General features: G+C 34.0%; 6 protein-coding genes across 8 annotated transcripts in view; 2 read left to right on the forward strand and 4 right to left on the reverse strand.

Annotated features, from left to right (window-relative positions):
* Window positions 1-586, forward strand: part of LOC144549414 (F-box/FBD/LRR-repeat protein At1g13570-like) — a 2,382-nt gene extending 1,796 nt beyond the window's left edge. The window contains exon 4 of the mRNA XM_078298141.1: window positions 56-586. Coding sequence (XP_078154267.1) covers window positions 56-394 — 339 coding nt within the window. The 3' untranslated portion in view covers window positions 395-586. The remainder of the gene's footprint in view (window positions 1-55) is intronic.
* Window positions 587-3,274: 2,688 nt separating this feature from the next.
* Window positions 3,275-7,565, forward strand: LOC144549297 (Ribosomal protein L12/ ATP-dependent Clp protease adaptor protein ClpS family protein). The gene is made up of 3 exons (XM_078298016.1): window positions 3,275-3,334; window positions 5,720-5,848; window positions 6,539-7,565. Exons 1-3 carry the CDS (start codon window positions 3,275-3,277, stop codon window positions 7,112-7,114), a joined length of 765 nt encoding a protein of 254 aa, XP_078154142.1. The 3' UTR covers window positions 7,115-7,565.
* Window positions 7,566-7,712: 147 nt separating this feature from the next.
* Window positions 7,713-8,898, reverse strand: LOC144549634 (uncharacterized). The gene has a single exon (XM_078298405.1). It carries the CDS (start codon window positions 8,753-8,755, stop codon window positions 7,832-7,834), a length of 924 nt encoding a protein of 307 aa, XP_078154531.1. The 5' UTR covers window positions 8,756-8,898; the 3' UTR covers window positions 7,713-7,831.
* Window positions 8,899-11,288: 2,390 nt separating this feature from the next.
* Window positions 11,289-21,731, reverse strand: LOC144549255 (uncharacterized). Of its 3 annotated transcripts, none has more exons than XM_078297979.1 (8): window positions 21,639-21,731; window positions 21,268-21,515; window positions 18,433-18,924; window positions 15,788-16,356; window positions 15,489-15,681; window positions 14,125-14,616; window positions 12,827-13,398; window positions 11,289-12,184 (listed from the first exon to the last, which is right to left on the reverse strand). In XM_078297979.1, exons 2-8 carry the CDS (start codon window positions 21,485-21,487, stop codon window positions 11,447-11,449), a joined length of 3,276 nt encoding a protein of 1,091 aa, XP_078154105.1. In that variant the 5' UTR covers window positions 21,488-21,515; window positions 21,639-21,731; the 3' UTR covers window positions 11,289-11,446. The 3 variants fall into 3 exon arrangements, with proteins under 3 accessions (XP_078154105.1, XP_078154104.1, XP_078154106.1); XM_078297978.1 differs by having other exon boundaries at window positions 21,247-21,515; XM_078297980.1 differs by lacking the exon at window positions 21,268-21,515 and having other exon boundaries at window positions 21,639-21,730.
* A 4,115-nt stretch (window positions 21,732-25,846) lies between these two features.
* LOC144549651 (uncharacterized) lies at window positions 25,847-56,562 on the reverse strand. Its single transcript, XM_078298421.1, has 6 exons — window positions 56,045-56,562; window positions 53,344-53,912; window positions 53,012-53,237; window positions 51,600-52,097; window positions 50,282-50,901; window positions 25,847-26,696 (listed from the first exon to the last, which is right to left on the reverse strand). The coding sequence occupies exons 1-6, from the start codon at window positions 56,532-56,534 to the stop codon at window positions 25,965-25,967; spliced, it is 3,135 nt and encodes a 1,044-aa protein (XP_078154547.1). The 5' UTR covers window positions 56,535-56,562; the 3' UTR covers window positions 25,847-25,964.
* On the reverse strand, window positions 27,345-32,452 carry LOC144549652 (uncharacterized). The gene is made up of 5 exons (XM_078298422.1): window positions 32,068-32,452; window positions 30,640-31,131; window positions 28,918-28,998; window positions 27,537-27,922; window positions 27,345-27,451 (listed from the first exon to the last, which is right to left on the reverse strand). Exons 1-5 carry the CDS (start codon window positions 32,336-32,338, stop codon window positions 27,431-27,433), a joined length of 1,251 nt encoding a protein of 416 aa, XP_078154548.1. The 5' UTR covers window positions 32,339-32,452; the 3' UTR covers window positions 27,345-27,430.
* Window positions 56,563-57,168: the final 606 nt, after the last annotated feature.

Genomic DNA, 57,168 nt, shown 5'->3' on the forward strand with positions numbered 1-57,168 from the left:
TAATCATACCACTGACATGGCTTCTTATTTTTATATTTTTTTAACCAATTTTCAGTTTTATGCTTTTGGGGATCAAGGGCATGTTCAAGGTTTATGGGAATCGAAAGCAATCCGAGATTGCTTGTTTAAGTGTCTGGAGTTTGTATCCGTTACTTATGAACACGGCAACGAGTTGTCCTTACAATGCTCCAAGTCGATGCTAGAATTTGCGGAATTTGTGTTAATTACTGCACCTCTGTTAGAGAAATTCCATGTCACTGAGTTAGGCGATGACACGGTATTTTCTCAGATAATCGAGTTGCCGAAGTTATCAGAGAAATGTAAAGTTGTTTTTTCCGAGGGAGGTGATGAAGAGAGTGATGAAAATGTTTTTACAAAGGGAGTTGATGAATGAATAGTGGTGACATTTTAAGAAAATTTATGTTTGAGGGGGTATCATGCAGTTTGCACTTCTATATTAGGTTTTTATGTATTTTTTTTTTTTTGATGGTTTAGGTTTTTATGTATTAATTTGTATTTGCACTTTATGATCAGTTATTATTTTGAAGCACTTGATTTCCTTTCTGACACCAATGCACCACCTTACACATTTATCTACCATAGTAATAAGATTTACGAATAATTCGGATTTGGGTTGTTGGCGAATCAATCCGCGTATTATTCAGTTTTCTGGATCTTTTCCGAATTATTCGTGAATTTTATGAACTTTTTCCAAAATATACGAATTATTTGTGAATTTTTCACAAACTTCCACTAATAAATTTAATTTTTTTTGGTCTCTTGTGAGATTTTTTTTCTTTTATAATTCTGAATTACAAATTTTTGATTCTGAATTATTAAGTTATCACTATGCTATCTACGATCCGTTGAACCTTAATTAGTATATAAAATTAACAAAATGTTCTATATATGCTTGAGAACGGATGCAAATTTCTATGTTGTCCAAATGACAAAAAAATATGGCTAATTAACATGCCAATTCAATTTTTATTTTGATGCTCCATAATTCTTTTAACGTTAGAATTGATTGGTGGCCACAAAGATCACACTATATATATATATATATAGAGGAGGGTTAAAATGCACCCTCCTTTTTGTGCTCCTAACGTGCACTCTCCTCTCGTATCTTCATTTTCAAAGTTCAAATAATTGATTCGATCCTTCCAACGTGTTCTTCATATTAAAATGTGCTTAGAGACCCAATTTTACATTTTTTAGAAATTTTTTACTATTTTTCAAGAATTTTTTATTAAACTAAACAATAATAAAAAATTCAGCAAAGTGATGATTTTAAAAAATTCTGAAAAAATAGTAAAAAAATTTCAAAAAATGTAAAATTTGGTTTCCAAACACATTTTAATATGAAGAACACGTTGGAATGTTCGAATCAACTATTTGAACTTTGAAAATGAAGATATAAGGGGAGGGTGCACGTTAGGAGCACAAAAAGAGGGTGCATTTTAACCCTCCTCATATATATATGATATAAAACTCTTAAAAAATGTACACTAAAAGTGTACTGTATAAAATAAAACGTCAAGATAAACAAAAAAAAAATAGTCATATTTAAATCAGGTTCGGGTTGGGTTTGAGAGAACAAAGCTATGCTCAAGGGCGGATCTAGAATTTCTATCGTAGTGGGACAAGAATCAGATTCAAACCCATTAATTAATTGGATTCAAATAACTTATAAAAGTTTATGTTTGTTTGTAAATTCAGAATATTCTTCTTTCCACCAATTTGTTTTATAAAATCAACAAAAGGTCCTACCACAGGATTACTAATTATTCATATCAACATTAATCAATTGAATGTATTCTTTAATATTATTTTTATCTTTTATTTCAAATCGATGCTATATATGTCGCGATAATTGATTGGTGAGCGGAAAAGGCATGCACGGATGTAATATCTTATTTGTATTTTTGTGTCATGCACGGATGTAAAATATCTTATTTGTATTTTTGTGATAAAATTAATATAAAAATATATATTCTTACCATTACCATAGACGGTGCAATCCCCATCAAGTGTAAAATTGTAATTGCAAATTAATTACACATTATTATATCCATTCTCTTATTAATTTTGACAAATAATAGAAAAAATGCACTTGTGATGAAAGAAAATTATTTTTCAAAAAAGCGAATTAAATATCACTTATAAACTGTATAACATGTTAATATAAGTTTTACAAAATTTATAACATGAAAGTCCCAAGAAAAAAAATAAAAACACAAAAATAAAAATAAAGTTGCCGAAATCTGATTAATTTTAAGAATTATTAAGACTTGAGTCAGACTTTGGACGGCCATTTTTATTAATACCCTAAAAACAAACTTAATTTTAAAAATAACTCTGCATTGGATTTTTTTTTAAAATGCCCCAACCGCTAGGCCCACGAGCAGCCCAAAACACAAGTGGACTGCCTGTCCCACAGGCGGGTCACAGCACTAGCGGACCGCCCATGGGACGGGCTGTCCTCTTTTTTTTTTTTAGAGATTTTAGTATTTTGATTTAAATAATTTTGTGAAGAAAAAAATTTTGTTGTTTAGAGTGTATGCCAAAAAATAAGACATTTGATATATTTATGAAGTGATGTCGTAACTTTTTATTATTATTATTTTTTTTGTGAACTTTGATTTTATTTGTCAGTTGGATATCACAAATCTAAATATAACACTTATTAAGGACTTGGCCTTTATTCAAAAATTTTCAAATTCTGACAGCTTGTTAATCTTCTCTTTTTCCTGGTTTTTATAATATATGTATAATATATACATACATACATATACATATATACATATATACATATACATATATTCATATACTTATACATATACATATACATATACACATACACATATACACATATACATATACATATGTACATATATACAATTTTTTTTAATAAACTCATTTTTTTTATAATATATGTATATATTATAAATATATACATATATTATATATTATATATATAATATACATATATATACATGTAGAGTAAGGCTACGCTACTTCGTGAATTAAATGAGGTGTTTTAATTTGCGCTCATATTTCTAGTTTCGAAGTCCAAATAGCCGATCCAAACCATTAGATGTTTAATCTATATTAAAATGTGCTTAGAGACCAAATTTTATATTTTTTTGAATTTTTTTACTATTTATTAAGATGGTTTGAAAATCGCTGTTTTTTAATGCCTATCGTCGAACAAAAACTTAAACTGGATTTTTGAGACACTAAACGGCATTTTTTTGAAATTCTGATGCTTCCGATGCCTGGTGCATCACCGGGGAAAAATCGGATCCGTCTCGTCCTCCCCTTTCCAAAAAGTGTTCATACGCGTAAATCTGACTTTTCTAGCCAAAGTTATGGCTGTTTAAAGTTTTTTCGAAAATTAAACTTTGAAAATTCATAATTAACTGTAGAAAAATCCAAATAAGTTAAAATTTATATAAATTATGTGTATTTTTGAATGCTCTACATGCTGGTGTAATCACTTTTATAGTTTAGTCCCTATATCAATCCATACTTGCTGATTTACCAACAAATGTTAAATTTGATATTTTTACTGCATTACACTATACCAGTGGCCTTTGCCTAGTGCTTGGCTGCTGAGTTTGGACTTGATACCATACCAGAGGTCAGTTTATGATACTTTGTGCATGGACAGAGATCTAATTTGATGCTTGAACATAATTTAGTAGTTCTAAACTACTGTTTTAGTACCATAAATAAAGAGAAGAAGATCAACAAGCTGTCAGAGCTTGGAAATTTTTGAATAAAGGCCAAGTTCTTAATTAGTGTTATATTTAGACTTGTGATATCCAACTGACAAATAAAATCAAAGTTCACAAAAAAAAATCATAGTTATAAAGAGTTACGACATCACTTCATAAATATATCAAATGTCTTATTTTTTGGCATACACTCTGAACAAGAAAACTTTTTCTTCACAAAATTATTTAAATCAAAATACTAAGATCTCTAAAAAAAAAAAAAAGGATTGCCCGTCCCACGGGCGGTCCGCTTGTGTTTTGGACCGCTCGTGGGCCTGGCGGTTGGGGTTTTTTTGGGGTATTAATAAAAATGGCCGGACTTTGGAAACTAAATAGCAACAATTTATTTTAATAAGTTGATTTTCTCTTATATCTAATTTGAAAAAAAAAATTGTTTGCAAACTTATAAATACAACTACTGCAAACATGTTCCGATCAACTTATTTACCTGAACATAAATATTTTCCTACATGCAAAAAATTATAGCTGGTATTTTCACATAATTCAAGAAATATTTAAAATCCAAAACTGAATAATATAGGCATGATATATCATTCAAAACTTCTGTCTCTCTCTAGCTTTGTCTATTTCTCTTTGTCTCGCTTAGTCATCTAAATTTTTTCGCGAAGTCAATTAAGATGAGAACTTGTAAAATGCCTCTCAATCTAAAATTTTGAAGTGCTTACATATATACTAAATCAGACAAAAAAAACTTTTAATAAGTTTGAGATAAAAAATAAATAAAGAGAAGTTCAATTTTAATATAATAAAGAGCTACGAAAGCTTTCATCATGTAATTATTATTCCATTATAATGAATGAATGAATTTATTTAAATTAGAAAGCTTTGATGTGATCAATGTATATAAAGTAGCAATTCAAATCTTTCCAACTTTATCATCATAATGATTAATGAATCATCAAACAATACTTAAATTAACTTGTATGACATATGATATTTAAGACCATTTATATGTCCAATAAAAAAAATGTTTCATAGTTTTCAATTTTATTTGATTTCTTTTGAAAATTCATGGTCAAGACTGTCCAAATAACGATTGTCAAGTGATCCATCCTTTTTATGTTATTCATATATCATTTCTTTTATGATGAGATTTTGATATACTTTTTACCATACATCAAATTATTTGAAATTTTAATAGTCATAAATTAACATTGTTTTAGTTCACTAGTTTGGATAAATTCTTGCCCGATTTTTATATTCATAGCATTACAAATATTGAAATAAAATAAATAGCATCATTTTTTTTTTATAAATTGCAAAATCAGAATGAAACATTCCAATTATCTAATTGTGACGAAATGTACCGTTTGAATTTCGATCGTGACTAGGGGTGTTAATGGGTACGATACGGGTAGGTGGAAGTATTTTTATACCCATACTCAGTAAGAATGACCTTACTCATACTCTACTGGCCTATTCTTATCAATTAAGAATTGACCTTACTTTACTCTACCCTTCAGGTTTCGAAACGGTAGCGGGTGAATAACAAATAATACTAGTATAATAATTAGTTTATTTTTTACAAGTAAAACATCAAAACTCATTTATTTCACACATATTCAATGACATTACTAATAAAAAAATAAAAATAAATGTGTAATTAATTTCAACTAAATTGTATTTTTTATAAAACAAAAGAATTCAAAAACAAGAATATAATTCAAAAACAAGAATATATCTTCCGATAAATTTAATTATTTAATTAAAGAACAGACATTTAAATAAAAATAATATGTTTAACATTTTTCTTACAACAATTATCCCGGCCACATTTAATCTAAGTCGGGTCAGGTTGAGTTTGAGAGAATAAAGTTATGCCCGCTAACGGCCCGGCCCATCAAGGCTTCTTCTCAGCTGTTTATAAGCCCATTAAAAAAGGCCTTCTATGGAAATTAAAGTCCGAACCCGAACCCTAGCTTCGTTTCGATTCTCTCTCTCAAGTCTCAAACCCTCCTTTCTCTTTTCGATTATGGATTCCTTTGCGCGCTTCCTTGGATCAAGCAGCTGCTAGACCTTTGGCGAATGGCGAGAGAGCCGATCCAACGGTGATCTATTCTTTAACATCATTTTTTATCTCTTCTTTGTATATTTGGGATGAAATTAATCTATTTCAGCTTGGCGTCACAATTTGATTCTGATTTTGATTTTTAATTGAGCTTCCAAACTAATGAGGTTATGTACCGATTAGGGAACCAATGCTGTACCAGTACTAATGACCAAGTTTTACCAGTACACCTTGTAAGATGTAACCAAGGCTAATTGCCTTTGATTGATTTTACTATTTCATTTCCAAGGTTCTTTTCATAGAGCTTGATTAAGGGTAAAGATAGTGACAGAGCAGTTATTGCTCCATGCAGCACACGGCTCTATACAATAGAGCCAGAACAGTGCTGCATGTGAGTCATGCGCTGTATGAAACAAAAATTGCTCTGTCAGTATCTTTACCCCTTGATTAAACCACATATCCCTATTCAAATAAATGAAGTTGTGTATTATGCCAAAATTTTATGGCTAGTGTATCCTTCAATGTCTCCGAGGAGTTGTTTTGCTATTTCCATGTTTTGGGTAAGGCAGGTTGTTCTTTTTGCAGAGTTAGCATAACAAAAAGAGTTCCGACTAACAAAATAATGATGCTTTTAGACTAATTATTTACTTTTTTCTCCAGGTTATAATCTCCTGTAAAGTGTTACTTCCCCCAACTAGTATTTAAATACCTCTTTTGCTCAACAATGAAGGTTTTGGGCCTTCTAAAACGTGTACACGGTACCATTACCGTACCGGTAACACCTGCCTCCTTCTCACTGTCCCGTCACCTCTCTGATGCTGCCCCATCAGCACCGAAAGACCCCACAAACAAATTCACGTACCCACCTGTCTATGAGCCGTATGGACCGAGTCCACCACCTTCCTCTAAAATCCTTGACCTAGCTGACCGCATTGCCTCTTTACCGCCCGGAGAAATAAAACAAATTGGGCCGGCCTTGTTCCTTCGTCTCAACCAACCTCTACCACGCACTCTGTCTGGCCAAGGTTTGAGTCTCGGCTCCTCCCAGGCTGCGGGTCCCGGGAAGTCAGAAGAGAAAAAGAAAGAGGAAAAGACAGCATTTGATGTGAAGTTAGAGAAGTTTGATACCGCATCCAAAATTAAGGTGATAAAAGAGGTAAGGAGTTTTACAAATTTGGGCCTGAAAGAGGCGAAGGAGTTGGTTGAAAAGGTACCGATTGTGGTTAAACAAGGTGTCACAAAAGAGGAGGCCACGGAGATTATGGCGAAAATTAAGGCAGCTGGGGGTGTTGCTGTCATGGAATGAGGTCATTTATTAGTTTTTTTTGTTTTCTTTTGTTAGTTAATTTAGATGCTCAAAATGTCTTAATAAGAAATGTTTTGCGTGCCCAGTAAAGCAGTGAAAAAGGGGTGGTTTGGTCATTTTGATACGGTGATATTTCTGAGCCTTACTGCAAATTGGATATTCTGATGTCTCAGAGGGTATAGGAGTAATGTCTTTTTCTTGTTAGCATTTTTTTTAGATTTAATGGGAGCAAGAAAATTCTTGTATGGTCAAACTTTTTTTCGGTCCATATTACCCTTTGGTTCCATATAATTGACAGTGTTTAGATCTGAAGTTGTAATAAGCCAGTTCAAACTCAGGAATTTTTGAATATGTAGTGTGGTTAATTACTCTGTTCATGTATCATGAGAAATACCATGTAGATTTCAGTTCATGTTTTGTTTTACTGGTGTATAACTTACCGTTTCCTCCCTCCGATTTGGCGGATTTACGGAACTTGTTTAATTTGTTTTTTTCCTATTCAGAAAGATTGAGCAAAAATTACATAATGTAAATATGTGCAATGTGTATATGAAGGATAGATAATTGAACAAGCTTCCATCATTTCCTCCATTATATACAAGAATTCAACAGGATTAAACTATGAAATGCTTCTCATTTCAAATATAGAACAAAATTCTCTACCTTATTGTAAACCAATAAATTCAGACGCTACCTCAGCCAACTCTTCAATCTCTCTCATTCGGTCCTCCATGCATTTAAAAAGAAACAAAACCCACTCAAATTATCGCAATCGCACAACATTTCTCCGTCATCAGCATAGTTTTTCGCCAACTCGGCCTCCCCTGGTTTGAAAACAAAGAACGCTTGCGACCACGGTCCGTTGAAGACCCAATCGTGCACGTCCCAGAACACCTGTACCGGAGATTGCTCCACGAAAACTATCGCACTTCCGCGAAATTTCCAGTGCAAATTCTGAACATTGATCAGAACTTTACCATCTATGCTTATTCTCATCTCAGGATCCCTCGATCCTGGTATGGAGTTCTCAATGACAATGTCGTGCTCTTTTCTTTTTCCGCTGTTGAACCGTGCCCGTGTGGTGAAGTTCCTTCTAGAAAGTGCACTTTCTCGTTTGCAAAGCAAAATCGGGTCCTCCAACGAAGGCCTCGATTTGCTCTTCTTGTAGGCATTCTTCTTTGAATCCCCAAGTAATAAAACCACTTCTTCGTGGCTTACAATTGCGACATAATAGCCGCTTATGGGCTCAGGACTTTCTGTAAACTTAGCCGATCGCATGTCCCAGAATATCTTAACACGATCACCATCAACGTCTTCTTCTCTTGAGCCCTTTCGACCCCTAAACGGCCATGGTTTGAGGTCAACACGACATAATAGGGGTCCGTTTTCCCTTCCTTCTACAGAGATAGAGAATGAATGACTGATAAGGCTTCTGTTCCATGAGACGGTGACTTGACGGGGCACACCGGCTATCTTCGTTTCGTAAAATGAGACCACTGAGCTTTGTGGGGCTTGCTTGGAATTGTTCGGCGACTCGTCTTGCGGTGTATCAGAGCTCATTGAAGAATTATGAGCTGCACTTGACAAGCTCTGTTCTTCAAGTCTCCTCATTGCATTTCGAGATCTCAATCTCTTAATCATTTTGAACTTCTAGATTTTCTATGAAGATTAAAAATTCATATATGAGATGATATATTTCCTGTTCTTCTTTCTGTCTCTTTCTTTTACAGGCCTCCACAAGATCATGCAAAATTATGAGTGAGGATAGAGGAATTACAAAGAGATATTCAGGCAAAGGATATAAAAAGTTAAATATAGGTAATTACATTTTGTCTTGAGAAGGATAATTTCACAGTACAATTTGAACAACTCAAAAGAGAGCTGTAATTTGTTTTTTGCGACGAGGTTTTAACCTTATTTGGCTATATTTAGGCAAAAAATAAATGCCAAATGGTGAAACACTAATGACCAATTAATCCTTAGGTGGGTCCCACAGGCCATGATCTTAATTCAAAGCTAATTAACTGTTAGTCTAGTAGTAAGTTATCTAGAAAGATTTTATCTTAAACACTAATTTTTACTCATAATTAGGGTAATTTTTGGTGACCTTGTTTAATGCATGCTAACAGATATTATCTAAATAGCAAGAAGTGAAAATCAGTTTTTGATCTAATTACAACAAAAGATAATGTTTTCCAAATAGAATTTCTTTTTTAAAATTTAGTAGGGACTACTAAAATTGTATAGACGAAGATTTCTTGTAGATATTAAATAGTCAAATGACTTGACTTTCAATCTTTACCCAAATAGGTTACTAAAATATTTCATTTATATAGAAATTTTTTTTCATATAGCCACATCATAAATTAAAGTGATGGACATAATGGACAACAAAAGGCAAAATCTAGACTATGCATTCTAAACACAAGCTAATTATAGTATCTTGATAATTAGGAATATGCAGATTTTAATTATTTCAATTTTTCATAGATATTTTGAGTTAATAAATAAAACATGATAGGACCAAAAAGACATTAAACAATAAGTTCCTATTAAGACCTCAATTTCATTTGCTCAGAGCTTCCAAGTATTCACCTCTCAAAACCCTCAATTGAAAAGAGATAAATGTGCAATATATAATATAACTAGATATCATAAGTTGTAATCAAACGTGCATTAATTTAATAGCCATTGTTGAGTGGGACTAATATGCATATATATTACACAGTTGGACTCATATCTTTGTTTTTAAAATCCAAATAATTAATTTGAAATGTTCAACATGATCTTCATATATATAAAAGTGTACTAGCATGCCAAATTTTACATTTTCAAGAATTATTTCACTATTTTATTAAGATAGGTAAAAAATCTTTAAATTCTGGACCATCCAAAAACAGTGATTTTCAATCTATCTAAAGATATAGTAAAAAATTAAAAAAAAATATAAACTTTTGACTGCAAATACATTTTTATATGGTAATTATGTTCAACTAGTTGAATCGACTATTTAAACTTTGAAAATGGAGATATTGATTTATGACACGGATTGATCCGTAATATGTATGCATCATAACTATCAGTAACGGATTTAAATGCAGTGTATATATGGGGTCACTCGACCCTTATTTTGTAGTAAAATCATGCAATTTGCAGGGTATGAGTCGACGGTTTAAATCCGTTACTGTTACTTACAATTGATAGAATGCATATTATAGTTACAATTGAGAAATGCGTATTATTTTTCTAGTTACAATTGATTTTAAATGATTTGCATTTTGCACTGTATTTATTTAAATGCAGATCTGAGTCGGTTTTAAACTTTCAAATGAACACGGAATTGAATTGAGTTTGACCGACCGGAAATAAATCTGCTGTTATTCCACATGAATAATAGGAACCCGTTATTCATATCACAACCGTTGATTTTCGTTTAGATTCGTGTTTGTAAAACTTTCTTTCTTGAGATTCGCATAGGGAAAAATTTGAACGGTTGTGATCAGAATAATAGGTTCCTGTTATTCTTTTGGAATAACAGCAAATTTATTTCCTGACCGAAATTGGTTTGACCATGAGAATAGATTTACTGGGTCCGGTAGTGAGGAATCCATGCCTCTAACTCTGAGGTAACAGAATATTTCTGTTCAGATTTGGACCGTCCGATCAGAATTGGGTTTCTTGCTAATTGGGTAATAGAATATTTTCATTTTTTGATATGTGATATTTGATCAACATTTAATCCTCACAGTGATCTTAGTTGTAATTAGGGTTTTTTTTTAATTACACCAATTAAGGATCATTTAGAGTTCAATATTTATTGCATTAGTGCTTTACAATTCATTCCCCAACTCGGAATGAACTATTAAGTCAAAACTCTAAGGATTAAATTGAACAAGTTAATCATTTTATGAACAATATCATAGAGCAAATAGTTGCTCTAAAACACTAACACTATCAGGTATTTGGTTCCATACCGATAAAAGAAGGTGGTTCTTCTTACGACAATGAGCCGATAGTTGATCTAGCAGTACGGATCCGTTAGCAAATTCGGTTTTAACCCGATAGAAGACTACATTTCTGTAGTAGTGACAGTATGGTCAATCACTTCTTGACTGTAGTTACACAAATCTTGAAAACGGAAAAATATAAGCACGCTCCAAGAAAAACATACATAGGTAATTGAAACAATAATCATTGTTAAAATAAAAGAAAAAACCCAGTGAAACTTGAGTGATGCAACATAAGAACTGTTTCAGGGCTTTTACAGGATTCTCTAAATGATTCAGTACAAGCTGAGTTATTGTAATTTTAAATCATGAAATGATGTATATTCTAAATTAGTGCAAACAGAAATACGATAAGGGACGTGCCAAGAATGGGATAAAACTTAAAGAAGCATTCTATGCTGGTGGCTATGAGCTTTAATCTACATCTAGCTTCACCTCGAAATAATTGTCTGTATACCATATCCAACTTCATCCCCTCCACTGGCGTATGTTTCAATTGATTGCCAGAGAATAGAGCAGAGAAGAGAGAAAGAGCGAGAACTACAGCCCCAGTATTTCCAATAGGAGCTAGCATCAGATATAGACCTAATCCAAGTGCAATGAGCATGGATTTCGCAGCAACAGTAAATGGCAACAATGAACCTTCAACCATACTTTCCATCATATCAGATTTGTCAACACACGAGGTGTATACGATATTTAGAGTAATCAAGAAGGAACAAAAAAATGCATAGTAGTCTGCTATGACAAATGCCTTGAAAATATACTTCCTTCCTAGAATTGGTGTGCCGGTATCTTGATTTGTACCTCCTGGCAGAGTAAAAGCTGCCGCAAATGTTACTGTTGCAATGAGTACAGAACCCAGACCCACAAATTGGGCTTTCATCATCACACTTTCTGAGCTGTTTTTAGCACCTCTTGTGTCTGTTGTCGAAATGCCGTCCTCATTGGTGCCTCTAATTAATTCCGTTTTTGACATTTGCTCTTTAGTATAGTGCTCTTTAGTATAGTGCTGAAACCAACCTCTACTGAAACCACACAACATATCCTTAATATCCTTAAGCTGCAATGCGCCAAAAAAGTATGTTATTAGAGAAGGTAAAGGAATACATACAGCAAGTTGCAGGTAAGCCCTACAAGAGACCACTTCTTTTAGAAATGGGCTCCGCTGACCCATTGGCCGTGATGGAAATCTGCGTCTTCTTATGTTGTCATCAATTAATTGCAAGTGCATGTATTTTGCTGTTTTATTTTTCTTTTCTTTATGCTTTCAAAGACATAATAGATTGGATCATTTCATCATTTGATCTTGCTACCCACTGTCATCAACGAAACATATTCATCTTCCAATAAAGTTTTCCTATTCCTTTTTATTTGTGACTAACGCTCATTCTTTCTCTCTCTCTCATGCACATATGCACACATGCACACATGCACCAGTTAAATATGCAATGACACCTCCATGCACAGGCACAAGCACCATATCGAAAATAAACATGCATTACTTGAAATAGTGGGGAAGTACTGATCAGTATATTTATGATCATTACTGGAAACATGCATTACTGCAATGACATTTCATGAAGCCAACATTTGGATAAATCTTGGATTGAGACAATAAATAAAGTTTGGTTGTTGGCTACCATTTTTTTTTAAAGAAAAGAATATTCTATCAAGGTTGATGAGAAATAGAAAGCAGCTTAACCTGATATGGATCTGTATAATATTTCTCTTGTTTAATCTCTGCAATGTCCTGTGCTGTTAGACCTTCCTTGTTTTGCAAAGTCATATCCACTTTAGTTTTTTTTAAAAGAGAAATCATAACATCATTATCTTCATGTTCTGCCGCTAAATGTAATGGGGTGTTTCCTTTGTTATCCGTTGCGTTTGCCATTCTATTGATCCATTTCTTCCAGGAGGAGATGGCAATTTTGTCTTTTGAATCATTTTGCAATTTATAAAGTATGTCTGCGGTCTTCGCTTCTATGGCAATGTGTAGGATGTTCTTTCCACTACCATCAAGTAGCTGACATGGATCAGGGCACCATTGTAAGAGAAGGCGAGTCGTTTGGATGCGGCCCATTCGTACTGCAGTATGTATGGGAAATGATCCGTCAGAATCTGGGATGTATGCCAGTGATGGATCTTTCTCCAATAGGAGTTCGGCAATATCACAGTCTCCAAATATTGCTACGAAGTGGAGAGGAGTTCTTCCTGTTTCATCTATCTCCTTACCAAGTGGTTCTGAGTACAGTTTTAGTAGTTCTTCGGTGAGTTCTGTCAATAAGATAACATAGAGAAGTTCAATTAGGAAAACCTAGTTCAGTTTTAGTAAGCAATAATAATTCCTCACTGGCTGAATGAGAAACAGCTCACTGAATGGATTTGGGCATTGTGCATACCATATGAAATGTAGTCACTATGAATTAATAAAACAGAGGTCGAAGACACCAGTCAATAAGAACTAAAGGAAGCCGAAAAATGCAAAAAAAAAGGTCATTGGCTAGTTCATTGGTCGATTTGGTAGTTCATTGGTCGATTTGATATAAACAAGACTAAAAATAAAGTCTAACCAAATATTTTTCATTGACAAATATATAAATTGAATCAACTAAATAAACCGATCAACCGATCGAATTAGAAAATAAACCAAATAAACTGATCAACTAAATAAACCGATCAACCAAATTTAATTTTGGTTTAACTAAATTACTATGAAAAATGCAAAATAAGAACCGTTAATATAAATATTAAGTACCTATTTTATGTTCAATATATGTGCAGGACTTGGTTTGATTGATTTGTTCGGTTTATTTAGTTTTCAACCATCAAAACCGTACCAAACAAAATGAACATAAAACGACGAACTGCTTTAACCAAAATATATTTAATTTGATTTATAATCTAATTAAAAGAAACTAAACCATCTGAACAAAACTTAGCAGGGACTTCCCTCTGAAGTTGAGTAAAATAAGATAATCAACATTGTTATTATATATATACCTGTGTCTTGGCGCACTGCAGCAAACAACGCTGTTTGTTGTTTTGGTCCTGAGTAAAAAGCTGGTGTAATTTCCTGACCCAACAGTTTTTCCACCATATTATGTACCATACCAACCGATCCCCTTGCAGTAGCCAGGTACAAGGGAGATACGGAATCATCGTTGACCAACCCCGCCAATTCTATGTCTTCTTCCATCAGAATCGAGACGACAGCTCCATGATCATGTCGGGCAGCTTCATGTAAGGCTGTTTCCCCCAGACAGTTCTTTTGTCTAAGCAGCTCTTTCAACCCATCCTCACCGAATACCGATTTGGAACAACTGATCAACTCCGAAATGGTTTTTTTGTGCCCAAATCTCGCAGCATGGTGGAAGGGTGTCTCATTTCTTACATTGTGTTCCTTCAGCAATGAGCTATCCTTCATACATATTTTAGACACAAGTTTTTCATGGCCATAGGCAGACAGCATGTGAAGAATCGTATCCCCCATACCTGTAAAAGGAATTGTCAATTGTCAGTTTAGCCCGCATGATCAAACGGAGACTAGTCTGCTACATTTGTGCCATACTTCACAAAATCAGAATCAGAATCGGACTCGGTCACTTGACCATAAAATTGACATCTGATGAATCGAATCGGTAACTAGGATTTTTTTGGCAATCCCAGTGAGTCAACAGTAACCCTAAAATCCATGCTATTTCAAATCCAGTCGTTAAAATGTTTCAAGATGAGTGCACAGAATTTTTTTGAAAAGAGTTGCTTGAAGATTTGTTCTTGAAAAAAATTCGACGGATGGATTCAGAAAAGCAGAGATTTTAGAATTTATCTTTTGCAGCATATTTATTTCCGTTATTTTGGGTGCTGGTACTGTCAATCAAATTGGGATCAGAGTCCATTTCTGACATTTGGATAGTCGGTCCTCATGTTAGTAACTATTTGGACAGTTGTTATTGGGAAAAAAAAATAAAAAATTTGATGTGTCCAATGGAATAATGGATATGGAAGTCGAAAGAATACATGCAAGTTGGAACAATTTTGTAGTGCTTCAGAAAGAGTACAACGACATGAATGAGTATCCAAAATGTGATGCATCACAATACAAGAGAAAAGGACAGAACAAACTGTGAAATCAATCATAGAATCAACAACGATGCAATGAACACCCGTAGTAAAACCGGTTTTCAATATTAAAAAAAAAAAGAAACCGGTGCTGATTTAAAATTGTGTAGTAGTGCCATCAACCACACCAAATCTATATTTCTTTCTCTTTATATTCTTAGCACTAAATAACTAGTAGACCAAGACTAATGTGCCATGCTTGGTACGTACTATGTTATTCTTGTATTGGCAAAAAAAAATATTACCTGTTGTGCTCCTGATCAGGCTGTCAGAGAGTTCCATTGGTGTGTCATCATCAACAGATACCATCGTATGAGGGGGATGTTCTTCTTTTGATGGTTGAGGATGGTCTTCTTCTTCATTGTTCAATCCCAGAAGCTGATTCAAATATGCCGCTGTAATGAGCTTGCGTGGCATCAGTGGGCGCTTAGGCTCATTCTGAGTTTTGGATTGACACAATAAATAAAGGTTGGTCGTCAGCTACCATTTGTTTAAAGAAAAGAAAATTCAATCAAGGTTGATGAGAAATAGAAAGAAGCTTAACCTGAGTTGGCTTTGTATATTTCCTGAGTTGATTCGGTGCAATGTCGGGAGCTGTTAAACCTTCCTTGTTTTGTAAAGTCAGATCCCCTTTATATCTTATTAAAAGAGAATTCACATCATCATCTCCATGTTCTGCCGCTAAATGTAATGGGGTGTTTCCTTTGTTATCCATTGTGTTTGTCATTCTAGTAAACATTTTCTTCAAGTAGGAGGTGGTAAATTTGTATTTTGAAAAAGTTAGCGATCTATAAAGTGTAGTTGCGGTCTGCGCTTTTGTGGCAATGTGTAGGATGTTCTTTCCATTGCCATCAAGTAGCTGACCTGAATCAGGGCACCATTGTAAAAGAAGGCCAATCATTTCGAAGTGGCCCATTCGTACTGCAGTATGCACAGGAAATGATCCGTCAGAATCTGGGATGTATGCCAATGATGGATCTTTTTCTAATAGAAGTTCAGCAATATCATCGTTTCCAGTTGATGCTACGAAGTGGAGAGGAGTTCTTCCTGTTTCATCTGTTGCCTTACCAAATGGTTCTGAGTACAGTTTTAGTAGTTCTTTGGTGATCAGTTCTGTCAATAAGATAACATAGAGAAGTTCAATTAGGAAAACATAGCACTGTTTTAGTAAGCAATAATAATGAGTTTGGCTAGTATAACATTAGTGTCATTTCAACCTAAACTCTAAAACATATCCAATTGACTTCAAACGGTGATTTCAAACCATTCAAACCGATCTACTTCATTAATTGTGCGTTTACATGCAAAATTTATAACTTTTTGAATTTATTTAGTATTAAGTCAAGCGGTCAAATATGTGAGTTTTTAAGTTAATTTCAATACATTAATTTTTCAATATTTTTACCGCTTGATTCGATACTAAAATAACTCGAAAATATAAAAATTTGTATATAAACGCATCAGTCATAATGTAAATCGGTTTGGATTAGTCGTTCGAAGTCAATTTGATAAGTTTTAGAGTTAGTGTTATATAGACTGAAATGACATTGATGTTATACTAGCCAAACTCAATAATAATTCCTCACTAGCTGAATGAGAAACAGCTCACTGAATGGATTTGGGCATTGTGCATACTATATGCAAACATAATACAATCATTTTAAAGCATCTGTTTACAAGAGAGAACGGTCGTCTTTAATTCACTGGAAGAAGTTCATCTTATAACTACAAGGGATATTGTGATTACAGAATATTGAGACTACAGTTAAATTGAATTTAAACATTTGACTGAGAATGACTTGATGCAGGGTAACAGCATAAAAGTTTTATGAAATGTAGTCACTATGAACCTGAAAGATGCAAAAACAAGGTCATTTGCTAGTTCATTGGTAGATTTGGTAGTTCCTGGGGCGGAACTAGAAAATCTGGATAGAAGGGGCTAAAAATTAAAATATACAAATTGTGGCTAGTAAAAATTGAACCCAAGCTTTTTCCAACACATTGTAACCTCTTACACTAGACTACAAGTAGGGGTGTTCATTGGGTCCGGTTTAATCAATTTTGAACCAAACCGAATTAGTTTGGACCAAACGGTTCAGTTTGTTCGGTTTAATGGTTCGGTTCAGTTTGCTTTTTAAAACTGAATTATAATTTCGGTTCGGTTCGGTTTGAAATTTTTAAAACCAAAATAACCTAACCGGCCGAACTTTTATATATTATGAATTTGGTCCGGACCGTCTCGGTTTATTTCTTAATCAATTACTTTAAATATATTGATTTATTTCTTAATATCCCAATTTATTTCTTAATATCATGGTTTATTTCTTAATATACTTTGGTTTATTATAAATCAATTGCATTAAATAAAAAAATTAATATATTTCTGTTTAAACCGAACAAACCAAATAAACCGAAATAAAACTTTGGCTTGGTTTGATTCGGTTGCAATGCTAAACCGTTTCGGTTCGGTTCTATTTTTGAAACAAAAAATATAACTTTGGTTTGTCTAATTCGGTTCGATTTCAACTGAACTGAACCGATGAACACCCCTTACTACAAGTGAACATGTGATAATTTATGAGGGAGGCTAAACTATATAAAATGTTCAAAAAAAATAAAATTTAATTAAATCTTAGTGTATGTATAACTAAAATTTTAAAATCATAGGAGTGAATTAGCCACGTTTTGATTGATTTTAGATCCGCCCCTGAGTAATTCATTGGTTGATTTGGTATAAACAACACTAAAAAAAAGTCTAACCAAATATTTTTCATTGACAAATATATAAACTGAATCAACTAAATAAACCGATCAATCGATCAAGTTAGAAACTAAACCAAATAAACTGATCAAAAATAAACCGATCAACAAAATTTAATTTTGGTTTAACTAAATTAGTATGAAAAATGCAAGTAAGAACCGTTAATATAAATATTAAGTACCTATTATATGCTCAATATATGTGCAAGACTTGGTTTGATTGATTTGTTCGGTTTATTTAGTTTTCAACCATCAAAACCGTACCAAACAAAATGAACATATAACAACGAACTGCTTTAACCAAAATATATTTAATTTGATTTATAATATAATTAAAAGAAACCAGACCATCTGAACAAAACTTAGCAGGGACTTCCCTCTGAAGTTGAGTAAAATAAAATAATCAATATTGTTATTATATATATATACCTTTGTCTTGGAGCACTGCAGCAAACAACGCTGTCTGTTGTTTTGGTCCTGAGTAAAAAGCTGGTGTAATTGCCTGACCCAACAGTTTTTCCACCATACTATGTACCAGATCGACTGATCCCCTTGCAGTAGCCAGGTACAAGGGAGATACAGAATCATCGTTGACCAGGCCTGCCAATTCTATGTCTTCTTCCATCAGAGTCGAGACGACAGCTCCATAACCATGTCTGGCAGCTTCATGTAAGGCTGTTTCCCCCAGACAATTCTGTTTGCTAAGCAGCTCTATCAACCCATCCTCACCGAACACCGATTTGGCACAACGGATCAACTTCGAAATGGTGTTTTCGTGCCCAAATCTTGCAGCATGGTGGAAGGGTGTCTCATTTCTTACATTGTGTGCCTTCAGCAATGAGCTATCCTTGATACATATTTTAGACACAAGATTTTCGTGTCCATAGGCAGAGAGTATGTGAAGAATGGTATCCCCCATACCTGTAAAAGGAATTGTCAATTGTCGGTTTAGCCCGCATGTTCAAACAGAGACTAGATCTTAGGGAAGGTCAGGCAGGTCTAGGTTAGGATCATTTTTAAAGAAAATAAAAAAAAAAATCAGTCATTTCTGGCCTGCAGGGCTGTAATGAGCCGAGCTAGGCGAATATCGAAATTGGCTTGTGGAGATCACGAGCAGAGCCAAACCGGGCCAGCCTTGAGGTCCGAGCTGAAAATAGTGGTTTGTGACTAGCTCCAGATCCAGTCATTTCTGGGTCATGAGTGGGTCCTCAGATCAGATCCAGGTTAAATCAGGTCCTGCTGGTAGACTCCACACCTTGACTTCATATTGTAGGTCAGTTTGAGGATCAATTGGGGCGAGCTTAATTTATTGAGTTGTGAGTTAATAAGGTTGGTGTTATTTTGGGTGCTGGTACTGTCAATCAAATTGGGATCAGAGTCCACCGAACCATTTTGAATATATGGTGGCCATTTTTGACAGTTGTTATTGGGCAAAAAAATTAAAAAAACAAATAAATTGATGTGTCCAACGGAATAATGGATATAGAAGTTGAAAGAATACAAGTATGTCGAACAATTTTGTATTGCTTCAGAAAGAGTACAACGATATGAATGAGTGTCCAAAATGCGGTCCATCACAAAACAAGAGAAAATGACAGAACAAACTGTGAAATCAATTGTAGAATCACCAACGATTCAATCAGCACCGGTAGTAAAACCGGTTTTGAATATTAAAAAAAAAAGGCGCTGATTTAAAATTGTGTTGCAGTGTAGTGTCATCAACCACACCAAATGTATATTTCTCTCTTTATATTCTTAGCACTTAATAATTAATAGACCAAGACTAATGTGCCACGCTTGGTACTATGTTATTCTTGTATTGGAAAAAATATATATATTGATGTGAATTATTACTACACAAGTAATAAATCCTAATTTACGCTCAATTCGGTTGCAAGTGTACAACCTTGTCGAGTAGTACTTAGGAATCGTCTCCACAGGAACAAGTTGGAATATTAAACCTAACCTAACAATTTAATTTAGTAAAAAGAAAATAAGAAGGTTTTTGTTTGTTTAAAGGGTTGGTTTGATTGTGATTAAACTAAAGTCTTTAAAGCAAAATTAGATTTTTAACAAGAATGAGAAATTATGGTTTCTTAGGGTTCCTATCCACTGGTGTTATGACTAATTGGTTTATTAAATTTGTTATTTTAGTTATGAAGGCACAGTTGGGTGTTGTAGGTACAAAGGGATATCTCTATATTAATACCATTTTTAAATTAGAATAAACGTCACCTCTCGGTACTTGACTACTCTAATCTAAAGTCATTAAGTTCTTACTGTCCCAATAAATCTAGAAAACTATCTTTCACCTCTCGGTACTTGGCACAATTATGACCAAATTTTACATAATATGGTGGAAAAACTGTTATGATTTAGTTGGTTTTATTTTATATATTTTTGTTCTTTGTTATGATCTATTCTTTATTTTAATTGATTGTGAAGACTTAATCGAAATCACATGAAACCCTATGATTTGGTATTTGCAATTGAGAAATTGAATATTAGGTCCAGACCATAAGGAATAGGGTATTTGATAGGCTAAGTACCGAGAGGTGACGCTTGTCTAATACGGGCTTTACCTAATAGTTACCGTTGTTTTCAATGCTTCAGAAATTTAATTGATTGTGAGGTGACGCTTAATAAATAGTAAAAAATTTCTAAAAAATGTAAAATTTGGTCTCCAAGCAGATTTTAATATAGATTGAACATCTAACAGTTTGGATTTGTTGTTTGAACATTAAATACTAAAATATGACCCCGTAAGCACCTCGGTCGAAGTGCTACCGGTAACAATTTAGCCATACTCTACATATATATATTGAGTATGGCTAAATTGCTACGGTAGCATTTCGACCTAAGTGCTTACGGGATCAAATTTTAGTATTTGATATTCAAACAACAAATTCATACCGTTAAATGTTCAATTTATATTGAAATGTGCTTGGAGACCAAATTTTATATTTTTTTGGGAATTTTTTTACTATTTATTAAGATTGTTTGAAAATCGTTGTTTTTATTAAAATTTTGCACCATTAAAAAACAACAATTTCAAACCATCTTAATAAATAGTAAAAAAATTTCAAAAAATATAAAATTTGGTCTCCAAGCACATTTTAATATAGATTGAACATCTAACTGTTTGGATTTGTTGTTTGCACATCAGATATTAAAATTTGACCCCGTAAGCACTTAGGTCGAAATGCTACCGATAGCAATTTAGCCATACTCTATATATATTACCTGCTGTGCTCCTGATCAGACCCTCAGAGGGTTCCATTGGTGTCTTATCATCAACAAATACCATCGCATGAGGGGGATTATCTTCTTCTTCTTCATTGTTCAATCCCAGAAGCTGATTCAAATGTGCCGCATCGCCATCCATAGCCGCTATAAGGAGCTCGCGTGGCATCAGTGGGCGCTTATGCTCATTCTGAGTTTCGGATTCTCCGGTTGCAGGCGAACTTGTTATCTTGCTAGCCATTAATTCTGGAGCTTAATCTAGCTAGTGTCTGATACGAGAGATTGCACAATAAATGTATAGAGGATTGATCTTATATAATTAAGAAATGCAAGTTTGCCTCAATTATGTATAGCCCTAGAATAGTGTGCCAATGCTTGGTGATGTCAAGTACCTTGGTTAGGATGCGAACAGGTCCCTTATCACGGAGCTGATCCAGAAGATCTATTAGAGAGGAAGGGGAGGGGAAGGGGAAGGGGACCTAGGGTGCTTAATAAAAACAAAGTGGAAGGAAGTGAAAGGCAGAGAAAAAGCCAAGTGGAAGTGGGTAATGAGGACCTAGCGGATAACCTAGCTGGTATTAAAAAATCAAGGAGCAATTTCATGTATATCCCTCAAAAGTTTTAATATTACATATTTATCCCTTCAAAATTAATAATTATATATTTATCCTTGAATATCATACAAACTCACATATTTATTCAATCTAACTCTATAACATATCAAATATCTCCAAAAGTAATTAAATAATATTTTTTTAAACTTATAAAAAATATTTTACAGCATTAATTAATTAATAATACATTGACTATTATGCTCTTCGTTTTTTGTCTCTTCAGCCCGACTAAGTTCTCTTTTCTCTAAGACGTCAAACCTCTTACCTCTCTCTCCAAACGAAAATGGAAAATTAAAGTAATGAGGGGTGGCATAAATTTGTGAGAGGGGAGAAAATTAGGGAAGGCGGGAAGAAATATGTGATTTGGCCTGTTTGGAGAGAGACGCGGGGGAGGTTTGGTCATAATGAGATCGAAGAGAACTCAGGCGGACTACTCAAATTGCATAGACGAATCTTTCTTGTAGATATTAAATAGTCAAATGACTTGACTTTCAATCTTTACTCAAATAGATTACTAAGATATTTCATTTATATAGAAAAAATTTCATATAGCCGCATCATAAATTAAAGTGATGGACATAATGGAAATCAAAAGGCAAAATCTAGACTATGCATTCTAAACACAAGCTAATTGCAGTATTTTTATAATTAGGAATATGAAGAGTTTAATTACATCAATTTTCATAGATATTTTGAGGTAATAAATAAAACATGATAGGCCTAAACAGACAATAAACAATAAGTTCCTATTAAGACCTCAATTTCATTTTGCTCAAAGCTTCCAAGTATTCACCTCTCAAAACCCTCAATTGAAAAGAGACAAACGTGCAATATATAATAACTAGATATCATAAGTTGTAATCAAACGTGCATTAATGTAATAACTATTGTTGAGTGGGACTAATATGCATATTACACAGTTGGACTCATATCTTTGTGTTTTAATCCAAACAATTAATTTGAAATGTTCGACATGATCTTCATATATATAAAAGTGTACTTGCATGTCAAATTTTACATTTTTAAGAATTATTTCACTAGTTTATTAAGATAGGTAGAAAATCTTAAAATTCTGGACCATCCAAAAACAGTGATTTTCAACCTATCTAATGATATAGTAAAAAATTCTAAAAAATTTAAACTTTTGACTGCAAATACATTTTTATATGGTAATTATGTTTAACTAGTTGGATCAACTATTTGAATTTTGAAAATAGAGATATTGATTTATGATACATATTGATCCGTAATATATATGCATATTATGATACAGATTGATCCGTTATTCATATCACAACCGTTGATTTTCGTTTAGATTCGTGTTTGTAAAACTTTATTTCTTGAGATTCGCATAGGGAAAAATTTGAACGGTTGTGATTAAAATAATAGGTTCTCTTTTGGAATAACAGCAATTTTATTTCCTGACCGAAATTGGTTTGACCGTGAGAACAATATCATAGAACAAATAGTTGTTATTCATATCACAACCGATGATTTTCGTTTAGATTCGTGTTTGTAAAACTTTCTTTCTTGAGATTCGCATAGGGAAAAATTTGAACGGTTGTGATTAGAATAATAGGTTCCTGTTATTCTTTTGGAATAACAGCAAATTTATTTCCTGACCGAAATTGGTTTGACCGTGAGAATAGATCTACTGGGTCCGGTAGTAGAGGTTTGCTAAACCCGTTAGGGGCTGAACCCGTTTTGCCCGGCCCGTACCCGTTACCCGTGGTACCCGTACCCGTTGCCCGGGTACAAACGGGTAGACGGGTAGACGGGTACGGGTAATAAACGGACCGGACAAAATAATTTTGAAAAAAACCCGTTGTACCCGTACCCGTCTACCCGCCAACCCGTACCCGCCTACCCGCATACCCGTACCCGTACCTGACCCGTTACAAAATTTGAATTTCAAAATTTTTTTGGCGGCCTACTTTTAGAATTCAGATCCAGTGCAATACCTGACTGAGTAGAATGAGATCTGAGTCGTCAATTTTAATTTGGCATGAATCTCAAAGTTGACCCCTATAGAATTCAGATCCAGTGCAATACCTGACTGAGTAGAATGAGTCAATGAGATCTGAGTCGTCAATTTTAATTTGGCATGAATCTCAAAACGGACCCCTATATCTAAACGGACTCCGGGATATGTCCTTTAACTTGGCACGAATCTCAAAGCATAAAAATTCAGAAAAAACAGAAAAAAAAAACCCGCCCGTACCCGTCAACCCGCAACGGGTACGAGTAATAAACGGGTAGGGTAGAGGTTTTGGGAAAACTACCCGTCTACCCGTTGCGGGTTGTACCCGTACCCGTACCCGTCCTACCCGTCTACCCGCCCTACCCGTTACCCCTAACGGGTTACCCGGAACGGGTCACGGGTAACCCGTTAGCAAACCACTATCCGGTAGTGAGGAATCCATACCTCGGACTCTCTGAGGTAACAAAATATTTCTGTTTAGATTTGGACCGTCCGATCAGAATTGGGTATCTTGCTAATTGGGTAATAGAATATTTTCATTTTTTTTATCTATGAAATTTGATCAACACTTAATCCTCACAGTTTGTAATTAGTGTTTCTTGCTAATTACACCAATTAAGAATCATTTAGAGTTTATTACTTATTTATTTAGTGCTATACAATTCAGAGTCGTCAACTCTGAATGAACTATTAAGTAAATCAAAACTCAATAATCAAATTGAACAAGTTAATTTTTTTATGAACAATATCATAAACGGGTAGCAACTTCGGTTTTAACCCGATAGAAGACTACATTTCTGTAGTAGTGACAGTATTGGTCAATCACTTCTTGACTGTAGTTACACAAATCTTGAAAACGGAAAAATGTAACCACGCTCCAAGAAAAACATACTGAAGTTTTTATTAATATCCAAAAGAAATAAAGAATTTCAAAAACTATTCAGCTTTTTGAGTTATTTTGAAATCTATCCAAACCCGCAAAATTTTTTTGCAATTTTTTTTCAAACTCCCTTTCCGCAAAAAATTTTTGCGGTTTTCTCTTTTAAAAAAAAAAATTATATATATAATTTATTTATTTTTTATATTTAAATATTAGAAATATTTAATATATTTCTTTGAAAATATATGGATTATTATATAATTTGATTTATAAGAAAGACTGCGAGAAATAACTCGGATCAATATTTTTCATGCCGTATTTTTCATGGCTGTAAGAAAAAAATAATATATTTCTTTGTGTGTTATTGGAAAAAAAAAATGCTTGTATTATGAGTTATTGAAAAAACGCGGTTCAGAAGTCACTTCTAGCCTAGGTAATACATAAAATATTGTGATCCTTCTAGTATATTTAATTTCTAAAAAGTTGTATCTATTTTGATAATTCTTTTTGAATAGCAATCATTAAATAACTTAAAGTTTTTGTTTTTTTTCAAAAATAGATACAACTTTTTAAAAATTAAATATACTAGAAGGTTCACAATATTTTCTGTATTTATCTAGAAGTGACTTTTGAACCGAGATCAATAACTCAAAATCGAAGCATTTTTATTTTTTTTCCAATAACACACAAAGAAATATATTATGTTTTCTTACAGATATGAAAAATCTGGCCTGAAAAATGTTGATCCAGGTTATTTGTCGCAGTCTTTCTAATAAATCAAATTATAGAATATTTCATTTATTTTCAAAGAAATATATTAAATATATTAAATATTTCAATATAATAAATAAATAAATTATAAATTTTTTTGTTAAAAAAGAAGAAGACAAAATAACAAAATATATTTACGGAAAGGGGTTATTTTTTTTTTTTAAAAAAAACAAATTTATTTTTGCGGAAAGTAGGTCTAAAACTGCAAAAAAAAATTGCAGTTTGGATAGATTTCGAAATATCTCGAAAATCTAGATAGTTTTTTATTCTTTATTTTTTTTTGGATATTAATAAAAAATTCGGAAAAACATACATAGGTAATTGAAACAATAATCGTTGTTTAAAATAAAAGAAAAAACCAAATAAAACTTGAGTGATGCAACATAAGAACTGTTTCAGTGCTACAGGATTCTCTAAATGATTCAGTACAAGCAGAGTTATTGTAATCTTAAATCATGAAATGATGTAAATTCTAAATTAGTGCAAACAGAAATATGATTAAGAACATGCTAATTTTGTTATATGCGGGAGTCCACATTTGAGTATTCAAATAAAAACGGTCTCTGGCTGAGATGATGGACTTGGGCTTTACACCACTGTCTCTATCGGAAATGTGTCTCAGTAATTGTCTTTCCAACTTGTTCCACTTTCCTGCCGGCGAGTCAAAGAATCGATATTCGTAAATTACAGTGAAGAGAAAAACAGCGAGAATTACAGCCCCAAGATTTCCAATAGGAGCTAGCAGCAGATACAGAGCTAATCCCAGTGCAATGAGCATGGACCTTGCAGCAATACCAAGTGAATTAAATGAATGATCAATGGACCTTTCCATATCATCATTAGAATAGCCATAATACGAGCCGTATATAATATACATAGTAGCTAAGAAGGATTGAAGAAATGCATAGCCGTCTGCTATGACAAATGCCTTGAAAATATACTTCCTTCCTAGAATTGGTGTGCCGGTATCTTGATTTGTACCTCCTGGCAGAGTAAAAGCTGCCGCAAATGTGACTGTTGCAGTAAGTACAGAACCCAGACCCACAAATTCGGCTTTCATCATCACACTCTCTGAGCTGTTTTTAGCACCTCTTGTGTCTGTTGTCGAAATGTCGTCCTCATTGGAGCCTCTAATTAATTCACCTCTACTGAAACGTGCTTTTCTGATTACCGTGTAAATTGCTCCACACAAAACGTCAATAATCTGCAATTCGCCAAAAAAGTATCTTCTTAGAGAAGTTAAAGGAATATATACAAGTTGAAGTTCAAGATCGATGTATATTAAGAACTAGTCTTTGATATAGTAGCAAAGGCACATGGTATCTATGTGGAAGGTCATGGGTTCGAAACCCGGATGAGGGAAATCTTTTGTTGTATTACAAGGGTATTAAATAATTGAGTGGCTTGACCTCCAACCTTTACTCAAAAAAAAAAAAAATCGATGTATATTTTGCAGGTAAGCCTTACAAGAGAGCACTTCTTTTAGAAATGGGCAGTGCTGACCCATTGGCCGTGATGGAAATCTGCGCCTTTTTATGTTGTCATCAATTGTTGCAAATGCATGTATTTTTTTTTTTCTTTTTGCTTTCAAAAGACATAATAGATAGGTCATTTGATCTTACTAACCACTATCATCAACGAAATGTATTCACCTGTTAAAAATGAAATGACACTTCCACGCATAGGCACAAGCACCATATAGAAAATAAACATGCATTACTGGAAATGGTGCAGAAGTACTGAAGCCAACATTGGAAAAATCTTGGATTGACGCAATTAATAAAGTTTGGTTGTCGGCTACCATTTTTTTAAAGAAAAGAAAATTCTATCAAGGTTGATGAGAAATAGAAAGCAGGTTAACCTCATATGGCTTTGTATATTTCCTGAGTCGAATCACTGCAATGTCGGGAGCTGTTAGACCTTCCTTGTTTTGTAAAGTCAGATCCACTTTAGTTGTTTCTAAAAGAGAAATCATAACATCATTATATCCATGTTCTGCCGCTAAATGTAATGGGGTGTTTCCTTTGTGATCCATTGCGTTTACCATTCTATTGAGCATTTTCTTCCAGGAGGAGGTGGTAAGTTTGTCATTTGGATATATTAGCGATCTATAAAGTATGTTTGTCGTCTCCGCTTCTACGGCAATGTGTAGGATGTTCTTTCCATTGCCATCAAGTAGCTGACATGGATCAGGGCACCATTGTAAGAGAAGGCGAGTCGTTTTTCTGTGGCCCATTCGTACTGCAGTATGTATAGGAAATGATCCGTCAGAATCTGGGATGTATGCCAATGATGGATCTTTACCCAATAGGAGTTCGGCAATATCATAGTCTCCAATTAATGCTGCGAAGTGGAGAGGAGTTCTTCCTGTTTCATCTGTCTCCTTACCAAGTGGTTCTGGGTACAGTTTTAGTAGTTCTTCGGTGAGTTCTGTCAATAAGATACCATAGAGAAGTTCAATTAGGAAAACCTAGCACAGTATTAGTAAGCAATAATAATTCCTCACTGGCCAAATGAGAAACAGCTCACTAAATGGATTTTGGCATTTTGCATCCAATTTTTGACACTCTATTCACCAAACCATCTGTGCATACTATATGCAAACGTACTACAATCCTTTTAAAGCATCCGTTTACAAGGTCATTTGCTAGTTCATTGGTAAATTTGGTAGTTCCTGGGGGGGAACTAGAAAATCTGGATAGAAGTGGCTAAAAATTAAAATATTAAAATTGTGACTAGTGAGAATTGAATCAAAATTCTTCCCAGCACAAAAAGTCCTTATCATTAGACTACAAGTAAACATGTGATAATTTATGAGGAGGGGCTAAATTATATAAAATGTTTCAAAAAATTAAAATTTAATTAAATCTTAGTATATAATTAAAATTTTAAAATCATAGGATAGCTTAGCCATCTTTTGATTGGCTTTAGATCCGTCCCTGGATAGTTCATTGGTCGATTTGGTATAGAGAAGACTAAAAAAAAGCCTAACCAATTATTTTTCATTGACAAATATATAAATTGAATCAACTAAACAAACTAATCAACCAATCGAATCAGAAACTAAACCAAATAAACTGATCAACTAAATAAACCGATCAACCAAATTTAATTTTGGTTTAACTAAATTAGTATGAAAGATGCAAATAAGAACCGTTAATATAAATATTAGTACCTATTTTATGCTCAATATATATATGTGCAAGACTTGGTTTGATTGATTTGTTTAGTTTATTTTGGTTTCAACCATCAAAACCGTATCAAACAAAATGAACATATAACAACCCAACTGCTTTATGGAAAATATATTTGATTTGATTTATAATCTAATTAAAAGAAACTAGACCATCTAAACAAAACTTAGCAGGGACTTCCCTCTGAAGTTGAGTAAAATAAAATAATCAATATTGTTATTATATATATACCTGTGCCTTGGAGAACTGCAGCAAACAATGCTTTCTGACTCAACAGTTTTGCAACAGAGAACATGCCCAATTCCTCCCTGCCTGAACGAGAAACAGCTCACTGAATGGATTTGGGCATTGTGCATACTATATGCAAATGTAATACAATCTTTTTAATACTATACTGTTTACAAGAGAGAACGTTCCTCTTTGATGCACTGGAAGAAGTTCGTCTTATAACTATAAGGGATATTGTGATTACAGAATATTGAGACTACAGTTAAATTGAATTTCAACATTTGACTGAGAATGAATTGAAGCAGGGTAACAGCATAAAAGTTTTATGAAATGTAGTCACTATGAACTATTAAAACAGAGGCCAATAGGAACTAAAGGAAGCTGAAAGATGCAAAAACAAAGTCATTTGCTAGTTCATTGGTACATTTGGTAGTTCTTGGGGCGGAACTAGAAAATTTGGATAGAAGGGGCTAAAAATTAAAATATACAAATTGTGGTTAGTGAAAATTGAACCCAAGCTCTTTCCAAAACAACATAAGCTCTTACCACTAGACTACAAGTAGGGGTGTTCATTGGGTCCAGTTTAATCGGTTTTGAACCGAACTGAATTAGTTTGGACCAAACGGTTCAGTTTGTTCGGTTTAATGGTTCGGTTAGGTTTGCTTTTTAAAACCAAATTATAACTTCAGTTCAGTTCGATTTGCAATTTTTTCAAAACCAAAATAATCGAACCGACCGAACTTTTATATATTATGAATTTGGTCCGGACCGTCTCGATTTATTTCTTAATCAATTACTTTAAATATATTGGTTTATTTCTTAATATTCCAATTTATTTCTTAATATCCTGGTTTATTTCTTAATATACTTCAGTTTATTATAAATCAATTGCATTAAATAAAAAAATTAATATATTTCGGTTTGAACCAAACAAACCGAATAAACCGAAATAAAACTTTGGATTGGTTCAGTTCAGTTGCAATGCTAAATTAGTTCGGTTCGGTTTGGTTCTATATTTGAAATCGAAATATAACTTTGGTTTGTCTAATTTGGTTCGGTTTCAACCAAACCGAACCGATGAACACCACTAACTACAAGTGAACATGTGATAATTTATGAGGGAGGCTAAACTATATAAAATGTTTCAAAAAAAATAAAATTTAATTAAATCTTAGTATATATAAGTAAAATTTAAAACCATAGGGGTGGCTTACCCACATTTTGATTGGTTTTAGATCCACCCTTAGTAGTTTATTGGTCGATTGGTATAAACAAGACTAAAAATAAGTCTAACCAAATATTTTTCATTGACAAATATATAAATTGAATCAACTAAATAAACCGATCAACCAATCGAATTAGAAAATAAACCAAATAAACTGATCAACTAAATAAACCGATAAACCAAATTTAATTTTGGTTTAACTAAATTAGTATGAGAAATGCAAAATAAGGACCGTTAATATAAATATTAAGTACCTATTTTATGCTCAATATATGTGCAAGACTTGGTTTGATTGATTTGTTAAGTTTATTTAGTTTTCAACCATCAAAACCGTACCAAACAAAATGAACATATAACAACCGAACTGCTTTGACCAAAATATATTTAATTTGATTTATAATATAATTAAAAGAAACTAGACCATCTGAACAAAACTTAGCAGGGACTTCCCTCTGAAGTTGAGTAAAATAAAATAATCAATATTGTTATTATATATATACCTGTGCCTTGGAGCACTGCAGCAAACAACGCTGTCTGTTGTTTCGGTCCTGAGTAAAAAGCTGGTCTAATTTCCTGACCCAACAGTTTTTCCACCATACTATGTACCAGATCGACTGATCCCCTTGCAGTAGCCAGGTACAAGGGAGATACAGAATCATTGTTGACCAGCCCCGCCAATTCTATGTCTTCTTCCATCAGAATCGAGACGACAGCTCCATGACCATGTCGAGCAGCTTCATGTAAGGCTGTTTCCCCCAGACAGTTCTTTTGTCTAAGCAGCTCTTTCAACCCATCCTCACCGAATACCGATTTGGCACAATGGATCAACTTTGAAATGGTGTTTTCGTGCCCAAATCTTGCAGCATGGTGGAAGGGTGTCTCATTTCTTACATTGTGTGCCTTCAGCAATGAGCTATCCTTCAGACATATTTTAGACACAAGTTTTTCGTGGCCATTGGCAGAGAGTATGTGAAGAATGGTATCCCCCATACCTGTAAAAGGAATTGTCAATTGTCAGTTTAGCCCACATGATCAAACGGACACTAGTCTACTACATTTGTGCCATATTCCACAAAATCGGACTCGGACACTTGACCATAAAATTGAAATCAGATGAATTGGATCAGTAACTAGGACATTTTTTTGGCAATCCCAGTAAGTCAACAGTAACCTTGAATCCCTGCTATTTTAAATCCATATTTGTTAAAATACTTCAAGATGCGTGCACAGATTTTTTTAAAAGAGTTGCTTCGAGATTCGTTTCCGAAAAATATTCAATGGCTAGATTTGGAAAAGCAGGAATTTTAAAATTATTGTTCACACACGAAGGATTGCAGCAGATTTATTTCTGTTATTTTGGGTGCTGGTACTGTCAATCATTTCTGACATTTGGATAGTCGCTCCTCATGTTAGTAACTATTTGGACAGTTGTTATTGGGCAAAAAAACAAAAAAAAAAAAAAAGAAAAAAGAAAAAGAAAAAGAAACAAAAGAAAAAGAAAAAAAAAGAAAAAAAAAAGAAGAAAAAGAAAAAAGAAAAGAAAAGTAAATTGATGTGTCCAGTGGAATAATGGATATGGAAGTTGAAAGAATTGGGAACAATTTTGTATTCCTTCAGAAAGAGTACAACGATATGAATAAGTGTTCAAAATGATATGCATCATGATACAAGAGAAAAGGACAGAACAAACTGTGAAATCAATCGTAGAATCAGCAACGATCCAATGAACACCGGTAGTAAAACCAGTTTTCAATATTAAAAAAAAAAAACGGTGCTGATTTAAAATTGTGTAGTAGTGCCATCAACCAGATCAAATGTATATTTCTTTCTCTTTATATTCTTAGCACTAAATAATTAATAGACCAAGACTAATGTACCATGCCTGGTACTATGTTATTCTCGTATTGGCAAAAAAATATATATATTACCTGCTGCGCTCCTGATCAGGCCATCAGAGGGTTCCATTGGTGTGTCATCATCAACAGATACCATCGTATGAAGGGGTTGTTCTTCTTCTTCTTCTTCTTTTGATGGTTGAGGATGGTCTTCTTCTTCAGTGTTCAATCCCAGACACTGATTCAAATATGCCTCATCGCCCTCCATAGCCGCTACAAGGAGCTCGCATGGCATCAGTGCGCGCTTATGTTCATTCTGATTTTCGGATTCTCCGGTTGCAGGAGAACTGGTTTTGTTAGCCATTAATTCTGAGCTTAATCTAGCTAGTGTCTGACACGAGAGATTGCGCAAAAAATGTATAGAGGATTGATCTTATATAATTAAGAAATGCAAGTTTGCCTCAACTATATATAGCCCTCGAATAGTGTGCCAAAGCTTGGTGATGGCAAGTACCTTGGTTAGGACGCGAACAGGTCCCTTAATACTAGGGGTGATAATGAGTCGAACTGGCTCGCAAATTAATGAGTTGAGCGGCTCAATATTTCATAACGAATCAGACTCGAAATTGAAAAAAGCCCAAACTCAACTCGGCTCGGCTCATGTAAACACTTGGCTTGACTCGGCTCAACTTGCGAGCCAGTTCAAATGCAAACGATTGATCATATTTATGATTTATCTCAGCTAACAACGGTTAATTTGTCTGAGAAATATTCATTTATCTACATTGATATAGGTCAGAATATTCAAATTTTTTTTCTAAATTTCATTTTTTTTTAAATTTCAATTTTTTTTCCAAATTTCAAATTGTTTTTCATCACAGTATTATTCACATAAAAAAATTCTGTCCGATAACCCATTGGACGCGTGGCGTTTGTTTATAGGTCAGACTATGCTTGGGCGGGCCCAAAGCTAGCTTGACTTCATAATTTACAAATACAGAGCATTCATAATTTACTGATAGTTTGTCTTTAATTACCTTATGAAAATCATAATTTACTGTTACATCTCAACATTGCCTTATCCGTATTAAAATTTATTGTTAGATCTCACCATTGCATTATCCATATTAAAATTTACTTTTATATCTAACATCTACCCTCTAATGGCAATATGAATCAAACATCAATTAAAAATATGAGTTGACTCGCAAGCCGACTTTTGAGCTCGTGAGCCGAGTCAAGTGTTTACATGAGCCGAGACAAGCCGAACTTTTTATTTCAAAAGCGAGACGAGTTAAGAGCCGAATCATTGGGCTACAATTGACGAGCCGAGCCGAGTTTGAGCCGAACCTTAATCATTAGTAGCTCTACTTAATATGGAGCTGCACCGGAAGATTTCTTAGAGAGGAAGGGAAAACTAATATTTTAGGTAAGGAAGGAAAAATAAAAGCAGTCAATAGAATCTCTATTGAGTAAGCATAACTGTATGCATAAATGTAGGTGTCTAAAATATGTTTCTTTATTCGGTAAGCATGGTTTTATCCCGTCCAGTGCTAGACGGGATAATCGATACCGTCTAAGATATCTTATTTTCTCAAGTTAAATCGCTAATTAAAGTCAAGATTAACGGGACGAGATGGCAACTACCTTGGTTAGGATGCGAACATGTCCCTTAATATAGAACTGCTCCGGAAGATTTTTTAGAAAGGAAGGGAAAACTAATATATTGGGTAAGGAAGAAAAAAATAAAAGTAGTTAATAGAATCTCTCTATTGAGTAAGCATAACTCTAAGCATAATTGTAGGCATCTAACATCTCTTTTTTTATTCGGTGCACATGTAGGTGTCTAGAATTTCTTTTTTTATTCGATAAGCATATATATTAAGCTGCTTGAAAAAGCAATAAAGTATTGAAAAAGAAATATGATTTTCCAAAATATATTGGTATTTTTTTGGTAACAATACCGCACGAACTAGTCGATTTTTTTATTAATCAAAACTAAAATAAATAAATATCGAGAAAGCGCCAAGTAGAAAACAAATGCTACAATGCTGGAAGGGATAATCTATCACATCCAATATATATATTTTTAAGTTAAATCGCTAATTAGAGTTAAGATTAACGGGACGTAATGGTTTGTTCCGTCCAGACACTGTAGCTGGACGGGATAAACCATCTCAAACGACGGATTCGAATCGGATGGTCTCGATCCAAAACCCAAAGATTGGGTTACTTTAGGAGATCCGGACCCCTGGACAGAGGGGTTTGGTTTTCAAAAGAAAAGTTGGGTTTGATTAAGAGATCGAGTAGGGAAATATTCGACACTTTTATTATAAGAATGGGTTCGGTAGGTTCGGTTCAATCGGTTTTAAAAATTATAAACCGAATCAATTAAGTAAAACCAAAATAGATCAAAAATTGAACCAAACTGAACCATTTAAACCAAAATCTGTCGGTTCGGTTTAAAACCAAACAAACCGAACCATTTGAAAACCCCTAGTTGCGGAGCAACTTGCTCTCCGCTATCTTGGGAGCCTAGATCATGCGGGTTTTTTATTAAAAAAATTTAAAAAAAAATCGCAAAAGGGGGTCTTTTTGCTAGAAAATCAAAATCTATGTAAAATGGGATGGTTTATCCCGTCCAGCTACAGTGTCCGGACGGGACAAACCATTACGTCCCGTTAATCTTAACTCTAATTAGCGATTTAACTTTTAAAAAAAATCTTGGACGTGATAGATTATCCCTTCAAACACTATAGCTTAACTATATATAGCCCTCGAATAGTGTGCCAAAGCTTGGTGATGGCAAGTACCTTGGTTAGGATGCGAACAGGTCCCTTAATACTAGGGGTGATAATGAGTCGAGCCGGCTCGCAAATTAATGAGCTGAACGGCTCAATATTTCATAACGAATCATACTCGAAACTGAAAAAAGTGCAAACTCAACTCGGTTCGGCTCATGTAAACACTTGGCTCGACTCGGCTCGACTTGCGAGCCAGTTCAAATGCAAACGATTGATCATATTTATGATTTATCACAGCTAACAACGATTAATTTGTCTGAGAAATATTCATTTATCTACATTGATATAGGTCAGAATATTCATTTTTTTTTTCTAAATTTCATTTTTTTTTTTAAATTTCAATTTTTTTTCCAAATTTCAAATTGTTTTTAATCACAGTATTATTCACATAAAAAAATTATGTCCGATAACCCATTGGACGCGTGGCGTTTGTTTATAGGTCAAAATATGCTTGGGCGGGCCCAAAGCTAGCTTGACTTCATAATTTACAAATACAAAGCATTCATAATTTACTGATAGTTTGTCTTTAATTACCTTATGAAAATTATAATTTACTGTTACATCTCAACATTGCCTTATCCGTATTAAAATTTATTGTTAGATCTCACCATTGCATTATCCATATTAAAATTTACTTTTACATCTAACATCTACCCTCTAATGGCAATATGAATCAAACATCAATTAAAAATATGAGCTGACTCGCGAGCCGACTTTTGAGCTCGTGAGCCGAGTCGAGCCGAGCTTTTTATTTCAAAAGCAAGACGAGTTAAGAGCTGAATCATTGGGCTACAATTGACAAACCGCGCCGAGTTTGAGCCGAACCTTAATCATTAGTAGCTCTACTTAATATGGAGCTGCACCGGAAGTTTTCTTAGAGAGGAAGGGAAAACTAATATTTTAGGTAAGGAAGGAAAAATAAAAGCAGTCAATAGAATCTCTATTGAGTAAGCATAACTGTATGCATAAATGTAGGTGTCTAAAATATGTTTCTTTATTCGGTAAGCATGGTTTTATCCCGTCCAGTGCTAGACGGGATAATCGATACCGTCTAAGATATCTTATTTTCTGAAGTTAAATCGCTAATTAAAGTTAAGATTAACGGGACGAGATGGCAACTACCTTGGTTAGGATGCGAACATGTTCCTTAATATAGAACTACTCCGGAAGATTTTTTAGAAAGGAAGGGAAAACTAATATATTGGGTAAGGAGGGAAAAATAAAAGTAGTTAATAGATTCTCTCTATTGAGTAAGCATAACTCTAAGCATAATTGTAGGCATCTAAAATCTCTTTTTTTATTCGGTGCACATGTAGGTGTCTAGAATTTCTTTTTTTATTCGATAAGCATATATATTAAGTTGCTTGAAAAAGCAATAAAGTATTGAAAAAGAAATATGGTTTTCCAAAATATATTGGTATTTTTTTGGTAACAATACCGCATGAACTAGTCGATTTTTTTATTAATCAAAACTAAAATAAACAAATATCGAGAAAGCGCCAAGTAGACAAAAAATGCTACAATGCTGGAAGGGATAATCTATCACATCCAAGATTTTTTTTAAAAGTTAAATCGCTAATTAGAGTTAAGATTAACGGGACATAATGGTTTGTCCCGTCCAGACACTATAGCTGGACGGGATAAACCATCCCATTTTACATAGATTTTGATTTTCTAGCTAAATGATCCCCTTTTGTGATATTTTTATTTTTTTATTTTTTATTAATAAAAAACCGGCATGATCTAGGCTCCCAAGATAGCGGAGAGCAAGTTGCTCCGGAGCTAGGGTTGTTCAAATGGTTCGGTTTGTTTGGTTTTAAACCGAACCGACATATTTTGGTTTAAATGGTTCAGTTTGGTTCAATTTTTGATCTATTTTGGTTTTACTTAATTAATTCGGTTTATAATTTTTAAAACTGATTGAACCGAACCTACCGAACCCATAATTATTATAAAAGTGTCGAATATTTCCCTACTCGATCTCTTAATCAAACCCAACTTTTCTTTTGAAAACCAAACCCCTCTGTCCAGGGGTCCGGATCTCCTAAAGTAACCCAATCTTTGGGTTTTGGATCGAGACCATCCGATTCGAATCCGTCGTTTGAGATTGCTTTGCAATTCGAATTCATCTCTCGGAATGTGTGCGCTCCACTTCGGATAGATTATCACGGATTCAAATCGGATGGTCCTGATTTAAAACCCAAAAATTGAGTTACTTCGCTGGATCTGAACTCTCCCCTCGGTCTCCTCCCCCAACCTTCGCTCCCCACTCTTTGTTTTTTGTTTTTGTTTTCTAAAACGACGCTCCACACTCTCACTTTCTCTCTCTTGGCCCCCTCTGATGATTGCTCCCTTCGTTATTGTTTCTATCCTCTAATTCTCCTGCTTGCCTGCTAAGGTAAGATTTTATACTTTTTTTAATTCTAATTTTGGATAGATTTGAGGGTTTGATTTGAATTTGATGGGTTTCTAAATTTGATTGATCAAAGAAGAAGAGATCAAGGTAGTTGCTATGGATATTTTACACTTGATTATTTGAAAATTCTCAAGGAATTAAGATGCCTTTTCCACTCTCATGCTTATTTCGGTTCAACCGAACAAACCGAAATTTGGTTCGGTTTGTTTGGTTCAGTTTTTAATCGGTTGATAGGTTTAAATGGTTCAGTTCGGTTCTAATTTTGAAAACAGAAAAAAAGTTTGGTTTGACAATTTTAGTTCGGTTTCAACCGAACTGACCGTTTGAACACCCCTATCTGCACGAGTCCGTGTCCCCACAGGTACCTAAGGTGCAATTAATAAAAGTTGACGGCCCAGATTAATTCCATCTAGATCAAACTCAATCCAATAACTGTTGAGGTTGTGTAAAATGAACAGTTCGAATTCACAACTTGCACTCAGGTACCTGGGGTGATACCGATTCTATCCGCCTCTCCTCTGGAAGGGGAGGGAAATAGATGGGAGGGAATAATTAAATCTAAGTTACTGGTTCCACAAGTGTATCAAAGGAGAGAAATGTTCCGAAGTAACTTTTGATTCTAATTTAAGAGGAATGTTTCTATAGAAAAGAAGACAAAATAGCGATCAATTTTTTGGATGCTTCTATGGTAAAACCGGTGTTGTAAATAACAGTATGCAGTTGTCGGACTGATAGAGTGCCGTCAAACGATTAATTGGTAATAATTAGGAATAATCAGAAATAATTGACCGATTAGTCAGGAAAACGATTAATTGGCCGATTAATCGGCTAAACGGATGTTTTTTACAACACTGGGTAAAACTGGTATGTAACTTTGAATCCGCATCAGTCAAGGTACCTAAGGTGTTCAGGTATCAGTTGAAAATTAGAGCCGTGCTTTTAGTTTGGCACAAATCTTAAAGCAGCCCCTACAGTCACAGCAGCTACTGAATTGATTTTGATTTGAATAAAATTAATCTAGACCGTTCATCCTTTTAAAATGCATCTCAGGTACGGTACCTGAGCGAATATGGACTCTATAACTCGCTCCGTTAACCCTTTCTTCTCTTCCAACCATGCTCTCGCAGTCTCGCATATGGAAATTTTGAATGGTTATGATCGGAATAATAGGTTCCTGTTATTCTTTTGGAATAACAGCAAATTTATTTCCTGACCGAACTTGATTTGACCATGACAATACTCTCTGAGGTAACAAAATATTTCTGTTTAGATTTGGACCGTCCGATCAGAATTGGGTATCTTGCTAATTGGGTAATAGAATATTTTCATTTTTTTTATCTATGAAATTTGATCAACACTTTGTTCTAATGTGCGCACATTGCTGTTGCCGGTACACCTTTTCAAAAAGTTGCTATGCTCTGAATGTGGAAAAGGAATGGAATTTTCAAAATAACTTGTTCGATCCCCCATCAGGAAAAAGGAATGGAATTTTCATCGCTATACTTAGTTTAATTAATCATGCATAATGACGAATATTGTGGAGTGACACGGGATGAGTTTTGGGGACGGAAATATATATTAGATGGGCTGATAGGCTGAATCCGTTGGGTTACACACGGTTAATTTGTCAACAACTGGTGTTAAATCCATGATGAAATTTTCTCTAACAAGTCTAATGCTTCCATGTGATGTTAAGGACCTTCCAGTTCAGATACTGGCGGAGGCAGAGGCCACTCAAGCTCTTGGAGCCGGCAACCCCCCAGATCATATGTCTGGAGACGTGCTGTCGGATGAGGATTTATTGGATTACTAGTCTTCTATGATATGCTTGCTTTTTGAGACTTGTTCTTTGGCTTAGTATTCATTTTATTTCCCATTTAGTTTTTGCTGTGGTACTATCTCTATTTGTATGCTTTTATGTTTGTTGATGATGACTTGATGTACAACTTTTCATATTTGATTTTGGTATCAATTTTAGGTACCATATCAAATATGCTTGATTTCTATGAAATCGGTGGTAATACCACTATTTTTCAAAAAATATAAGTTCAGGAATCCATATTCTTTGAGGTAACGGAATATTTTAGTTTGAATTCAGACCATCCGATTAGAATCCTGGATAATCTAATCTGAGGTGGAATGTATGGGAGATTTAATATCCGTGCCAAAGAAGATCAGACTGTCCGAATTCAAACTCAAATATTCTGTTACAGAGAGCAATAATTGTTCTTTGCAATTATTAATGTTGAACTACTTTCCTGTTGAGTTTGACTGTGAAGTCTTCTTGTTCCGCAATTTTTATTCATAAGAAATAAAATAAATAAAATATTAAAAATAACAAAAGTTGGCTGAAAATTCTAAAAATAAGAAGGTCCGGACACCAAATAATCCAAAATCTCCTGCCAAAATTATATATATATATATATATAGAGAGAGAGAGAGAGAGAGAGAGAGAGAGAGAGGAGGGAGAAAGTTACAACATCTATTTTTTTCATTTTCAAAGTCCAAATCGTCGATCCAAACCGTTAGACTGTGATATGGCCGCATCGCCTAGATGCGGCCACTTTTTTGCGGGCCGCATCTAGGAGATGAGACTCATTTTTTTCTTTTTTTTGTCTCCTTCTTGTGTGGCAGTTCAATCTGAACAAAAAAAAAAAAGGAGTGGCCGCACCTTGGGGATGCGGCCGTGTCAAAATTCGAAATTTTCAGAAAACGTGATGGTTTGGTTTATCTTTCTTGAGCGTATGGTATATATAAAAATTTTGGTAAAAGAGGATAGAAGAAATAATATCAAATTTGTATGGGGATATTGGAAATTATGTTGTTTTGTTGGGAAAATTGGATATTTTCAAAGTTTATATGGGAAATTAACTTTTATTTTCAAAGATGAAGTGCAGTGGTAAACCTATTTGTTTTCAACTAACACACAATGCGTTCAAGTCATCCGATGAGAAAATAGCCTACCATGTAACTCGATCCAAAATTGAATTGGTACAATCCGATTCCAGTCCGGATCAGCCAATTCCAGTCCGGAATGGCTGATCTTTCCTTCTATGTTTCAAAGTCTATGCTCTCTGCTCTACACCAGCACCCCTCATGCATTACGTACCTCTCGATTGATCTATAATGACACTTAATTGGGAGCCTTAACGTGGGTCCTCTAATGCAGAGGGTATGTGTAAAAGGACTTTTGATAGGGGTATTTATTTTGTTAGCATACATAAGTATTTGCTATTTTTTACTTTTGTTGGTACCTTTTGTTGTCGTCTTGTAAATAAAAAAGTTAAATTCCAATATAGTTCTATTTTACATGTATACATGTCCCGGAACTAAACACTACAATAATAGAGCGGCAAACTTCTATTTGGCACAGTACACTCAGAAAAACAACATAAGTAACAACTGATTTGCAAGAAAACAATCAAAGAAAATAGTTACAGAATTTTGCATGCATCTTATAACACAAAACCAAATTTGAAGCAGGTTTAATTCATCCACCTCACCTCGGTCCTCCGGTGCTGATTTCGAGCATTGAATTATATTGGGTACTATTCGAACTAGATACATCTGATATAGATGGAAATTTCCTGAGCAAGCTCTCCATCTCTCCTTGATCAATTTGGTGGCCCGGGGAGCTGATATGGAACCTCACTAACTTTGTAATTGCTCCACAACTTGCTCCATTGTTGGCCTATCGTCTTTTGGGCTCAGACGCGGCAGAGAAATGTCACAAATTTCTTCGAGAACCTTCATAACATTCTCGTCATTAGTTACTATTTCCTCATCCAACATCTCAAGATGCTCATTTTGCCTTGCTTTTGAAAGAAAAGATGTAGCCAATGGCTGCTTTTCCCCCTTTTCATCATAAACTGCCTCCTTTCTAGTTAATTAGGAGCTCCAACATTAATTACTACCCCAAAGCTATACACATCACTTTTCTTGGTTATTAACTCTGTATAAAAGCACTCAGGATCTACATACCCATGTGAATAATAGACAAGCTTAACAATTTCGTTTACTGGCACAGCACTTGAAGCTCCAAAATCGGACACCTTCGTAGTGTAGTTAGCATCTAGTAGTATATTAGCCGACCTAACATCGCCATGAATGATAGAGCGAGAAATAGAAGAGTGCAGATAATCTAGAGCCATCGCTGAATCTAGAGCAATTTTTAGCCGACTACCAAGGAGATTGGCCTTCTACTACTGTTTCTATGAAGCAACTTAAAAAGTGTCCCATTGGGAACAAATTAATAGACCAACATAGGGATCTTATGCTCCAGACAACAACCCAATAATCTAACTATATATATTCTTGTGGTTTATTTGTGAAAGAAGAATAATTCCATAGTTCAAAAAATCGGCCGATTCCGAGTCAAATCGGAATCGGACGGGACCGAGCCGATTTTTGCCCGATTCTCAAGTTTGTGCTATTTTTTCCAAAAAAATCGGATGAACAGTGACGGAATCGGCCGATTTTCTGATTTTTCGTCTGATTTACACCGATTTAAAGCAAATTGAGCCGATTTAAAGAAAAAATATTTTTAATTTCACTAACCTGTGCCGATTCAAGGCGGAGGAGAAAGAGGTGCACCTGTGCCATTTGAGTGAAAGGCGGAGGAGAAAGGACTCAAAGGATCGGGAGCGCCATTTGAGCTTCAATAGCGCCAGAGGAGAGAAAGGACTCAAAGTCTGCACTGATTCCAGACAGATTCTCACATTTTGGGTTGATTGTCTCACTGATTCTGCATTTTTTTTTTTTGTTCAATTTGGTTTTGCTAAGTAACTAGTGCAGAGGAAAGGGCGAACGGGTTGAATTTGACCCACGTGAACGTCGTGAAGAAGAAGAAAGAGATATGGGTGGGTCAGTGCGTAAATGAGCAGGGGCAGCGAAATATTAAATGGATTTTCTCTGCAGCTGGGCCCGAAATTGAATTAGAAAGGATGGCCAGCTTTGTTTCCATTGGCCAGAGGTTTCTTGCAAAGGAGAGATATGCGGGCCCCTCAAGAGAGAAGAAATGAAAAAATAAAATTTTTGTCGGACATGGATACACACAACAATCTAAATCGAAGTCAAATTGACTTAACAGTAAAAAAAAAAAGATTGGGTGTGTAATTTTCATGAAAATTGACATGGATATAACACTCTAAAAGAAATTGACTTAAAAAAAAAAACATATCATGTGATTTACTAATTTGTATAGCGTATAATAAGCAGAGGTGATAATTGGGTGTGTAATTTTCATCTATAAATTGATAACAGAATTAGCATTCTAACTTCGAAAAAAAAAACTAACATTCTAAATCGAAGCAAAGAGAAAAAAATTTGTTGTAAAAAATTGTATGATCTAGTGATGTGTTCTAGCTTTATTGGTACGTTACAAAATTATATTTATATTTATATTTTGTTTTGTTATATATTTATATATTTTAATTTCGTTTTTTTATATATTTATTGTGGTTTACATTATGGTTTATAAAGAGCTCAATATAAGTACAAAAAAAAGCTTTTTATTGGATTATTTGAGTGTAATATTTTGTCTTAATATAGTTTTTTTATAAATTATTTTTATCAATTTTTTTCTACTTTTTGGCTACAAAACAAGGTTTCTGCCAAAAAAACCCAAGTTACCAATCTGATTCTTCCGATTCCGACCGATTCATCTGATTCTAACTCGGCGGTCAAAAATCCGATTCCGATTCCGATTTTTTGAAATATGAATAATTCCATTCACAAATTCTTCGATTTGTCTTTCTTCAAGTTCCTTTGCTTTCTTTATGGCCACAATTTGATGAGTTTCAGCAAAATTATTGGTTGCAACTTCTATCTGCTTTTTACTAAACATAGGAAGGTGGTTTTTCATCATCTGGTAGTATGTTTCATACTCTTCTTTTTCTTTGATGTGTCTTTTATTCTGTTGATGTGTGGCTACCAGAAAACATAAGCCCAACAAAATAGCAACACCAAGGATAGAAGCTGCATTTGTTAAAGAAAGAGAATGACTACAATTTATTTATCTGCAATTCAATTCTTTTGTAAAGTGAACAGTATAAAGCAGGCGCAAAATTGCTGTGATAAGGGTGTGAAATAGGATACTCTGTTCTGAACAATTATCTGGCAAATTATTATTGTTCATTTCAGTTAACCTTTGATATCGGTTGTCAAAATAAGTCGGCTGCCAATGCATTCTTCAAATGAGTTGTATTGACAGCAATGTTAGTAACAACTGACATAACCGGAGAATATCCATGGCTACAACAAGAAAATCAATGATGATGATGGCTGTAATTATTGTCACCATCATTGCCATCATTACTATTGTTATTGTTTTTGTTATTTGTAATATCATTATTGTTATTTATTGTCAATTTCATTGATTATCACATATTTAGGACTTTGTAATACCACTTATAAGGACAATTTAATTTGCAAAATCCTTTGTCATTTGTTTATATCATGTAATTATGAATACTTAGGTTCTGTTTTATTATTATTATTATTACTATTTCTGAGAAGAGCCAAGCGATTTATCTGCACTTTATATTGGACAATAACTTGTCAATCCAGAAAGAATACTTACATATCGCCACCCGAGCAGGATAGGGAAACTTCTCTGGAATCTCGATGCAACGTTCTGTTTTGCCGTCACCTTTTCTGCCTCCTGGGCATGAACATTCGTAGCTTCCTTCTGTGTTAATGCAAGTGCCGTCCTTGCACAGGTGTTTCTCACATCCATTGATATCTGTTCAATCACAAAAAAAATTATAATTAAACACCCGCAAAGTAAGCATACTCTAAAATAGCCGCTTCTTCTTGGCTTACAATTGCGACATAATATCCGCTTATGGGCTTGGGACTTTCTGAAAACTTAGCCGATCGCATGTCCCAGAAGATTTTAACATGGTCACTGTCAACACAACATAATAGGGCACCGTTTTCCCTTCCTTCGACAGAAATAGAGAATGAATGACTGATAATGCTTCTGTTCCCTGAGATGGGGACCTGACGGGGCACACCGGCCGGCTATCTTTGTTTCGTAAAATGAGACCACCAAGCTTTGTGGGGCTTGCTTGGCATTGTTCGGCGACTCGTCTTGCGGTGTATCAGAGCTCATTGAAGAATTATGAGCTGCACTTGACAAGCTCTGTTCTTCAAGTCTCCTCATTGCATTTCGAGATCTCAATCTCTTAATCATTTTGAACTTCTAGATTTTCTATGAAGATTAAAAATTAATATATGAGATGATATATTTCCTGTTCTTCTTTCTGCCTCTTTCTTTTACAGGCCTCCACAAGATCATGCAAAATTATGAGTGAGGATAGAGGAATGTCACACCCCAGATTTTTACCATCCGGAGCATAATTATATAAGCATTTTCACATCTTTCCTTGGCCCATCAACCTACGTCGCCAACAGAAATGAAAAGAAAACAACAAAACGGAATCAGCTACAAAACTCAGTAACTGGTTATTTAACGACGCGCTTCTCTATAATTGGCTTAATTTAACAACCAATTAAATAGGCTAGATTAATTCACACAAATACACATCAAATTATGCACGCATATTTAACCAGCAATAGCACATCGGTCTAAGTTATCCATAAAACAAGTCACATCATATTCACACACGTGTGATCCCTGTCACAGACAATTTTCACATTCTCATAACACAATTCCTTTAAACCGCCAATTCAATGGGAAATCCATCCAACATTGGAATGCCGCCAATCTATTGGGAAATCCATCCAACAGTGAGAGGCTGCAATCACATATCAAATTCCAACCTTAGACCCACTATCCCGTTAAATATGCCATCATAATTCAATATGCAATACCAATATTCAAATCAACCATACAAAACGAAAACACAGTTATAGAGAAATCTAGTTACCTGATAGCGAGATATTCAGAACTTCAAATTCAATTGTAACAACTCAAAATCACTGCGACGTAGTCAAAATTCAAATCAGACAGACAATCGTCCAATGATTGAAATGAGAATTTTGTTAAATGGACTATGTTGGAAAATGAGATATCAATCAAAATGATTCATATCCAGTGGTAGTAAGAAAAGGAATTTTCATTTTTTTTTTTTGTATTCATATCGGATATCAAAACGAGAGAATGGAAGCGTCTGTCGGATATAAAACAGAGAGAAAGGAATCGAGTCTATCAATTTTGATATTTTATTATGTATATGTAGTTAGAGTGTAATCCGAAACGGTGCATTAATAGAAGAGGTGCATTTATCAGGAGTTTAAAATTTAAATAGGAATGCTTCGAAACCGTTTCTAAAATAGTTATTAAAATAAACATTGTTATCAGGTTAATATGCCGAATGAAGCGGATCGGTTAATTTGTAGCGCCTCCTCAATTTTACCGAGCAGTTATATGAAAGAAACTTATTTAAAACAAATGAATTAGATATAGAATTTTCATAAAACTTCTCAACTTTATAGAATATTACAAACATAGACTTTAAATATGCTACTAAAACAAATATCATCTTTATTATATTTTATTGTGATTTTTTTTTTGAACATAAATAATAACGACTGAATTTTTCGGGACATTACAACGAATTAAAAAGAGATATTCAGGCAAAGGATATAAAAAAGTTAAATATAGGTAATTACATTTTGTCCTGAGAAGGATAATTCCACAGTACAATTTGAACAACTTAAAAGAAAGCTGTAATTTATTTTTTGCGACGAGGTTTTAACCTTCTTTGGCTATATTTAGGCAAAAAAGAAATGCCAAATGGTGAAACACTAATGACCAATTAATCCTTAGGTGGGTCCCACAGGCCACAATCTTAATTCAAAGCTAATTAACTGTTAGTCTAGTAGTAAGTTATCTAGAAAGATTTTATCTTAAACTCTAATTTTTACTCATAATTAGGGTAATTTTTGGTGACCTTGTTTAGTGCATGCTAACAGATGTTATCTAAATAGCAAGACGTGAAAATCAGATAATGTTTTCCAAATAGAATTTTTTTTTTTTTTTTTAAATTTAGTGGAGACTACTAAAATTGTATAGACGAAGATTCCTTCTAGATATTAAATAGTCAAATGACTTGACTTTCAATCTTTACTTAAATAGGTTACTAAAATATTTCATTTATATAGAAAAAATTTCATATAGCCACATCATAAATTAAAGTGATGGACATAATGGACAACAAAAGGCAAAATCTAGACTGCATTCTAAACACAAGCTAATTGTAGTATTTTGATAATTAGGAATATGCAGAGTTTAATTACTTCAATTTTTCATAGATATTTTGAGGTAATAAATAAAACATGATAGGCCCAAAAAGACAATAAACAATAAGTTCCTATTAAGACCTCAATTTCATTTTGCTCAAAGGTTCAAGTATTCACCTCTCAAAACCCTCAATTGAAAAGAGACAAACGTGCAATATATAATAACTAGATATCATAAGTTGTAATCAAACGTGCATTAATATAATAGCTATTGTTGAGTGGGACTAATATGCATATTACACAGTTGGACTCATATCTTTGTGTTTTAATCCAAACAATTAATTTGAAATGTTTGATATGATCTTCATATATATAAAAGTGTACTTGCATGTCAAATTTTACATTTTCAAGAATTATTTCACTAGTTTATTAAGATAGGTAGAAAATCTTAAAATTCTGGACCATCCAAAAACAATGATTTTCAACCTATCTAGTAATATAGTAAAAAATTCTAAAAAAATTAAACTTTTGACCGCAAATACATTTTTATATGGTAATTATGTTTAACTAGTTGGATCAATTATTTGAATTTTGAAAATAGAGATATTGATTTATGATACATATTGATCCGTAATATATATGCATATTATGATACAGATTGATCCGTTATTCATATCAGAACCGTTGATTTTTGTTTAGATTCGTGTTTGTAAAACTTTCTTTCTTGAGATTCGCATAGGGAAAAATTTGAACGGTTGTGATTAAAATAATAGGTTCCTGTTATTCTTTTGGAATGACAGCAATTTTATTTCCTGACCGAAATTGGTTTGACCGTGAAAATAGATCTACTGGGTCCGGTAGTGAGGAATCCATACCTCGGACTCTCTGAGGTAACAAAATATTTCTGTTTAGATTTGGACAGTTCGATCAGAATTGGGTTTCTTGCTAATTGGGTAATAGAATATTTTCATTTTTTGACATGTGATATTTGATCAACATTTAATCCTCACAGTGATCTTAGTTGTAATTAGGGTTTTTTTTAATTACACCAATTAAGGATCATTTAGAGTTCAATATTTATTGCATTAGTGCTTTACAATTCATTCCCCAACTAGGAATGAACTATTAAGTCAAAACTCTAAGGATTAATTGAACAAGTTAATCATTTTATGAACAATATCATAGAGCAAATAGTTGCTCTAAAACACTAACACTATTAGGTATTTGGTTCCATACCGATAAAAGAAGGCCGGTGGTTCTTGTTACGGCAATGAGCCGATAGTTGATCTAGCAGTACGGATCCGTTAGCAAATTCAGTTTTAACCCGATAGAAGACTACATTTCTGTAGTAGTGACAGTATGGTCAATCACTTCTTGACTGTAGTTACACAAATCTTGAAAACAGAAAAATGTAAGCACGCTCCAAGAAAAACATACTGAAGTTTTTATTAATATCCAAAAAAAAAAAAATAAAGAATTTCAAAAACTATCTAGCTTTTCAAGTTATTTTGAAATCTATCTAAACCCGCAAAATTTTTTTGCAATTTTTTTTTCAAACTCCCTTTCCACAAATAATTTTTGCAGTTTTGTCTCTTTTTTTTTAACAGAAAAATTTATAATTTATTTATCTTTTATATTGAAATATTAGAAATATTTAATATATTATCTTTGAAATAGATGGAATATTATATAATTTGATTTATAAGAAAGACTGCGAGAAATAACTCGGATCAATATTTTTCATGCTGGATTTTTGACGGCTGTAAGAAAAAATAATATATTTCTTTGTGTGTTATTGGAAAAAAAAATGCTTGTATTCTGAGTTATTGATTGCAGTTCAAAAGTCACTTCTAGATAATACATAAAATATTGTAATCCTTCTAGTATATTTAATTTCTAAAAAATTGTATCTATTTTGATAATTCTTTTTTAATAACAATCATTAGATAACTTAAAGTTTTTGTTTTCTTTTCAAGAATAGATACAAATTTTTAAAAATTAAATATAATAGAAGGTTCACAATATTTTCTGTATTTACCTAGATGTGACTTTTGAATCGAGATCAATAACTCAAAATCCAAGCATTTTTATTTTTTTCCAATAACACACAAATAAATATATTATTTTTTTTACAACCGTGAAAAATCCGGTATGAAAAATATTAATTCAGGTTATTTGTGGTAGTCTTTCTAATAAATCAAATTATATAATATTTCATCTATTTTTAAAGAAATATATTAAATATTTCTAATATTTCAATATAAAAAATAAATAAATTATATTTTTTTTTTTTAAAAAGAAGACAAAATAACAAAAATTATTTGCGGAAAGGGGGTTTTGGAAAAAAAAAACACAATTTTTTTTTTTTGCGGAAAGTAGGTCTAAAACCGGAAAAAAAAATTGTGGTTTGAGTAGATTTTGAAATACCTCGAAAATCTGGATAATTTTTTATTCTTTTTTTTTCGGATATTAATAAAAATTTCGGAAAAACATACATAGGTAATTGAAACAATAATCATTGTTTAAAGTAAAAGAAAAAACCAAGTGAAACTTGAGTGATGCAACATAAGAACTGTTTCAGTGCTTTTACAGGATTCTCTAAATGATTCAGTACAAGCTGAGTTATTGTAATAAATCATGAAATGATGTAAATTCTAAATTAGTGCAAACAGAAATATGATTAAGAACATGACAATTTTGCTAAATATGGGAGCCCACATTTGAATATTCAAATAATTACGTTCTCTGGCTGATCTGATGAACTTGGGCTTTACACCACTGTCTCTATCGGAAATGTGTCTCAGTAATTGTCTTTCCAACCTGTTCCACTTTGCTGCCGGCGGGGCAACGAATTCAAAGGTGGCGATTATAACAACGAAGAGAGAAACAGCGAGAACTACAGCCCCAAGATTTCCAATAGGAGCTAGCACCAGATACAGAGCTAATCCCCCTGCAATGAGCATTAACCTTGCAGCATTGCTTAATGAATAAAATGAAAAATCAACCGACCTTTCCATATCATTAGAATTGCCAGAATACGAGCTGTATATGATATACATAGTAGCCAAGAAGGATAGAAGAAATGCATAGGCGTCTGCAATGACAAATGCCTTGAAAACATACTTCCTTCCTAGAATTGGTGTGCCGGTATTTTGATTTGTACCTCCTGGCAGAGTAAAAGCTGCAGCAAATGTGACTGTTGCAACAAGTACAGAACCCAGACCCAAAAATTGGGCTTTCTTCATCACAGGATTTGAGCTGTTTTTAGCACCTCTTGTGTCTGTTGTTGAAATGTCGTCCTCATTGGAGCCTCTAATTAATTCACCTCTACTGAAACGAGGTTTTATGATTTTTATGAAAAGTACACCCAAGACGTCAATAATCTGCAATGCACCAAAAAAGTATCTTCTTAGAGAAGTTAAAGGAATATATACAAGTTGAAGTTCAAGATCGATGTGTATTATTTGCAGGTAAGCCCTACAAGAGACCACTTCTTTTAGAAATGGGCAGTGCTGACCCATTGGCCGTGATGGAAATCTGCGCCTTTTTATGTTGTCATCAATTGTTGCAAATGCATGTTTTTTTTTTTTTTTTTTGTTGTTGCTTTCAAAGACATAATAGATAGGTCATTTGATCTTACCAACCACTATCATCAACGAAATGTATTCACCTGTTAAATATTCAATGACACTTCCACGCATAGGCACAAGCACCATATAGAAAATAAACAGGCATTACTGGAAATGGTGCAGAAGTACTGAAGCCAACATTTGGAAAAATCTTGGATTGACACAATTAATAAAGTTTGGTTGTCGGCTACCATTTTTTTAAAGAAAAGAAAATTCTATCAAGGTTGATGAGAAATAGAAAGAAGCTTAACCTGATATGGCTTTGTATATTTCCTGAGTTTAATCATTGCAATGTCGACAGCTGTTAGACCTTCCTTGTTTTGTAAAGTCAGATCCGCTTTACCTATTTTAAAAAGACAAACCATAACATCATTATATTCATATTCTGCCGCTAAATGTAATGGGGTGTTTCCTTTGTTATCCATTGTGTTTGCCATTCTAGTAAACATTTTCTTCGAGTAGGAGGTGGTAAACATTTTCTTCGAGTAGAAGGTGGTAAACATTTTCTTCAAGTAGGTGGTAAGTCTGTCATTTGGACATATTAGCGATATATAAAGTATGTTTGTCGTCTTCGCTTCTACGGCAATGTGTAGGATGTTCTTTCCATTGCCATCAAGTAGCTGACATGGATCAGGGCACCATTGTAAGAGAAGGCGAATCATTTTGATGTGGCCCATTCGTACTGCAGTATGTATAGGAAATGATCCGTCAGAATCTGGGATGTGTGCCAATGATGAATCTTTAACCAACAGGAGTTCGGCAATACCATAGTTTCCAATTAATGCTGCGAAGTGGAGAGGAGTTCTTCCTGTTTCATCTGTCTCCTTACCAAGTGGTTCTGAGTACAGTTTTAGTAGTTCTTCGGTGAGTTCTGTCAATAAGATAACATAGAGAAGTTCAATTAGGAAAAACTAGCACAGTTTTAGTAAGCAATAATAATTCCTCACTGGCTGAATGAGAAACAGCTCACTGAATGGATTTGGGCATTGTGCATACCATATGAAATGTAGTCACTATGAATTAATAAAACAGAGGTCGAAGACACCAGTCAATAAGAACTGAAGGAAGCCGAAAAATGCAAAAAAAAGGTCATTTGCGAGTTCATTGGTTGATTTGGTATAAACAAGACTAAAAAAAGTCTAACCAATTATTTTTCACTGACAAATATATAAATTGAATCAACTAATAAACCGATCAACAGATCGAATTAGAAACTAAACCAAATAAACTGATCAACTAAATAAACCGGTCAACCAAATATAATTTTGGTTTATCTAAATTAGTATGAAAAATGCAAATAAGAACCGTTAATATAAATATTAATACCTATTATGCTCAATATATATATGTGCAAGACTTGGTTTGATTGATTTGTTCAGTTTATTTGGTTTTAAACCTTCAAAACCGTAACAAACAAAATGAACATAACAACCGAACTGCTTTAACCAAAATACATTTAATTTGATTTATTATATAATTAAAAGAAACTAGACCATCTGAACAGAACTTAGCAGGGACTTCCGTCTCAAGTTATGTAAAAAATAATCAATATTGTTATTATATATATACCTGTGTCTTGGTCTTGGAGCACTGCAGCAAACAACGCTGTCTGTTGTTTCGGTCCTGAGTAAAAAGCTGGTGTAATTTCATGACCCGACAGTTTTTCCACCATATTATGTACCATACCAACCGATCCCCTTGCAGTAGCCAGGTACAAGGGAGATACAGAATCATCGTTGACCAGGCCCGCCAATTCTCGATCTTCTTCCATCAGAATCGAGACGACAGCTCCATGACCATGTTGGGCAGCTTCATGTAAGGCTGTTTCCCCCAGACAGTTCTTTTGTCTAAGCAGCTCTTTCAACCCATCCTCACCGAATACCGATTTGGAACAACTGATCAACTCCGAAATGGTTTTTTCGTGCCCAAATCTTGCAGCATAGTGGAAGGGTGTCTCATTTCTTACATTGCGTGCCATCAGCAATGAGCTATCCTTCATACATATTTTAAACACAAGTTTTTTGTGGCCTTTGGCAGAGAGTATGTGAAGAATAGTATCGTCCATACCTGTAAAAGGAATTGTCAGTTGTCAGTTTGGCCCACATGATCAAGCGGAGACTAGTCTGCTACATTTGTGCCATACTTCACAAAATCGGAATTGGAACCGGACTCGGTCACTTGACCATAAAATCAAAATCGGATGAATTGGATCAGTAACTAGGATTTTTTTTTTGAGATCCCAGTGAGTCAACAGTAACCCTGAAATCCCTGCTAGTTTAAATCCAGTCGTTAAAATGTTTCGAGATGTGTGCACATAATTTTTTTTAAAAGAGTTGCTTCGAGATTCGTTCCTGAACAAAATTCGATTGCTGAATTCGGAAAAGCAGGGATTTTGGAATTACTGTTCACGCACGAAGGATTGCAGCAGATTTATTTCCGTTATTTTGGGTGCAGGTACTGTCAATCAAATTGGAATCGGAGTCCACCAAACCATTTTAAATATATAGTGGCCATTTCTGACATTTGGATAGTCGGTCCTCATGTTAGTAACTATTTGGACAGTTGTTATTGGGCAAAAAAAAAAAGAAAAAGAAATTGATGTGTCCAATGGAATAATGGATATGGAGGTTGAAAGAATACATGCATGTTTGAATAATTTTGTATTGCTTCAGAAAGAGTACAACGATATGAATGAGTGTCCAAAATGCAGTGCATCACGATATAAGACAAAAGGACAGAACAAACTGTGAAATCAATCGTAGAATCAACAACGATCCATTGAACACCGGTAGTAAAACCGGATTTCAATATTAGAAAAAAACCCAGTGCTGGTTTAAAATTGTGTAGTAGTGCCAGCAACCACGCCAAATGTATATTTCTTTCTCTTTATATTCTTAGCACTAAATAATTAATAGACCAAGACTAATGTACCATGCTTGGTACTATGTTATTTTTGTATTGGCCCAAAAAATATATATTACCTGCTGCGCTCCTGATCAGGCCGTCAGAGGGTTCCATTGGTGTGTCATCATCAACAAATACCATCGTATGAGGGGGATGTTCTTCTTCTTCTTCTTCTTCTTTTGATGGTTGAGGATGGTCTTCTTCTTCATTGTTCAATCCCAGAAGCTGATTCAAATATGCCTCATTGCCATCCATAGCCGCTACAAGGAGCTCGTGTCGCATCAGTGGGCGCTTAGGCTCATTCTGAGTTTTGGATTGACACAATAAATAAAGGTTGGTCGTCAGCTACCATTTGTTTAAAGAAAAGAAAATTCAATCAAGGTTGATGAGAAATAGAAAGAAGCTTAACCTGAGTTGGCTTTGTATATTTCCTGAGTTGATTCGCTGCGATGTTGGGAGCTGTTAAACCTTCCTTGTTTTGTAAAGTCAGATCCCCTTTATATCTTATTAAAAGAGAATTCACATCATCATGTCCATGTTCTGCCGCTAAATGTAATGGGGTGTTTCCTTTGTTATCCATTGTGTTTGCCATTCTAGTAAACATTTTCTTCAAGTAGGAGGTGGTAAATTTGTATTTTGAAAAAGTTAGCGATCTATAAAGTGTAGTTGCGGTCTGCGCTTCTGTGGCAATGTGTAGGATGTTCTTTCCATTGCCATCAAGTAGCTGACCTGAATCAGGGCACCATTGTAAAAGAAGGCCAATCATTTCGAAGTGGCCCATTCGTATTGCAGTATGCACAGGAAATGATCCGTCAGAATCTGGGATGTATGCCAATGATGGATCTTTTTCTAATAGAAGTTCGGCAATATCATCATTTCCAGTTGATGCTACGAAGTGGAGAGGAGTTCTTCCTGTTTCATCTGTTGCCTTACCAAATGGTTCTGAGTACAGTTTTAGTAGTTCTTTGGTGATCAGTTCTGTCAATAAGATAACATAGAGAAGTTCAATTAGGAAAACATAGCACTGTTTTAGTAAGCAATAATAATGAGTTTGGCTAGTATAACATTAGTATAACATTAGTAAGCAATAATAATGAGTTTGGCTAGTATAACATTAGTGTCATTTCAAACGGTGAATTCAAACCATTCAAACTGATTTACTTCATTAATTGTGCGTTTACATGCAAAATTTATAACTTTTTGAATTTATTTAGTATTAAGTCAAGCGGTCAAATATGTGAGTTTTTAAGTTAATTTCAATACATTAATTTTTCAATATTTTTACCGCTTGATTCGATACTAAAATAACTCGAAAATATAAAAAATTTGTATGTAAACGCATCACTCATAATGTAAATCAGTTTGGATTAGTCGTTCAAAGTCAATTTGATAAGTTTTAGAGTTAGTGTTATATAGACTGAAATGACATTGATGTTATACTAGCCAAACTTAATAATAATTCCTCACTGGCTGAATGAGAAACAGCTCACTGAATGGGTTTGGGCATTGTGCATACTATATGCAGACGTAATACAATTTAAAGCATCTGTTTACAAGAGAGAACGGTCCTCTTTGATTCACTGGAAGAAGTTCATCTTATAACTATAAGGTATATTGTGATTACAGAATATTGAGACTACAGTTAAATTGAATTTAAACATTTGACTGAGAATGACTTGAAGCAGGGTAACAGCATAAAAGTTTTATGAAATGTAGTCACTATGAATTAATAAAACAGAGGTCAATAAGAACTCAAGGAAGCTGAAAGATGCAAAAACAAGGTCATTTGCTAGTTCATTGGTAGATTTGGTAGTTCCTAGGGCGGAACTAGAAAATCAGGATAGAAGGGACTAAAAATTAAATTATACAAATTGTGGCTAGTGGAAATTGAAGGCAAGCTCTTTCCAAACCAACATAAGCTCTTACCACTAGACTACATGTAGGGGTGTTCATTGAGTCCGGTTTAATCAGTTTTGAACCGAACTGAATTAGTTTGGACCGAACGGTTTAGTTTGTTTGGTTTAATGGTTCGGTTCGGTTTATTTTTTAAAACCAAATTATAACTTCAGTTCGGTTCGGTTTGCAATTTTTTCAAAACCAAAATAACCGAACCGACTGAACTTTTATATATTATTAATTTGGTCTGGACCGTCTCGGTTTATTTCTTAATATCCCAATTTATTTCTTAATCAATTACTTTAAATATATTAGTTTATTTCTTAATATCCTAGTTTATTTCTTAATATACTTCGGTTTATTATAAATCAATTGCATTAAATAAAAAAAAATAATATATTTTGATTTGAACCGAACAAACTGAATAAACCGAAATAAAACTTTGGATTGGTTCGGTTCAGTTGCAATGCTAAATTAGTTCGGTTCAGTTTGGTTCTATATTTGAAACCGAAATATAACTTTGGTTTGTCTAATTTGGTTTGGTTTCAACCAAACTGAACCGATGAACACCCCTAACTAGAAGTGAACATGTGATAATTTATGAGGGAGGCTAAACTATATAAAATGTTTCAAAAAAATAAAATTTAATTAAATCTTATTAGTATATATAACTAAAATTTAAAACCATAGGGGTGGCTTAGCCAAATTTTGATTGGTTTTAGATCCGCCCTTGGGTAGTTCATTGGTCGATTTGGTATAAACAAGACTAAAAATAAAGTCTAACCAAATATTTTTCATTGACAAATATATAAATTGAATCAACTAAATAAACCAATCAACCGATCGAATTAGAAACTAAACCAAATAAAATGATCAACTAAATAAACCGATCAACCAAATTTAATTTTGGTTTAACTAAATTACTATGAAAAATGGAAAATAAGAACCGTTAATATAAATATTAAGCACCTATTTTATGCTCAATATATGTGCAAGACTTGGTTTGATTGATTTGTTCGGTTTATTTAGTTTTCAACCATCAAAACCGTACCAAACAAAATGAACATAAAACAACGAACTGCTTTAACCAAAATATATTTAATTTGATTTATAATCTAATTAAAAGAAACTAGACCATCTGAACAAAACTTAGCAGGGACTTCCCTCTGAAGTTGAGTAAAATAAAATAATCAACATTGTTATTATATATATACCTGTGTCTTGGCGCACTGCAGCAAACAACGCTGTCTGTTGTTTCGGTCCTGAGTAAAAAGCTGGTCTAATTTCCTGACCCAACAGTTTTTCCACCATACTATGTACCAGATCGACTGATCCCCTTGCAGTAGCCATATACAAGGGAGATACAGAATCATTGTTGACCAGCTCCGCCAATTCTATGTCTTCTTCCATCAGAATCGAGACGACAGCTCCATGACCATGTCGAGCAGCTTCATGTAAGGCTGTTTCCGCCAGACAATTCTTTTGTCTGAGCAGCTCTTTAAACCCATCCTCACGAAATACCGATTTGGCACAACAGATCAACTTCGAAATGGTGTTTTCGTGCCCAAATCTTGCAGCATGGTGGAAGGGTGTCTCATTTCTTACATTGGGTTCCTTCAGCAATAAGCTATCCTTCGTACATATTTTAGACACAAGATTTTCGTGGCCATTGGCAGAGAGTATGTGAAGAATGGTATCCCCCATACCTGTAAAAGGAATTGTCAATTGTCAGTTTAGCCCACATGATCAAACGGACACTAGTCTACTACATTTGTGCCATATTCCACAAAATCGGACTCGGACACTTGACCATAAAATTGAAATCAGATGAATCGGATCAGTAACTAGGACTTTTTTTGGCAATCCCAGTGAGTCAACAGTAACCTTGAAATCCCTGCTATTTTAAATCCATATTTGTTAAAATACTTCGAGATACGTGCAGAGATTTTTTTAAAAGAGTTGCTTCGAGATTCGTTTCCGAAAAATATTCAATGGATAGATTCTGAAAAGCAAGAATTTTAAAATTACTGTTCACACACGAAGGATTGCAGCAGATTTATTTCCGTTATTTTGGGTGCTGGTACTGTCAATCAAATTGGAATCGGAGTCCACCGAACCATTTTAAATATATAGTGGTCATTTTTGACATTTGGATAGTCGGTCCTCATGTTAGTAACTATTTGGACAGTTCTTATTGGAAAAAAGAAAAAAAAGAAAAAAGAAAAAAGAAAAAAGAAAAAAGAAAAAAGAAAAAAGAAAAAAGAAAAAAGAAAAAAGAAAAAAAAAAGAAAAAAGAAGAAAAAAAAAAAAGGAAACTGATGTGTCCAGTGGAATAATG

This window comes from Carex rostrata, chromosome 35 (assembly GCF_964058835.1).
Source record: "Carex rostrata chromosome 35, lpCarRost1.2, whole genome shotgun sequence".
NCBI classification, from domain to species: Eukaryota; Viridiplantae; Streptophyta; class Magnoliopsida; order Poales; family Cyperaceae; genus Carex; species Carex rostrata.

Excerpts from the sequence above, each read along its gene's own strand:
- LOC144549297 (XM_078298016.1), top strand. The coding sequence starts at position 3,275 with ATGCCTGGTGCATCACCGGGGAAAAATCGGATCCGTCTCGTCCTCCCC. Across the intron at positions 3,335-5,719 it reads TCCTCCCCTTTCCAAAAAGT|CTTCGTTTCGATTCTCTCTC; the intron begins GTTCATACGCGT and ends CCCGAACCCTAG. Across the intron at positions 5,849-6,538 it reads GCGAGAGAGCCGATCCAACG|GTTTTGGGCCTTCTAAAACG; the intron begins GTGATCTATTCT and ends TCAACAATGAAG.
- LOC144549634 (XM_078298405.1), bottom strand. The coding sequence starts at position 8,755 with ATGATTAAGAGATTGAGATCTCGAAATGCAATGAGGAGACTTGAAGAA.
- LOC144549255 (XM_078297978.1), bottom strand. The coding sequence starts at position 21,487 with ATGGCTAGCAAGATAACAAGTTCGCCTGCAACCGGAGAATCCGAAACT. Across the intron at positions 18,925-21,246 it reads TCTGATCAGGAGCACAGCAG|GTATGGGGGATACCATTCTT; the intron begins GTAATATATATA and ends TTCCTTTTACAG. Across the intron at positions 15,682-15,787 it reads AATATACAAAGCCAACTCAG|AATGAGCCTAAGCGCCCACT; the intron begins GTTAAGCTTCTT and ends TCCAAAACTCAG.
- LOC144549652 (XM_078298422.1), bottom strand. The coding sequence starts at position 32,338 with ATGGCTAACAAAACCAGTTCTCCTGCAACCGGAGAATCCGAAAATCAG. Across the intron at positions 28,999-30,639 it reads TGCAGTGCTCCAAGGCACAG|GCAGGGAGGAATTGGGCATG; the intron begins GTATATATATAA and ends TTTCTCGTTCAG. Across the intron at positions 27,452-27,536 it reads AGAAAATGCTCAATAGAATG|AAACAACTAAAGTGGATCTG; the intron begins GTAAACGCAATG and ends TTTCTCTTTTAG.
- LOC144549651 (XM_078298421.1), bottom strand. The coding sequence starts at position 56,534 with ATGGGGGATACCATTCTTCACATACTCTCTGCCAATGGCCACGAAAAT. Across the intron at positions 53,238-53,343 it reads AATATACAAAGCCAACTCAG|AATGAGCCTAAGCGCCCACT; the intron begins GTTAAGCTTCTT and ends TCCAAAACTCAG. Across the intron at positions 26,697-50,281 it reads AATATACAAAGCCATATCAG|ATTATTGACGTTTTGTGTGG; the intron begins GTTAAGCTTCTT and ends GGCGAATTGCAG.